The sequence below is a fragment of the Bos indicus genome, chromosome 11 (genome assembly GCF_029378745.1).
Source record: "Bos indicus isolate NIAB-ARS_2022 breed Sahiwal x Tharparkar chromosome 11, NIAB-ARS_B.indTharparkar_mat_pri_1.0, whole genome shotgun sequence".
In the NCBI taxonomy this organism is placed as follows: Eukaryota; Metazoa; Chordata; class Mammalia; order Artiodactyla; family Bovidae; genus Bos; species Bos indicus.
Window position 1 is genome coordinate 20374264 of NC_091770.1, and position 72089 is coordinate 20446352.

At 43.8% G+C, this 72089-nt stretch overlaps 1 protein-coding gene across 1 annotated transcript; it reads right to left on the bottom strand.

The window, feature by feature from the left end:
• Window positions 1–18467: 18467 nt before the first annotated feature.
• CYP1B1 (cytochrome P450 family 1 subfamily B member 1) lies at window positions 18468–27058 on the bottom strand. The gene is made up of 3 exons (XM_019970013.2): window positions 26611–27058; window positions 25153–26184; window positions 18468–22308 (listed from the first exon to the last, which is right to left on the bottom strand). Exons 2-3 carry the CDS (start codon window positions 26181–26183, stop codon window positions 21720–21722), a joined length of 1620 nt encoding a protein of 539 aa, XP_019825572.2. The 5' UTR covers window position 26184; window positions 26611–27058; the 3' UTR covers window positions 18468–21719.
• Window positions 27059–72089: the final 45031 nt, after the last annotated feature.

Genomic DNA, 72089 nt, shown 5'->3' on the forward strand with positions numbered 1-72089 from the left:
GAAGCAGAGGCACCTTGGTCTCGCCTGATCAGATTCTGGAGTCCATATCTGAGGACATTCCTTGGCATCTTGCATCCCCACCCTGCCCTTCTCAGCACTAGGATGGCCAGGCCCATGCGTCCCATTGAGGTAAGCCCCCTGGATGCCAAATAGAACATGGAGTTCCTCTGAGCTCAGCTTGACTTCAGTTTCATAAATTATAGGGTAAAGGGAGCTAGAGAAGGTGAGGTTCGGAAAAAGAACAAGACCAGCACTTTAGAGGAACAGATCACCTTTAATGAGGTGAGAAGGGGCAGCAGTTAGATTAGTGAGCTGCTGCACTAACAAGAAAAGAGTAAGTATATATAGGCATATATGTGGAAATCTACTGTCTTAAGGGGGCCTCTTCTTCTCCAAGGTTGTTCGGAGTAGTTATCTCTTAAACGGCTGGGGCAAGGAATTCGGAGATCGGCCAGAGGCTGGGACAGGCTGGGAGCTGGGTGTAATCAACCTTAATGTCCATTTTTTTCTTAGGGTGAGAGAGTCCTTTGTTTTGCATAGAATGGTGGGGAGGACCTGGAGGGGAGTTTTAACTCCAGGCTATTTTGAGCCGTGTAACTTTCCTTCCTAAATGATGATGAAATAATCATATTTTTTCAGCAATGGTTAAAAGCCAGATGTTATTCAATGTTTTATATATATATCACTTTAATCCTGCAAAGGACAGTCTTCATTTTAGAGTTGTCTTTTAAAATTTTAGTCATTTGAGACTGTCCTCATCATACAAATGAGAAAAGTATTGCCCAGAGTGGATAGTTAACTGACCTAATGTCACACAGCAAGAGAATCACAGAAATGTGATTCTTATTCAGACCTGTCTGGTTCCAAAGTCCATTGACTGGCCATATATGGAGGCTGGCATGAGGTCTTTTAAGATGTTCTTGAGTGCCCTGGGGGCACTGCGTGTTCTCACTTCTTCGATGGAAGCCCTGACATCTTCGTTTACTAAGAGACATCGTCCCTCCTATCTACATGCTCTGCTCCTCTGATATATCATGCTATTTCCGTTTCGATGGAAGCATCCACCCTCCCTTTTACTCTTGTTGTTAACTAGAAGGCCTGGCAGGGAGGAATTAAGTTTGAGGACAAATTAGGGAAGACTTCCTCTTCCTCCATTGCCAGAAAATCATCCTGTGTCTGAGGCAGACCTGTAGGTTCCCTGAGGGGTCAGGAAGGACAGCAAGAAAGAATGCTGGACTGGTCCTGTTCTCCCACAGCCCTAATATCTCCAGTGTCACCACGTGCCCCGGGATGTCAAAGGTCAGGCCTTGTTATGAGGATTCAATGGAACAGGAGAGTGCCCAGCACAGTGCCTGATCACACAGACTGCAATCCCCATGTGTCCCCTCTTTCAATTTCTTAGCATTTCTGTCTCTTTCTGCTGGACCTTTCTGCCATTCTCCCCATCAGGCTCCCTTCTCTTCACTGCAAAATTATGTTCCAGACAGCAGGAAGACTCCTGCCCTCTGGCACCCCGTGGCCAAAGAGCAAGAAGCAGTTTCAAGTTGGGGGAAAGGCAATGTGGGCTGGGAAGACAAAGAAGGCCAGCCCTAAAGCCCAGGGATGGGAAGGCAAGCTGGTAGGAAGAATGAGGATCTAGTTTTTTCACTGCATGTGAATAGTTCATGTGTGTGTGTGTGTATGATTCAGGTGGGTGAGTGGGAAGAGACAGAGAGAGAAATAATAGCTATAATTAACAGTCATCATGTTTTAAACATTTATAATCTAAGTCTGGGCTTGAGCTCTGGCCCGTTAATAACCATCTGTGTGACCTTGAACCATTCATTTAAATTCACTAGGTCTGTATGATCTTATGCTTTACAGTTGTGAGAGAGGTATTATTATTCTCATTTTGTTAATGAGCAGATTGGCTGAAGTCACACAGCTAGTGTAACCATTATGATTGCATACTATGTCAAAAGCTTCATAATGAGCATATTTTATGTACTGCACTACTTAATTTTCACAAAAATGTAAGAAAATGTTATATATTAACTTGTTAGCACCAAATCCATTGCAACTTAAAATTCAAGTGCAAGTACAAAGCTATGAGTTGGGAGCCTGAGATCAATTTGCAGTGCAATGGTAGATTTTAATATATGGCCTTAAACCCGGACACTGTATTAAAAAGCAGAGACATTACTTTGCCAACAAAGGTCCATCTAGTCAAAGCTATAGTTTTTCCAGTAGTCATGTATGGATGTGAGAGTTGGACCATAAAGAAGGCTGAATGCCAAAGAATTGATGCTTTTGAACTGTGGAGAAGACTCTTTAGAGTCCCTTGGACTGCAAGGAGATCCAACCAGTCAATCCTAAAGGAAATCAGTCCTGAATATTCATTGGAAGGACTGATGCTGAAGCTGAAGCTCCAATACTTTGGCCACCTGATGCAAAGAGCCGGATCATTAGAAAAGGCCCTGGTGCTGGGAAAGATTGAGGGCAGGAGGAGAAGGGGATGACAGAGGATGAGATGGCTGAATGGCATCACTGACTTGATCACCACATGATCATGGACATGAGTTTGAGCAAGCTCCGTGAGATAGTGAAGGACAGGGAAATCTGGCGTGCTGCAGTCTGTGGAGTCACAGAGTTGGACATAACTGAGTGACTGAACACAAAGAAATTAACTCATTCTGATTAAACAGGTAGTGAAGACCTGCTTCCTCTCAGGCATGATGTTAGAAGAAAGTGAAAGTCGCTCAGTTGTGTCCAACTCTATGCAACCCCATGGACTGTGCAGTCCATGGAATTCTTCAGGCCAGAATACTGGAGTGGGTAGCCATTCCCTTCTCCAGCAGATCTTCCCGACCCAGGAATCGAACTGGGGTCTCCTGCACTGCAGGCGGATTCTTTACCAACTGAGCTATCAGGGAAGTCTGATGTTAGGTGAGGAGGATAGAAAATAAATAAAATTTACCTGATGATCTTGAGTAGCTTGCTCGTTGACATGAAGTACCTTGCAGGTGTTTTGTTTTTTTCCCCTAGACTGTGGAATATAGAGAACACAGACTCATCTTCTTACCCAGAAACCTGCTTATCAAACGGAGCCAGTTCCTTCACAGCAGGAAGGGTTGTTGCTTATGACTTGGTGCCCTGGGCTTGAGCAAATCAGACCTGGAAAGTCAGCCTCTTAGGAGCAGCTCCTTCTCCCTCTGTGGGGAAGGAAGCAGAGAGTAGTGGAAAGAAGGATTGGGAGAGGGCGAGGTAGGGTCATAGGCTAGAGGCTGGCGAGAGCCAAGAAGCCCTAACAGTGGACCAACCCCTCCCGCTGCAAAGGAGAAAAGAGGAATAACAAGTGGGCACCTAAGGACTCAGTCCTGGGTCCTCAGGAATGAACCCCGCCCCGCCCAGTCCTTACTGGCCTCTACATCCCTGATGAGAGCAGAATGTGAAGGCTGTGGCGACAACAACTTAATTCTGCTCTGTGTTACTGTGGTTTGTTTATTTTTCTCACAACTCTCACAACGTTTTAACTCCTTGTGGGCAGACACCATGATTTAGACATCTTGTCGTCCTGCTTCCCCAGCCTCATATTAGCAATAATAATAGCTACTCTTCCGATTGGAGCTAACATCTACACATGGTACTTTATTCCAAAGACTGTGCTAAACTGGTTGCCTGCATTATTTACTTGAATATTCACAATCATTGAATGTGAAAGCTTATTCCTTCCGTCTTACACATGTGGGAACAGCCACTGACCAATGTTAACTTGCATTGATTCCACACATTTCTACAAACTGGTAGAGAAAAGATTTGAAGAAACCTCTTCACCTCATATTACGTGCACTTGGTGTACTTAGCACAGCATCCCAGGTCCTGTGCACCCTAACCCCCAGTGCCTGCTCAGGGAGTAACTCCTTCAACCAGCTCCTTTCTGTCCTGCTTCACGCTCTCCTCACTCTCTGTTGGACCCCTCTGTCCTGCAAACACACATCACCTGCTTTGAAAAAATGTCTCCCTCGACTGTACACCTCCTAAAATGTATCCGCTCACATAGCCCAAATCTCTGTGATTCCCCTCGAATGTTCCTGAAAAAACCAGCAATGTAACCCACCCAGCATGTTATTTTCAGATCTCAGATGTTTTTGTGGAACCTTAAAAAGTCCATAGTGTTTATGCCCTGCCTGCCTGGAATGCAAGCTAGTTTTTAGTTGGGCAAAAAGCTGGCCAGGATATCCTACCATGGATCAATTTCTAACAGACCTCCTGATCATCTCATTAAGAACTTGGGATCAAAAGAAAACATGATTCTGTATGAAATCCACATTTATTTCTTAATGTTAGAACAAAGAATCATTTCACTGTACAGCTCTGAATGATTGCTTCAACCTCCACATCTATTGAATTGGTGTAATAACGTGTTATTTTGTTGGATTATGATGATTAATGTTATTATCTGTCTGGAGGAAGGCATGGCTCCACTCCACTATTCTTGGCAGTATTCATGGCAATCCACCCCAAGAGTATGCATGGGGACTCCAATGGACAGAGGAGCATGGTGGGCTACAATCCATAGGGTCGCAAAGAGTTGGACACGACTGAAGCAACTTAGCATGCATGCATACATGTTATTATCTGTAGGATCAACATAAATAGAAAACCAGGCAATAAAAGTAAAAAGACCTTAAAAAGCTTGAAGCACTCTATGAAGGCAAGATACTACTTAAAAGACATGAGCTTAAGAAACTGAAATAAGTTCTTACTTCATGTGGGATGATTATTCCTATGATTTTTATTTATGAGTTGCTCCTCATGTGCTTTAAGAGAAGCATCACAATTTGAAATTCATTAGCAATTCTTTTTTTCCCATTTTTTAAAATTGGAGGATAACTGCTTTACAATGATATATTGGCTTCTGCTGTACAACAACATGAATTAGCCATGTGTCTACATATATCCCCTCCATCTTGAGTCTCCCACACCCCCACCCCAATTTGGAGAAATCCAAGTGCTCAAGATAGAGCCCACCCATCCTACCCCTCTAGGCTATCACAGAGCACTGAGCTGAGATTCTTGTGTTAAACAGCAGCTTCCCACTAACTGTCTCTTTTACACATGGTAGTGTATATACGTCAATAATATTCTCTCAATTTGTCCCACCCTCTCCTTCCCCCGTTGTGTCCGCAAGTCCATTCTCTGCATCTGCGGGAATAGAGAGTCCTTTCCTGCAAATAGCTTCATCAGTACTATTTTCCCAGATTCCATATATATGTTAATGTCTGGTATTTGTTTTTCTCTTTCTGACTTACTTCAGTCTGTGTGGTGACAGACTCTAGGTTCATCCACCTCACTACAATGGACTCAATGAAGTTGATTAGTAATTCTTAATATGCATCTAGTTTCCTGGCTATGAGAGAGATTCACTGAATTTGGAAACTCAAGTTGGGCTCCCCCTCCATCTCCTCCCCCCATGTGGTTGATGCCTGAGAACCAGAAGGAAATGAGAAAGGGAAGCAGCATACAGAGAAGGCTCATGAGTAATCCTTTGCTTTCAAGAACCTTCCACCTGAAAAAATTACCTGGAAAGTATCACGAAGGGCACATGATCTCTAAGTGCCAGAATCAGAGTTGTGGAGAGGGGAGAAGCTATTATAACGTGGCCTCGTGCGGCTGGCTTGGCCCCAGGAACAAGTCTCTTCAGGGAAGACATCACCAACACCGGTGACAAGGATTAAGACTTACTTGAGGGCATGAAACCTCGTTAGCTCAGGCTTCATTAACCTGGAATTTATGCCATGAGACTGAGTCTGGTTTGATGTTTACCTTGGATTTGCCAGTCCTTTTTTCTGGGTCATGCAAATTCACAGAAGAAATTCAAATTGTAGGAGAGTGCTCAAGATAGAGTCAACCCTTCATAGACAACAGGGATATGTCCGCGGGGGCTTGTGAATGCTGAGGAGACTTTGAATTCCCCCTTTTCAAGGCAGTCAAGTGGAAATGAAAGACTTCAGTGATCTTCATATTCCTAACGATCCTCCATAGGCATTTCCAAACCTGCCTAAGAATCCTTTCTGAAAAGATTCCTTTCTTTTTACTGTCATGGCCAGCAGTTGCTTTTTTTCCCCTGTGACCGTTTTCTACAAACTTAAAAACCAGTGCTTAAGAATTACCGGGTCTCCGAAGTCAAGTAGAAAACTTTAACTCTACTTTGGATGCCTTCCCATGTTCTGGCTTTATTATCCACAGGATTCGAATTTGTGCCTCAGTGATTTACTGTGTGGGTGGATCCCAAGTCACTAACCCCATGGTTGCCAAATCTGCAAGTGTCAAGGTGTTTTAGTTCAAAGCGGTGCTTCTTTTTTTGAACTTTTTATTTTATGTTGGAATATAGTTGATTAACAATATTATATTAGTTTCAAGTATACAGCACAGTAATTCCGTTATACACATACGTGTATCAGTTCTTTTTCAAATTCTTTTCCCTTTTAGGTTGTTACATAATACTGAGCAGACTTCCCTGTGCTATACAACAGGTGCTTATTAGTTATCCATCCGTCGACAGAGGAATGGATAAAGAAGATGCGGTACATATGTATATGGAATACTACTCAGCCATTAAAATGAATTAAATAATGCCACTTGCAGCAACATGAATGGACCTAGAAATTGCCATCTGAGTAAGGTCAATCTGACAGAGAAAGGGAAGTATTGTATGATATCACTTTTATGTGGAATCTTTAAAAAAAATGATACAGATGAACTTATTTATAAAACAGAATCAAAGCAGTGCTTTTAAACCCCAGTTCTTATCTTTTAATTCATTGTGAGACTGAAAGTCATTTGCTACCAAAAATAAAGAGCCAACAAGTGCAAATAATGTACCTTAAAAATAAACGAGAGTGACTGATATAAGGTAATCCCATGAATTGATGGAGAAGGCAATGGCGCCCCACTCCAGCACTCTTGCCTGGAAAATCCCGTGGACCGAGGAGCCTGGTGGGCCGCAGTCCCTGGGGTCGCTAAGAATCGGATAAGACTGAGCGACTTCACTTTCACTTTTCACTTTCATGCATTGGAGAAGGAAATGGCAACCCACTCCAGTGTTCTTGCCTGGAGAATCCTAGGGACGGGAGCCTGGTGGGCTGCCGTCTATGGGGGTCACACAGAGTCGGACACGACTGAAGCGACTTAGCAGCAGTAGCAGCAGCAGCATGAATTGATATATACTCTTTCTGAGTGTGAGAAAAAGTCATGCCTTCCAGTTGCCAAAGGCCCATAGCCTGTCTTACCTAAGACCAAACATTCAACAGCAAATGGCTACTACGACATATCATTAACAGCTGGGCACTTCAAGTGTGAGTTGAAATTTCCTGGTAAGTTTTCAGAGGTTTCACAAGAATGTCAAACACGTGCACATTGTCCACCAGAGCAGGAGAGAGCTTCAGAAATGCTGCTAAGAAAGACTACAAGCTATTTCCAAGGACTCCAAGAAATACCGTTTATATACCCACAGATACGTGAAGTATTAAAAGACAATCTTGTCTAGTCCCTGAAATGGTTCCCCAATGGCACGTTAGTGAGTATACAGAGTATACATACACATACTCCCCACTCTACCTCGATTATCACCAAACACATCACAGTCATTCATTCATCTGAAATCTATGGAACAGGCATAAGATGGCAGTGCTGGGCCACGCGTGGGCTTCCAGCAGGAACAAAGCAGATGGCCACACCTTTCTGTAGCTCAGGGCCTTGTCTGGGATCCTCTCATCCCCTCTCGCAGGTCTGTGTCTCTCTGGTCAACTCCTAATCACCTGCCCAGGCCCAGCTCACATGGCATCTCCTCTGCGGAGCCTTTCCTGATCCTCATCTCCTCACATTCCCTAGAAGAATCAGGAGTTTCCTAATCTTTATTCCCATAGCACTTGACGGGTATCTCTGTTACAGCGTCTGTCACGCTGTGTCAGGGGAGTTCAGTGTTTTTCCTCAAATGAACACCTCTGAATCAGGAAATGTGTCTGTTTTTATAACAGTTTTGTTTTATAACAACCTAACAGTGCTTAACGGTGTTTAAGAAACATAAATCAGATGCTGAATAAATGATGATCTGGCTGATCTGAACGATATAAAATTATACTTGATTTATGGTGTCCTGCATTTAACAACATATAAGAACTCTTCAAAAACACATTTCAGAGTGTTCCCTGTGACTATCTGAGAGGATGAATTTGTTTATTTGATTGTTGCATTATCTTAGGCTGTGCAGAAGAATTGTGACCCTATGGCACACTCTCAAACAATATAAAATTACAGAGACCCAATAGTTCAGGAAGAAGAAAAAAACTGAGTCAAGAATTCAACGCTTGAAGCCACAATCTGTTTTTCGATTTCGTTATAGTGTCTCTAGTCTATGAGAAAATGCCTCCATTTCCAAACAATCTGGAATATTGCCTTCGTGAAAGATGCCTCTGACCTGTTTCTACCCCCTAATGACTTCACTTGAGGTTTCAGTTTTGTGAGTTCTCTGTGAGGCAGGATCAGCCTGCCAGGAGTTTATTATCACTATTAGTTGGTGCTTGAGAAGCTGAGGGTATAGACCAAAGTTGGCCAACTTTTCTTGTAAAAGGCCAGAGAGTAAATATTTTTCGCTTTGCAAGCCCTGTAGTCTCTGTCACAACTGCTCAGCTTTGCCATTGCAGCAGGACACCCCATAGACAATCCGTAAATAAGCATGGTTGTGCTCCTACATAACTTTATTTCTGGATCCTGAACTTTGAATACCATAAAATGTTCATGTATCACAAAATATCCATCTTCTGATTTTTGCCAGCAATTTAAAAAATGTAGAAACCATTCATAGCTCACATAGCTGCACAAAACCAGGCAGGGGGCCAGATTTGTCTTATGAGCCATAGTTGGCAGCCTCTGCTGTGAACCGTGGAAGAGTCATTACCAAGATGGCCAGTGGCCAATGGAGCCTACTGGGGCTATCTGAGCAGTCAGAACAAACACTCAAGAGATACTGAACTTTTATTAGTGGCATTGGGGAGCCTCACAGCTCTCAGCAAAGCAGTGTCTTTCTACAGAAATAATTGTGCTTCTCACATGCCTTGTTTCCTTGATCCGAGTTTATTTTCCACTGGGAGTATTGGGTTCTCCAACTATGGGTGAAAGTCAGGTTAATACAAGTCAGCTCCAATGGGTTCAGAGAGAGGGATACATGAGCCCAAGTGGAGAATCTCAGGTATGTGAAAATCACATCAACCATTCATCACCCCTTAATATAGCTCTTTAGATCAAGACATCAAACTTTATCCTACAAGGAGAAGCAGCTTTAGGAGATTCTCTTTGGATTGCAATGACCAGACAGAAGGGAAAATTAGAGAAGCAGCCATCCAAATTGTTTAGTTCTCACCAGCTAGTCTCAGCCCTGCACAAGCAGAGGACATCAGGACCAGAAGTCGAGGTTTCTGTAAATGTGCGGGCTTGTTGTTCCAAGGTGGAGGTGAGGGAGAAGTAAAAATGGAGTTCCAAAGTCTTGGAGCCATAGTCATTAATCTCCTCGTTTGGGACTTCCCTGATGGTCCAGCAGTTAAGAATCTGCCTGCAACTGCAGGGGACACGGGTTCAACCCCTGGTTTGGGAAGATTCCACATGCTTTGGGGCAACTAAGTCCATGTGTCACAGCTGTGAGCCATGCTGTAGGGCCTGCGAGCTGCAACTACTGAGCCCTGTGCTGCAGCTATGGAAGCCCAGAGCCTCTGTGTCGCCACAAGAGAAGGCACCACAGTGAGAAGACCGTACACCAGTGTTAGCGAAAGCCTATGCCCAGCATCGAAAACCCAGTGCAGGCAATAAATAAAATAAATAAAACTTTAAAAAAATCTCCTTTTTGGTGTTAATTTTCCCACCAGAATGTTACTTGGTATCCTCTAGCTATCTTGAGGTGTTGAGTGTGCTGTGCTTCAGGACTGAGGTAATAGGCACTTTTCTGTTTTAGACCCACTTCCTCCAAGAAGCTTTCCTTGATTTTCTACCCTCAGCTGGAAAATACAGATCTCTCCCTCTTTTGAATTTCTGCAGCACTTCATCTGTGTCTTCTCAAGGCTCTTGATACATATCTGCATATTATATTTATCTTCAGACCCACTTGCTGAAAGAAGCAAGGTCTCTGAATCGTTCCTATGCAGTTATCATGGTGCCTTACTACAAGTCAGTATTAAATATTAAATATATAGTTACAAACTACATGAAAGTAAAAATCAAATAAGTTGGCAAATTGATTCCTCCACAGCACTGCGATAGAGGAGTAGAAAGTCCAATAGAACTTTCTGCTGATGGGCGTGTTTTTCATCTGTGCTGTCCACAACTAGCCACTTCCTACATGTGACTACTGAGCTCCAGAAATATGGCTGCTGTAAACAAGGAACTGAACTTTTAATTTTATTTAATCTTAATTTAAATTGCCAGATGTGACTAATGTTTACCTAATTGGGTAGCACAGGTCTACACAACAAAAAGTACTTTCTTTTTGTGAGTGGATTATTTAGGCAGTGATCACACCATCTGAATTTAAAATATAATGCAAATCATTCGTTGGGAATATTGTGTAAGGAATGCAGCAGAATGATTGAATATTCCACTTTTCAAGCAACATAAAGATGCCCAGCTCTGTGGCATTTACATCCTAGAGAGTGGGGTCTGGTGAAGAGAGGCAATAAAACATGAACCAGGAAAGAAATTAAAAGACTAATTTTATGTTCTGTTAACAGGAAATAAGTCCTATGAAAAAGAAAAGCAGAAAAAGGCAGAGCAAAGTCAGGGAATTGAGTGCCTGGGCCAGACTGAGTATTAAACAGAGAGGCCCAGACAGGCTTCATTAAGATGAAATCTGAGCTCTGACTACAGGGAGACGATGGGAGGTTCGAGCCAAAAAAAAAAAGTGAAAAAGGTACTAAACTCTGCAGAGCAAACAGCAGATCTATATTATGAACTGAACACGTTGTCACAAAGAAAATGAGCCTAGTGGGGCAAAGAGGAAGGAAAACAAGGTTTTTTTGTTGTTGATTTGTTTTAACCAAGCCTCCATAGAAGTTTCCAGAACCAAAGGAATTAAAACTAAGTGGTAGGCAGGCTTATTCTGCTCTTCATTGCAACAAGTTTCTGGAAACCATATTGGAAAGCGCAGCAGTAAAAATTCAGCCTTGTTCTTTCACCTCTTTGTCCAGCCTGTGTTTTCCCACTTTTACCCTCAATGTCAAGGTCAAGTGCTAGGAAACCAGAATGCCAGCTGGATCTGCTTGGGGGCTGTGGAAACAGCAGAGGCTTAAGATTGAAGTAGTGATTGCGGGGAAGGGCAGTGGGAGCCCCGAGGTACCTACAGAAGGGGAACATCAGTGAAATGTGAACAGCGAGGTGAGCACCAGTGGAGACATCAGCAGGGCCAGTACAGAGCCTGCCAGACCCAAGGAACACTGGCCACTTTCTCCAAGTGTGGGGAGGGAACCGCATGGAACTCTCAAAGCAGGGTGTGACCTGAGCCCTGGTGTTCCTAGGCCTTAGACATGAGCCAGAGTTGTTAAACAGTGAAGCCAGGCACAGCAGAGAAAGCACCACCGGGTGTGCCGAACAACATCAGATTATGAGATCCTGGAAAACGCAACCTGAGGCTTCTCACTTTTCTCAGCAAGTCCACTGAGATTAGGGTGGAAATCCTCCTCGATCAGATATAACAGAAATTTCACTCAAAGGTCAGAGGTCGAAGTATCTCAGAAGAAGATCCATTAAGTGCTCCAAAGAATCAATTGGAAGTCCTTTGGTGACCATAAAGTTGAAGAATCAGCAGGCCATCATAACTTGTATTGTTCAAAGCATCACTGTCAACTCTGTGAGTTCCAACATACTTACATACACAGAGAGCCTGCTCTCTGCTAAATTCCTCAGGAATTGTTTTAGTGCTCCCAGGGGAACATGATTGAGCGTGAGCCTGAGAGTCTGAGGCAGGAAATAGTCTATACTACACTCAGGCCTTTTTTTTTTTTAATTTTTATTGGCGTATAGGGTGCTTGACCAAAATGCCTACCCCTACGTGGTACCTCCTTCAAAAAGGCTTCCCTAACTACTCATTCTAAAGTGTTTCCCCAACACACACACACACATATTCTCTCTCTCTCTTCTGTTGTTTACAGCACTTACAATTAACTCAATCTTACATCTTTATTTCCCTTCTACTCACCCTTCTAGGGGCTTCCCTGGTGACTCAGTGGTAAAGAATCCACCTGCCAATGCAGAAGGCTCAGTTTCCATCCCTGGGTCAGGAAGATCCCCCAGAGAAGGAAATGGCAACCCACTCCAGTATTTTTACCTCGATAATCCCATGAACAGAAGAGGACATGACTTAGCAACTAAAATAAAACAACACCTTACTAGAATATCAGCTCTAAGAGCTCAGGGACTGGGTGTCTTTATTGTCATATCCCCAGTGCTAATTACAGTGCCTTCCATTTAGGAGGTGCTCAATTAACACTTGTGGCATTGAATTGAAATTCCCCTGCGGGGCAGCTTTCAGCCCATGGCTTTTGTTGCTGTTGTTATCCCACAGGCTGGTATTCTACTTTCCTGTCCTGCCCTGAGAACCTAGTACCATCCTTCTCTCCCAGCCTACAGGAACTCAACCTCAGCCATCATCCTGGTTCACACATCTGGTCTTGAGCTGATTGGTTCAGTACTTCTTTGTCTGCCAGCAGTTTCGGTGCTATTTGTCAACCTCAATTCAACTTCATTTAAGCTCACTTGCACCAACTATCCTTTAAAAGCATTTTTTCAATCTATTTTAACAAAAAGTTTTATAAATATTAACTCAGTATACATCCCTCTAACCACCATCACAATCAGAAAACCCCCCAAAATTCCATCATGCTTCCCTCCTCCCACCCTTAACCCTTGGCAACCAGTAATCTGCCTTTAATCTTGACTTTTTGCTCTAACTGCTTTAATCTTGACTTTTTGAGACTGTCATATAACTGAATTCATATAGCATATAACTGTTCAAGGTTGTTTTTTTTTTTTTTTTTTTTCACTCAGTATTACTTTCCTGAGATTCATCTCAGTTGCTACATGGATCAACATGTCATTCCTTTTACTGCTGAGTATCATTCCATTGCATGGATATGCATGTTTTTAGCCAATCATGCGAGATATTTGTGATGTGTTTAGCCAATCACTTGTTGAAGAACATTTAGGTTGTTTCCAGTTTTCAGTAATTATGAATAGAATTGCTACAAATATTTATGTAAAGCTTTTATGTGAACAAGTTTTCATTTCCCTGGGATGACTATCTAAGACTGGTATTGTTGGGTCATTCTGTACCATTTTGTATTCCCCACCCTTACCAATCCCCAGCAATGTTTGAAAGTTCCGGTAGCTACACATTTTCTCCAGCACTTATTTAACTTAGCCATTCTAAAAGGTTTATAGTGGTATCTCATTGTGGTGCATTTTTTAAGGAAAAATAAGAAAATAGATTTGAAAACAGACTGCATCACAGCAAGCAGTGTTAGAAACTGATCTTATATATAAGTATGCATGCTAAGTTGCTTCAGTCATGTCTGACTCTGTGCGACCCTATGGACTACAGCCTGCCAGGCTCCTCTGTCCATGGGATTCTCTAGGCAAGAATGCTGGAATGGGTTGTCGTCCCTGATCTCCAGGAGATCTTCCCAACCCAGGGCCTGAACTTGCATCTCTTACATCTACCTGCACTGGCAGGTTGGTTCTCTACCACTAGTACCACCTGGGAAGCCCTATATGCTGTGCTTAGTCACTCAGTTGTGTCCAACTCTTTGCAGTCCCATGGACTGTAGCCCACCAGGCTCCTCTATCCATGGGGATTCTTCAGGCAAGAATACTGGAACGAGTTGCCATGCCTTCTTCCAGGAGATCTTCCCAACACAGGGATCAAACTCAGGTCTCCCACAATGCAGGTGGATTCTTTACCATTTGAGCCACCAGGGAAGCCCCTATATAAGTATATATGTATGTAAATATACACGCTCTCAAACGTGTATGTTTGAGAGCTAAATGCACATTTTATACTGTGGGTTATGGTAAAAAAAAAAAAAAGTTTGAAAGCCACTATTCATACCAAAGGGTAGAAACCCCAGGGATGACAATTTTACTTGTTTCACAGTAAGTTATAGGAAACTTCCCACCAAGGAATCATAGGAAACTTAGAAACCTTAAATTAGCTCAACACTACAGCAAGGAGAAGAAACTGAGATGGACTTCAAGGTCACCAAATGAAAACTGAGTCAGGGAAAGAGTACCTCATTCCCGAAGAGAAACAGGGGTAACAGAACTCACCCTCTGCTCACGCCTACTTCCATATGCATAAGATCTTTCAGTAACAAGGACCAGGGACCCTGTCCTGCCTTCAACAAATGTGGCATCTCCGAGAAGAGATGCGATATGAGCACAAATATATCCGTAGGGAAAATGATTGTTGATGTTTCTTTTAAAAAAATCTATTTACTGCATTACCCCTTCCTAAAAGGTATATATTTCATTCAAAAATAATGAGATGCTTAGACTTCTTTTTTTCTGGTCATATGACCAAATGGTGAACCCGGGCCCCTGCATTGGGAGCATGAAATCTTAATCACTGGTCAGCAAGGGGTGGGGCGGGGGGCGGGGGGGAAGTCAATAGCTTGTATTTTAACTCACCTTAAAATGTTTTTTGATGAAAAGATATTTTTAGTCCAGTTGAATTATTAATTCTTTATTTGTTTATGTTTTTCATGTCTTACTTAGGAAATCTTCTCCTACCTAAAGAAGTAAACATACTCTTCTATTAAAAGAAAATAGAAATAATGAGATCATGCCATGTGTCAATGTGGATACAGGTATAAGGAACCCTTGTACGCAGCTAATGGGAGTGTGGGCTGGCATTCTACAGAACATGCTTACAGCACTTACATTATGTAGACATAGATCTGCTTGTCCAGCACCTCTAATCATGGGTATGGTGTGCACTGCAAATTTTTTATAAGTTGGCAAGGGAACACATACAAGGATGTTCCTTGAAGCTTTAGTTGGGGATGCATGGGTTTGGGGGCCACCTAGGTGCCCATTCTCAAGAAAGTGGCTAGAGAAAACGTGATGGATGAATACCACGGAATTTTAGGTAGCAGTTAAACCATAAGATCAGACAGAGATGGGTCTTTAAAATGATGTGATAAGAGAAGATTGAGCAACAGGATAAGATAGGAACAGCATTCACACAAACACATGTATACCTTAAAACACATGTATACTTCCCAGATGGCATTGGTGGTAAAGAACCTGCCTGCCAATGCAGGAGACTTAAAAGACTCAAGTTCGATCCCTGGATCAGGAAGATTCCCTGAGAATCACTCCAGTACTCTTGCCTGGGAAATTCCATGGGCAGAGGAGCCTGGCGGGCTACAGTCCATAGGATCGCACAGAGTTGGACACTACTGAAGCGATTTAACATGCACACACGTGTACAAAATAATCATACACATTTTGTTGGAACACATACAAACAAAAAAAATGCATATTAAACAGTACTGAGATGGAAAGGGAAAGAAACAAAAGTAGGCACCTAGGAATAAAAGCAGAATTAAACATTTTTTAAAGAGGCTGGAAGATTTTTCAATCTGGTGTAGAGACTCTGAGCCCTGACCAGCCCGCCTCTCAGGGGCTGTTAGGTGTGTGGGGGAATATTGCATAATTTGTATAATATCGTGTTGTTTATTTAGCATAATATATTTAGTTTATTTAGCCTTTTTATCACTTAAAGGGATCTCAAGCAGTCCAAAACCAATTCCATTCACTCCAGCCACACTCTTCAAAAGCAGGCTTCCTGTTAACATGCCTGTCTCATTCATGCCTCAGTTTTGCACACTTTCTCTGGCTGGAGAGTCTCGCTATCCTATTGAATCCTATTCAATGTCTCTGAGAGCAGGAAAGGTTCTGATTGGTCATAAGAGCCAATGTGGAGTGTGCTGCACTCTTCCACTCCTATCAGGGAGAGTTCTCAAATCAGGCCACTTCACAGGCCAACCTATGGATGAACTTCAGGCAAAAATTCCTGACCACAGATTATGGGAAAGAAGTTTTAATATTACAAAACAAAATATGACCTCCCCCTTTCTCTTTTTAAAGTTTTCTTGCTTGCGGAAGCTTCTCTTCGAAAGGAGGATTGTTGTGAGTCTTCTTGGCACAGGATACTGTCAGTGTGGCATGTGGCTGAGACAAAGGAGGAGCAGGGCTGGTGAAAACCCAGGATCACAGGGACAGAAAAATGAACAGACTGGCTTGTGTGCCCAAACATGGGGGCGCTGGAAAGTGACAAGCCCGCCTGTTGAAAGACAGTGAGCTCTTGGGTCAGTTCATCTCCAGGGAACATCTGCAATCTGACACTTTTCAACATAGAATTTTGGCCCATGATATTACTGTCTCCCTCACACCATATTTTAGCTTCATTTTTTCTCCTTATTCTTGGCTCTGGTTGAAAAGTGTTACTGAAGACCACATAGCCTGTGTGTGAGTGAATCAAGGCTCAACAAACAAAGCTGCTATTTACCTACAGCTTGTGTCTACCTGTTTAAACTAGATTATTTTCCTCTGATCATTCCCATTAAAAATAACTGCTTCCAGGGGCTTCCATAGTTGACCAGTGGTTACGAACCCACCTTCCAATGCAAGGGACGCTGGTTCGATCCCTGGTTGGGGAACTCAGACTCTACATGCTGCCGGGCAACTAAGCCGGTGTACCATGACAAGAGAAGCCAGCGCACCTCAACTAGAGAGAGCCCGTGCGCCACGATGGAGACCCAGTGCAGCCAAAAAAAAAAAACCGTTAAAAAGAATTGCTTCCAAATATTTTTGAATATATTAATTTCTTTTCTTTCTCTTTCCTTCTCTGAGAATTATAATAGATCAAAACTTGAGAGCAGAGAGTATGTGAGTCACTAAACCAAAATAAGGGCGAGGTAACAGCCAGAACTGCTGTAGCACTTGTGCAGAAAAACTGACTTTGAAGTCATAGAAACAATCTTTATGAGTTTGCAAGAACCATGCCTGCTTTATGTCCAAAACTGTATTCATTTTCCACCCTGCATTCTAGTCGTATATGCTACCAGGTTGATTAGGTGGAATACAACTCTGCTCGACATTGCTGCAAACACCTGACCCCAATTACAACTTCGTTAAAGACATTTTTTTTCTACGAAAATATTTATTTCACTTGTCCTGAACCTTTAGGACAATTTTCATGATCCTAGATTAATACATCTGGAAAACAAGCAAGTATTCTCTTAAACCAATTTCTAACCGTATCTTTGGGCTGCTAAAGTGATGTTCTCAAGTCAAAGGCTCAATGACATTGTGTGCAATTATACCTCATAATTACTTTTCCTGATTTCACAATAATGGGAGTTAAAGTCTGAAAGAAATACGGGGCCTTGGCATTGCATGACCCTGCCATCTGTGAGGGTGGGGTAGGGAAAGCCTGGAGAACCCCAGCAGGACCCTGGGAAGTCAAATCTTTACCAGGTAAAAGAGTCGGCAGAAAAATATTTCCACATAGTATATTACAGAAAACTCTCATCTGTTCCATTTTATTGGACATTAATTACACATATTAAATAAGGCACATGTCCCTTACAAAATGAATGAATGTTTATCATCTAAATTAAAAACAAAAGTTTTCATGACAAAAGAAAACAAAATGAATGAATGAAATACTCAAGGAAAAGGACCGGTATGCTGTTAAAGGGGAAAAACATCCTATATTTTTTAGATGAAGCAGAACTACAAGGTCAGAGTCTTAAAATCTCAATCTATTCAACCTCTCAAAATCAGAAACTAATTCCTACTTTACCAGGTGTTTGCCATTAAAATTTAATTGCCGAGTTGGTTCTTATAAATTCAAAATTTTTATCATCTATGTAGGATTTGAAAAAATAAAACAAGTGAATATTGTAACAAAATAGAAACAGACTGATAGATACAGAGAACAAACTAGTGGTTACCAGTGGGAAGTGGGAACGGGGTCCAAAATAGGGGTTGGGGATTGAGGTACAAATTACTGTGTATAAAATAAATAAGCTACAAGGATATATTGTACAACACAGGGAATATAGCTATTATTTTGTAATAACTTAAAATGGAGCAGAATCTATAAAAACATTGAGTCTATGAACTATGCTATATTCCTGAAACTTATTGTAAATCGACTGTATTTCAACTAAAAAATAGAGACAGAACAAGAATTTGGTAGAGAACTGGATGTTGAAAACCTATTAAAAAGAAAAAGGCAAGCTGCCTAAAATGTAAAAAGGCCAAAGAAAATATTCACAATGCAATATTTTAAGTCAAGCACTTATAAATAGTAGTTAAAATGAATAAACACATTAGATTGTATTTGCTACAACATAAAGAAAAACTTCCTGACAAGATTATGAAAGTGATTTTTATTATTTTGGCAGTGGTGTCCTATTATAGGTAATTACAGATATAGAATTTTTAAAATTTGGTATATCAAACCAATGCTATGTCCCCACAAATCTATTTCGTTACAACCAAGTATTATAGTTGCTGTGTACAGATGGAAAGCATACATGATAAAATACAAAAGCAAGAAAAGGTTAAATAAGAGGTTATCCTTGAATTATAAACGTCTACTAAAGTATACCTTTGTATTATACAGTTGTGTCAAGGCTAAAAAGCATACAAATCCATACATAATGCTAGGCAACTATTTGATCTAATATAGATCTAACATGGAAGTGTTAAGGCAGTAATAGCATTTCACAGGTAAAGGCTAAGTTCTGAGACATGAAAGCTTTCAGATAATCCATAAAACAAACCTGAGACATCTTCCTCTTGTTTTGGAAAAAAAAAAAAGAAAAGCAATTTTCTTACTGAGTCAAAGCTTTAATATATCAATGAAGCATTTCATAAACAATATATTTAACTACTGCAATAACCTGGAGTAGACATTCTGACTAAAATGGTGACCACCAAATACATTCTTTCTCTGGCAGAAATAAAATTAGATTTTCTGATTGAGCCTGTAACCTGATTGCAGCAGCCCTCAAATTTGGTTTTGTTTTTTTTTTTTTTTTTGTCTGTTTTTGGTTTTTCTTTCCTTCCTTGAACTGGGTTACAAACATATTAAATAAACCAGGAAATCTCCCAGTACTCACCTCATTGTCTTCTTCGTAAACCCGGCTCTCTCATCACTGAAAGTGCCAGAAGAATTGAGCCTACGTACATAGAAACAGATTACAGAGCATCTGGATCTGGTTGACTTAATGAGGCATCCAGATTGGTACACGATTACTTTTGCTGCCACAAGTCTCTCAGAGTAAGTAGGCTAGGGCAGCCCCAAATTACAGTCTCAGCCCTGTTCAGGGCACAGGGAAGGGTAGATAACAATGTTTTGGAATAGCCAGTGCCAAAAAAATTGAAACATATTGGGTAAGCCTGATTTCTACTGTTGACTTTGGGGCCTTTAAAAATACTGGCACAGATTTTTTCATATTCAAGAGGTACATCTGTGAGATTTTCTTAATTAAAATTGTATAAAGTGTTTATTAATAAGAATTCCACATTATAATAGTGCTGCTATGCTGTGGATTTTTAAAAATCTGCCTGGGATTCAACACTAGCCCATGAAACACTTTTTTTTCTAAATATTCATACTACAAATTAATTAATTCTGAATGAGTGGGAGAATGTTTAGCCATCTTTCTTTCTTTTCATATTTTTCACTCCTTTCTCTTACCCCTGCACTGCCCGTCCCAACACACACCACAATCATACACTCTTTCTTTTATAATTTTGATACAGAGATTCCAAAAAGCTTAATGAAATGTAACAAGCAGTAAGCTTTTAGGACACTTCACAACTTCCTTTGTACATTTATGAGCAATGAAAGTTAAAACTCCAAACTTCACTTTGTACTTTTGCAACCTTCCATCACTTTTTGAAAAAAGGTTTTCAAGTTATTTACATAAACTGAACATATATATTTTGTTCAAGCTTTAGGTCTTCACAGTTACCAAAGTGACCGCCTGCTTAAGATCAATAGGCCGTCTTAAACAGCACAGCCGATCTGATTGGTACCACTGAAATCCAATGCCATCCTCAAAACAATCTCCCAAGACTAATTCTGACTTTCCAAAACACAAACACCGCTGCTATCTAAAAAATTATTTAAAAGGAAAACTAGGTCCATTATAATGGGACTTCCCCAACATGTTATTTAATAAAGAACATCAAGATAGTTCGTGGCATTTTTCACTGTTCACCAGGCAGACACAGATTCAGTCTCCCTGCCTTCCACAGGCTAATAGCCAGATTTCCAGTAACTTCCTGGAACTCAATAATCAGAATGGCTTTAAAACTAAATTAAAATTTTAAGCACAACAAGAGTTTAGAAATATAACATATGAACTAAATCAGTTTGGAAGATATTCTGTACTGCGAATATAAGTTTAATAAACATGCTGTAAAGTGATAAGGAACACATCTTTCGGATCCAATTTTAAGATTTTTCAATTCAAATTTCCAATGAGAGAAGAGACTTTGCTTCAACTTGGTTTTCATGATGTCAAAAACAGGTATTTGATTTAATCAAGCTCATACTATGTATTTGAATTAAAATTGGATAAATTGGTTGTACTTTTCTATATGCTGTGATATTATAAAAGACATTGTTCAACCTTTCCTTGACCAAAATAACTAATACCATTTAGTGATAAAATAACTAATACATATTGGTACTGAATAATTATATAATATATACATACATCTTGAACACTATTTGGTGATTTTTTTTTTAACCTATGAGATTTATTGAAGTCAGTATGTTATAATCACAAAACTTAAAGTTTAGCTGAGCTGATAAATTTTTTTTCTTCATAATTGAAATTCTGTACTTTAGTAACCAAACGAGGTATGTCTTCAGCTTGGAATTTTTTACGATTTAACAATTTATAGTTTAAAATTCATGAAATCACTGAACCCCACTAAATCAACTACAGTTGATTTCCTTCTGAGCAAATAACTTTATGACTCATCCCATAAAGTAAGAGGAAGCACATCAGTGGGCAAAAAAGATAAATCCACCCATAGATATTAGAGCCTAACTAAGCTATTTTATTGAAAAAGTGAGAAGAGAATTTCTGGTCTTTATTTTTTCCCTTATTAGCCCAGATCACATCCAATCTTACACTGAAATTATTCATCTTTGCATATTCAACAATATTTCCTAAAACTGCTTAATACAATTTTCTATAGAGCATACAGAACATAACCTTGGACCCCACCAAGCAAGGCATGGTTACTGAAATGCCTCTTTATTAGGTAGTTCTGTGTATATGTATATGTGTGTTTTAACTCCAAAGAAAGCTCCCTCAAGAAATTACTATTGGCAACATTCAATATATGTAAAAAAATTCTTTGGGCCCTTTAGCTCTTTCACTCAAAACGTCTCCTGGAGCCCCTACACAGCCCAGGGCTCGTGAGGTACTATTTTGAAGACACATGTGCAAAGCACATCATCTGTGGGTCAGTTGGTTTACGCTCATTTTAGAGACTAATTGAGAAAGTGGCACAGAGGAGCTAGGGGGGAAAAAAAACTGTAATTTTACTCCCATCTCCCGACTTGCATACTTATAAAATTTCTGCTTGCCTCTGGCTTCTCACTGGCACTCTTTCTCCACTTGTAACTTTTGGACAGCACTATCAAGGAGCTCCATAGACTCTCTGAGAGTCACATTGATTTTAAATGACTTGGGTTTAATGGTCAGGCCGTAATTAAAATCCATTTTCGAAGGCTCGTCTGGATTGGCCTTGAAATTGCACTGGTGAGCAAGGATGGAGATGAAGAGAAACAGCTGCATCTTAGAAATCTCTTCCCCGATGCACCGCCGTTTGCCCACAGAAAAAACCATCACGCTGCCCGTCAAGTCCTTGTTGATGAGGCCATCCTTGTCCAAGAATCGGGTTGGGTCAAAGTCCTCTGGGTTCGACCACTTCACCGGATCATGATTCACGGACCACTGGTTAACAAACACCACCGTGTCCTTGGGGATGTGGTAGCCCAAGACGGAAGCGTTAGCCGTGGTGGCGTGCGGAATGGTGACAGGCACAAAGCTGGAGAAGCGCATGGCTTCATAAAGAAAGGCCATGACGTAGGGCAAGCGGGGCTGGTCCTCCAGGGTGGGCAGCCGGTGCCTACCCACCACTTGATCCAGTTCTGCCTGTACCCGCGCCTGCACTTCCGAATACCTGTTTGGTGTTAAGGGCAGAGAGAGAAAGTCAATGAGGAACACTGATCCTTCTTTCATCTAGAAAGCCCATTACAATATATTTTTATACCACCATTCTTTAAACTGGCTATCTGAATCAGTAATTGAATTAACATTTCCAGAAAAAAAAAAATCCAAAACAGTTTCCTAATTTATCACTTTATTACAAGATGGAGTATAACAGTTATATTTCCTATAATAAGTCTCACACAGCTCTAACTCTCTTCCCCATCATAAGTTAAAAAAGGGTCTAAGTTTTCTCAGCCTGAAAAAGCATGACAAGGGTAAGGATGACTTCTCTCCACTGGATACAGCAGAAAGTGCCGGGGACATACAATACTTTTTAGGAACTCATGAAAATTCATTTCTTTTAAAATCAGAAGAATAAAAGCTTTTAGGCCAATGAAAATGTTTTATAATTTTAACATGCTAATCTTTATACCAATATAGTCATAAAGTTTAATTTAAAAAAATTTTATGGAGTAAGGTGTCCTCAAAGGCAAAAGCACTTGGGGCCCACAAAAATTAAAATGTAACCCTGAAAGTGAATTCTTTTTTTCTTCATCTCCCTAGACAATTCCAGAGAACACAATGTTCTCATTTTATACAAAGATCATTGGTATCCTGATAGATAAAGGTACATATCTTCTAACTTTAAAAGCAAATCCCTAATGTTCATGAGATTATGGTAGACTGTAACATTTATTCACTGTTGCCGATAAAACTAGTACAATCCTATTGGAAAACAAAATCTTATTACAAAGCAAGATCTGTAAGGGTAATTTCTCCCCACTCTTTTAAAAGCCAGTGATCCATGTCTGGAAATTTATTTTCAGGAAATAACTTAGCAGGTATAAAAAAAGTAACCATGATAGCTAAAATTTTAAATACAGCTGAAACATTAAAATATAGCAGAAACATTAAAATAGCTCACTCTTTAAAAAAATATTTAGACAAACATGATAAATGATTGTATATAATGATCTGTTACTATGGCAAAATATTATACAGCCATAAAAATTACTAAAATTGTGTAGTAAAAAATTACTAAAGTTTAAAAGACAGGGAAAAAAATAAATAAATAAAAGACAGGGAAATGGCCACTATAGTAAGTGGAAATGTCAGAAGTAAAAAAATGTATAATTACTGCAACTTTGAAAAAAAAATTTAAGTGTGCCTGTGATGACATTATGGGTGATTTTTCAGAGATTTGCAAACTTTTTTCATAGAGGGCCAGAGAGTAAATATTTTAGGCTTTGTGGATCAAGCCCTCTTACCTCCCAGCTTGTGCTATGGGGTAGAAGCAGCTACAGACAATACATAAATTAATGGGCATAGCTGCATTTCCATAAGTTACATAAAAAATAGGAAATGCAATTTGCCAACCCCATCATATTGTCTTTTCACTAAAAAGAAGAACTTTTCATCAGCTATAGTGAATTGAAAGTGACCCCCAAATTGTTTTATTCCCTTTTGCTGCCCAATTGGAGTACACGGAAAACGATTTACAATTCGGTTTCTGGTGAAAAAAAGAAAGGCAGTTTCAAAAGATAACACGCTTATCTGGGGAAGCAAAGGATTTATTGATCCCATTTTGGAATTGTCCTCTTCCTGATCTATTATTGACTCTTATTATGCGATTTCTGCCCCTCCTCCATATGTGTTTCCATGATATTAATACTGAAAAGTGATTTTAAATATACACCCCCCCCCCCAAATTGTGAAAGCAGTATCTAAGGAAATACAGGATTCTGATGCAGTGGATTCTAACAAAAGAAGTTTTTACTTTCCAGCTTCCCCTACCTGTGCGCCAGATTGCATAACCAGGATTTCTGGTCTCTCAAAGCAATCAAGACTTGCCTTGAATGAGACATTTGCCCCTGGGGTAAGGATGCCAGATAAAATACCGGCCGCCCATGTAAATCAACGGCTCGTCTTTTAATATAACTATAACCTATGTAAAATTTATGTTATATTTGCTTGATCTGGGGATACCGGAGACATGTTTAATTCGTGCGTGTACAAATTTAGCAGAGGTCCGCGGTTGAGGATCAACTTAACCCAGCCGAGCCCAGGGATCCGAGAGGTTAGCAGGTGCCACCCAGATACTCAGCTTCCCTTTCTATAACAGATGCAGCTCAGCGTTAGCTAAAGTTATGGCTTCTCCTATTCTTTACACCGACACCTCTACGCCTAGAAAGGCGGTTTTATACGCCTAGAGCGGCGGTTTTATACGCCCAGCACAATCCGCTGGTTTCTGGTTGCTTTCCTAAAGCTTTGGATTATCGGTCCTTGAGGCTCCGCCGCCGAACACTAGCTATATCGCGATACAAAGCCTTGAAGGGCGGTTGGCTTTTGGCTCCGAGGCCAGACGGCCTCCAGTCAGCGCTGAAGACCAGCCGAGCCGATTAGGCGTGCTTACTTAACATATTTTTTACTACGCTGCCCTTTCCTTTCGAACATTTCCAATTTTGCTTCTCCGTGCCAATGTGGGAGATCGGGGGATGATCTTGGGCACTTAATCTTGCTATTCCAAGTGGTTTCACACAAATTTATCCCCTCTCGGAGCGGTGAGCTCCAAGATCAGCGATGCCGAGCCGTCCCGGCGCGGTTGGGTGGAGCGTGCAAAACGCACGGTGCAAAACGCACGGTGCCTTCCAGAGACGCGCTTTCTGGACTCGGTCTCAGCTTTGGCAGGTGGGGACCCGCAGCGAAACCCCAAACCCTCCTTGAGCGCTAGTCGCGACCTCAGCATATTCTAATTCCACTCCACCTTTTACGGAGGGAGGGGGGAAGGCCGACCCAAGCCTCCTGGAGGCTTTACCTGGTGAAGAGAACGAGCAGCCACTGCAGCGCGGTGGAGAGAGTATCCTGGCTGGCGCCGAAGATGTCTGTGACCGTGGCCGGCACGTAGTCTACGTCCAGGCGCGGGCCACCATCGCCAGAGTCAGCCCCCGCCGAGTGGATGAAAGCGTCCATCATGTCGCGGGGGGCGGCCCCGGGCCGGAGGCTTTCCCGGTGCCTCAGGAACTTGTCTAGAACGAAGTTGCTGAAGTTGCGATTGAGCTGCTCGAATTCACGGAAGGCAGTGCGCACGGGGTTAGGGAAGCGCTGCAGCCAGGGCAGCACGTCCACCAGGCTGCCCGCGCCCACAGTGCGCCCAAACTCCTCGTTGTGGCTGAGCAATTCGAGGAACTCGGCGTCGTCGTGGCTGTAGCGGCAGCCGAAGCACAGAGCGCTCATGACGTTGGCCACGGCCACCAGGGTCAGTGGCCGCGGGTCTAGGAAGGCGCCGCCCGCGCTGCGGCGCACCAGCAGCTCTACCAACTCCCGCACCTCGCCTACCACGTGGCCCTCGAGGACCCGGCGGCCGCGCGGCTGGCGCGTGGAGAAGGCTCGCATCGTGCTGTGCGCCGCGCGCCGCTGCGCCTTCCAGCTCTCCGAGTACTGGCCGAAAGCCAGGCTGCGGCCACCGGACACCAAGCGGAAAGAGGCGAAAGGCGGCCGGTCGGCGAAGGCCGCGCTCTGGTGCACCAGCGCCTGGCGGATGGCGCGCTCGCCGTTCAGCACCACCACCCGGCAGCTGCCGAGATGGATCTGGAAGACGTCGCCGTAGCGCCGCGCCAGACGTGCGAACAAGAGGTGCGGCGCCGAGCCCATTGACGCCGCATTTCCGATCAGCGGCCAAGCAAAGGGACCGGGGGGCGCGGAGCCCGGCTGCCGCCGCCGCTGCCTCAACAGCCACTGGCCCACGTGCACTGCGGCCAGCACCGAGAGCAGCAGAAGGAGCATGGTCTGCTGGACCGACAGAAGGGTCGGCGACAGGTGATCGTCCGGGCTGAGGCCAGTGGCCATGCTGGGGAGAGAAGGGCGAAGGCGTGACACTCAGGTAGGCAGAGAAAGAAGAGGGCGCCCCAAGCTCCTATCCACCTGCCTCGGGCTACCGTGCACTGTTGGGTAGGCAGGAGGTAGCGCGTAGGTCAGATCAGGGCTAGCTCACTGAAGAAGCAGTTGAACACGCCTCTTGCCATCCCAAACCCATTGCCCAAAAGCGAGGGGAAGGGTCGTGTTTCCGCCTCTCTATGACCCGATTCCCCCGACCCCGCCTCAGCCGCGTAATGGTTCCTGCAATTCAAGGACAACACAGCGGGCATCAAGGTGTGGCGCTCAGTTCCCTCTAAATGCCTACCACCCCGGCCCCTGCGACCCCCGCCACTTCTGATGTGTGAGAACCCACGCATCACAAGAGGCCGCAGGAAGGCGGCTCAGCTGACACACTGACCTGCGAGGAGGCGCGGTTTCCAGCAGCGCCAGACGGCCGGCTGGGAGAACGGACTGGGGCCCTTGTGGGGTTCAAGACCGCAATCTCAATGTCTCCAGAAAATCAGAAGCCGACCCTGGACACCTGTTGCCAGCTCTGGGAACTTCAGCGCCCACTCTGGAGTCTCTAGGGGTCGTCAGAGCCGGGGGCGCTCGGTCTGGGATAGGGACGCAGAAAGGAGTTTGCTTTGCCGAGCCTCGCTGCACCTGAGCCTCGGCAAAGTCAGGGTTTTCTCACCGCGTGAGAGTTGCGATTGAGGGTCGATGAATGGAGTCAACTGCCAGCCCTCACAACCCCCTGCAAGGCTCTGACAGCTGGCGTCGCAGAGGCGTGGTCGGTTTGCACAGTCACTCTGGAGAGTAAAGCGCGCCATCCCGCCTCTCTTTTTCAAGGTCTGTGAGTGGGGAGGAGGCAACCGGACCTGGCAGGGGCGGGGCTTGCAGAGGGAAGGCGGGGCGCTCTGGAACAGGCCTCTCGGACTACGACTGGGGTCACCGCGCGCTGGTGGTCACGCGAGGCAGTCCCTGCGCGCCCCGACGGCCTTGGAGCAGTAGCTGGTGGCTTTCCTGGAAGCGGCGGCGAGAACTTTGCGTTTCCCCCAAATCACCCTTCCTCACAGCCACTTCCGATCGAGGCCGCAGTTTCTCTGGACGCTCGCTCGGGACACCACCTGAGCACCACTCCTGCGCTTTCGGTGGGAGCGCGCTCCACGCCCCGAGCGCACAACCTCTCTACCCTTTCCGTGGCCTGGGCTTCCTTCCCCGAGAGAAAATCGCTCGAGATCCTCGGGCGCCCTAACCGGGAAAGCAAACCTGTCAGCTTGGAAAAGAAAACTCGGTTGTGGTGAAGGTTTGCCTTACTGCATCCCGAGTTGCTTTATTTGTAGTTTAACGTTCTCGCAAGCATATCGACCCATCAGGTCAGGCCCTTTGGCGCGCAAAGTTCTCCTTCCACCTTGGGCGGAGAGATCAAGAAGCCCTGAAGGACACAGCTCCCCCGCCCCGGGACCCCGACTTCCTTGGCATACAAAGGCCAGAGCTGGCGCGCCACAGCTGCCTGGAGGTTTCCCGCGTAGAAACTCCTCCAGGTGGCGCCGCCCACTGGAGAACGCGGAGCAAAGCTGGCCGCGTCGGAGACCGGGGGCGCCCGGCGGAGAGCCGAGCTGGGACGAACCCTGCGGAGAGCAGGGGAGGGAGGGCGCTCTGAAGATTCCTGGAGGAGTGGAGGGGGTGGGGCGGGAGCGGGGTGAGAAGGAGGAGGCCAATCTCCGAGAGCCTGCGAACTTTATTGGGTTGAAAAGTTTCTTCTGCTGTCGCCTCCCCCTTGCGTGCGGAGCTGTGCCTTGCGTGCGCTGCTTCTGGAAAGTCGGCTCTAGTCATATCCCTCGGCGCTTCTCACGGCACCTGACACGCCGAGGCGGCGGCGGGGGCGGCGGCCGAGGGCGGGATGCCGACCGCCACCACCCTGCGCGGCGCACGCACAGCCGCGCCCTCCCGGCCACCGCTCCAAGGCCGGGTCTGGGCGCGCGCGCGCGCGCTCTGAACGGGACTCTCCTGCCCAAGTGGAAGCCCCAAGGCGCAGCACCCTTTCCTGCCGGCTGGTACAAAGTATTTTAAAGACCCTGGAGAAAAAAAGATCTTTTCCGAAAGGTTGGGGAAAGGGCGAGCCCGGGGGATGAATGGTAGTTATTCAGGTAGGAAGTGTGCTTCCGAGCCTCGGGGGTTATCAAGAATAAGTAAAGAAGTTGGGCGCTTACCAAGTACCAGCCGTGTGCTTTGAGGTTTACCGGCGCGGCCAATCTCTACTGTTTGCCAGTTTACAGATGAGGAAACGGGTTCAGAAAGGTTATATGATTTACCCAAGTTCACACGCATACATTTACAATCATATGATATAACCTTAAATGATTTCTTTTTCCGAGTAAATGATTGAAATGCTTCCCTCGGCAAAGTGAGGTGGTTCTGTACTCCCCCACTCTACCTTTTATTAGCTAATAAGAGGTGGACCCAGGATTTGAACCCACGAAGTTGCACTCCAGCTCCATCATACTCGTTTATGCTGAAGAAAAGCCTCAGATAAATATAGGCACAAATGCATTCTTTCCTGCCTGCCTAAAAAAAAAAAAAAAAAAAAAAATCAGCTGGAAGAATTTTTTAAAATAATTTCTGGGGTTTTTGGCGGGGGTGGGGCAGGGAGATTTGTTTTAGAGAATTGAATCTTGAGAATTCTAAAGAAATAATATGCTCATCTTTTGCAGGTAAATTGGTTTTGAATGAAGGAGGCCTGTGGACTGTGCTTCATAGCTGACTTTGAAATAACTGGTTAAATTCTAAAGAAAAATAAACTTCTTAAGAGTTTGACTTTTTGAAAGGTTGAAACCAACATTAAAATATCTTACTTGATAAGAAAATGCCTTTTTGTAAAATTCTGCCTTCAGTAGCTTTTGAGAGGTTCTCTGGAAATGAATTCATACTTTATTATGGCGTACTCAGTTCTGTAATAAAGTTAGTTTTTGAGCAACTGAGTAAATAGGAATTGGTTTCCCAGGGCTCCGCTGGCATATATATCATTTGAAATGAATTTCATAGCAACCTTATAATATCTAAGTTTAGCAAGACCCTTGTCTAATAATTGAAGATTGCTGCAGGTATCAGTCTCTCATCAGACTTGAATTTAGTAGACAAGAATTGTGTATGGGCTACTACCAATTTTGAGCTGGCAACGTTCCTGAAAGCTTTTATCACAGTATTTCTACCAGAATCAGAGGAATGGAGGTGCTTTTAAACCAAGTAAATACCTATCTTAAAAACTACAAAACAGAGCTGTTTCTAAGACCTCCTATATAGCTTTTAGATAAACTAGATACATACCTGCCTGCCACAGCAAATAGTTCAACGTACCTTTCAAGCCATGATGCCCTGGATTCAGCTCTTGTTGCAGGACAAGGCTTTAAAAGGCAGAGGAACCAGTTAGGTAAATGCTGTCAGAAAGATAGGCTTTATCAGTTAGGACAAGCCAAAAAGACTGGCTGTGGTAACACTGGGCTTTGGCTTCTCCCGGGCTTTTTGGTGTAGACCTCTGTTGGAAGGCCCATCCAATACCTGATGAAGACTCAGGATAAATCCAGAGAGGCCTGCGGGTACCCTTGACGTAGCTCATGGTGGAGCCCTCACTCTAGTGAATATCCATACCAGACTCTAAGTTATCAGTTGCTCAAAGCCAGTGTCTAAGGCCCAGGGATCTCTTTTCAGTCAATAACACACAATATGGGGATTTTGCCCACCCCTAAACTCAACATTTGAATTGTTTGGTACAGATAACTTTCAAAAGAACAGCGAAGCTAGAGAGATAGTTCAAGGAAGAGATTTAAAATACCTTGTGTTGTATTGATTCCATAGAAGAGAAATCCAGCTTAAGCGTGTTTAAGCAGGACAGAAATGCACTGGCTCACATGAAGGAAAGGATAAAGGTGGTACCTCACAGGATGGAAGGACCTGGGGCTGCTCTCCCACTGTCTAGCATGCTAGTCTCTGCTTGGGTTTCATCCCATATACTCTCTTCATGTAGCAGGAAAGCTGGCCATGGGCAGCCTCAAATTAACCACCACCCCCCAAAAAAGAGAACATGTCCTTTTCAGGGTCATTTTTCAAGCCCCTGGAAGGATTCCATTGTGCCAGCTTGGCATCAGGCCACCCCTGTGGCCAAAGGGCTAAGTCTGTTTTCAGAAAAAGAGAGATGGAGGTAGGGAGAACATGCTGCTGCTAAGTCACTTCAGTTGTGTCCAACTCTGTGCAACCCCATAGATGGCAGCCCACCAGGCTCCCCCATCCCTGGGATTCTCCAGGCAAGAACACTGCAGTGGGTTGCCATTTCCTTCTCCAATGCATGAAAGTGAAAAGTGAAAGTGAAGTCGCTCAGTCGTGTCCAGACTCTGCTGGGAAACAAAAGGTAAGAGGCCCCTCTGTCCTCAGGTATCCTGCTTCTGTCCTTCATTTTGGGTTGAAGGATAACCCAAAATAATAATAATAATAAATCAGCAACTGAGATAGATGCTTTTTTAAAAAATTATTTATTTTTTGCAGTGCTGGGTCTTCACTGCTACATGCGCTTTCTCTAGTTGCAACAAGTAGGGGCTACTCTCTACTTGCAATGCGCAGGCTTCTCATTGCTGTGGCTTCTCTTATTGCAGAGAACTGGTTCTAGACTTGTTGCAGAGCACTGGCTCTAGGCTTCAGAAGTTACAGCACGTGGATCAGAAGTTGTGGCTCCCAGGCTCCAGAGCACAGGCTCAGTAGTTGTGGCTGGCGCACAGGCTTGGTTGCTCCAAGGCATGTGGGATCTTCCTGGGTCAGGGATCAAACCTGTGTCTCCCACACTAGCAGGCAGATTCTTTACCACTGAGCCACCAGGGAAGCCCCAAGATAGATGCTTTTTGCCTGGAACCCATAGCCAAGAAAGCTCAGCCCTTAAGTCATCAGTATAGAAGTTGGTTTTCTTCATGGGATTTTGCTTTAGCAGCTCTTCAATATGGCTACGTATGTACCTAAAACTAAACACAATACCCCAAAGATGAGATCTTGTCCAACCCCGAGAGCTGTGGTTACTTCCCACCAATCATGCAGTGTTTCTTTTTAATGCAAACTAAGTTTTAGGGCTATTTTAAAGTATCTAAGCTTGTGATAAATTAAGGTCTTTATCTTTTATCTTGAGACTTAATACCATTCTGAGTCTTTCATTGCACTTGTACAATTGATTTAAAAAAAAATATGAGATTTTCCATTTATTTCCATTAAATACATTTTGAAGCTTCCAGCCCATGGAGGCCATGTTGATACTCTTATGGCCTCTGAGGCCAAGATCACAACAGAAGCTGGAAAGTAATATGGGGAAAACAAGTCTAGTGGCCAGGTGACCACTGGCCCACTCTGGACTACTTCTATGACAAAAATCTTTGGACTTTGGTTTATATTATATATCTACATTATTATGCATACACAATATTTTATATATATATAAATATTTAATATATCATGTTACAATATTCAGTTCAGTTCAGTTGCTCAGTTGTGTCCGACTCTTTGTGACCCCATGAATCGCAGCACACTAGGCCTCCCTGTCCATCACCAACTCCCGGAGTTCACTCAGACTCACATCCATCGAGTCAGTGATGCCATCCAGCCATCTCATCCTCTGTCGTCCCCTTCTCCTCCTGCCCCCAGTCCCTCCCAGCATCAGGGTCTTTTCCAATGAGTCAACTCTTCGCGTGAGGTGGCCAAAGTACTGGAGTTTCAGCTTTAGCATCATTACTTCCAAAGAAATCCCAGGGCTGATCTCCTTCAGAATGGACTGGTTGGATCTCTTTGCAGAGTCCCTTGGACTCTCAAGAGTCTTCTCCAACACCACAGTTCAAAAGCATCAATTCTTTGGCGCTCAGCTTTCTTCACAGTCCAACTCTCACATCCATACATGACCACTGGAAAAACCATAGCCTTGACTAGACGGACCTTTGTTGGCAAAGTAATGTCTCTGCATTTGAATATGCTATCCAGGTTGGTCATAACTTTTCTTCCAAGGAGTAAGCGTCTTTTAATTTCATGGCTGCAGTCACCATCTGCAGTGATTTTGAAGCCCCCAAAAATAAAGTCTGACACTGTTTCCACTGTTTCCCCATCTATTTCTCATGAAGTGATGGAACCAAATGCCATGATCTTAGTTTTCTGAATGTTGAGTTTTAAGCCAACTTTTTCACTCTCCTCTTTCACCTTCATCAAGAGGCTTTTAAGTTCCTCTTCACTTTCTGCCATAAGGGTGGTGTCATTTGCATATCTGACGTTATTGATATTTCTCCCAGCAATCTTGATTCCAGCTTGTGCTTCTTCCAGCCCAGCATTTCTCATGATGTACTCTGCATATAAGTTAAATAAGCAGGGTGACAATATACAGCCTTGACGTACTCCTTTTCCTATCTGGAACCAGTCTGCTGTTCCATGTCCAGTTCTAACTGTTGCTTCCTGACCTGCATACAAATTTCTCAAGAGGCAGGTCAGATGGTCTGGTATTCCCATCTCTTTCAGAATTTTCCACAGTTTATTGTGATCCACACAGTCAAAGGCTTTGGCATAGTCAATAAAGCAGAAATAGATGTTTTTCTGGAACTCTCTTGCTTTTTTGATGATCCAGCGGATGTTGGCAATTTGGTCTCTGGTTCCTCTGCCTTTTCTAAAACCAGCTTGAACATTTGGAAGTTTACGGTTCACGTATTGCTGAAGTCTGGCTTGGAGAATTTTGAGCATACAATATTAGGGCTTCCCAAGTGGCGCTATTGGTAAAGAACCTACCTGCCAATGTAGGAGACTTAAGAGATGCAGGTTCAATCTCTGGGTTGGGAAGATCTCCTGGAGTAGGAAATGGCAACCCATTCCAGTATTCTTGCCTGGAATATTCCATGGACAGAGGAGCCTGGCCCAGTGCCGTCCATAGGGTCACACAGAGTCAGACACGCCTGAAGCGACTTAGCACTCAGGCATGTTATAATATTATACAATTTGTATATATTATTTTTCAGTTTTGACCAGATATAAATTCTTAAAACACACCCACGCATAGTATACAAACATGCTCTTGTTGCAAAAGATTCAATCAGTATATAAGAATATGCAGAGAATTAGGAAAGCCCATGCTCCTACCCCTTCTCATGTGCAGCCACAAGAATCATGTGTCTTCCACTTATGTATAGCATATGCTTGTGCATATGTATATATTTTTAATACAAATGAGATCATACTAAAATTACTGTTCAGTGATTTTTTTCAACTTAACAATTGTCTTGGCAACTTCAACAGAAGGTATAGATCTACCTACCACATGCTTTTAAACTACGGCGTAGTATGACTGTAACATAATTTATTTAGCCATTTCTCTTTGAAGACCGTTTGTGTTCTTTCCAACTTATTTGAGACTCCATTGTGGTGACTTCACTTTTCTGTGCAATTCTGTATACATTTGCAAATGTTTTCCCAGTGGAGAATCTTGAATCAAAGGGGTATGCATTTTAAAGGGTCTTGCTAACACCTCCTTGTCTTCCACAAAGACGGCCAGTTTGCATCTGGAACCTGGGATTTTGTACCCAGTAGCATGTACCAACAAACTTTTCCTTCTATAAAGAATGATTGCTTTAATTTAGCTTTGCAAATATAGAATGAAAAGAAAACAAAGGGATTACTTGTCTTTCAGATCTGTTCTTTCCTTTAAAGAATTGGTATGCTTGTGCTCAGATCATCTCCTCTTCTTGACAGGTGAGGGAAATCCCCAGATTAAAGCTGATAAGACATTAGTGGGGGGAGCATTCCGGATTTCCATATCTCTATGGAAGACATCACAGAATCCAGGGTAGGAGAGTGACCTCAGCGTGCCTCAATGTCCCCTCCGAGATGATGACAGGCCCCTGGGCACAGGCCCAAAAAGCCTTCTAGGTTTGTCCAGTCTTCCAGAGGAGATTAAAAGCAGTAAAGCCAGCATAACACATCATTAGGAATTTGGCTTCTGGAGCCAGGCACTCTTGGGTGTAAGGCCCAGCTCTCTGACTTATAAGCAGTGACCTTGGCCATGGTAGTTAACTCTTCTTAGCCCAAGTATCCTCATTTGTACAAAAGGGATCATAATATCCCAGCCACAGGGGGTCACTGTGAGGATTAAATGAGATATTATGAGGATACCAATTAGCACAGTTGATGGCAAAGAGTGAGTTCTCAATAAAAGCTAGCTGTTATTTATTATTGTTACCACTAGTACTACGCCCTTATTCCTGTCCAATAAAATCAGAGTCACGCAAGGACTTGGACCTCACAGAGATAAACATAGCCTGCTTGGTTCAGTGTGACGCTTTGGGGTGACACACCCTCACCCAACCGCCTGCAACCTCCTGGAAGCCTAAGGTGACAACAGCCACAGCCTCCTTTTCTTTCTGAGGCAGCACATGAGTGGTCAGTAGCGCCCAACTCCAGAGCCCGCAGGGTTCTGCCTCTACCACTCATAACCGAGTGACTCTAGCTGCTGCAAATAGCTTTCTGGGTCCAGTTCACATTTGGGTAAAACAGAGACCACGCCAGTACCTACTTCAGGACTAAACGAGCTAATACATGTACAGCTTTAGAAGAACAGTGCCTGGTACCAGGGAGGGGCTCAGACGCATCAGTTATGATCATTACTCTGAGGGAAGCCATTTGCCGCTGCCTGAAAAGGCCAACCTCAGAGCCATCTGCTCTTGGCAGAAGGGCTCAGCATCAACAGCCAATTTGCGTTTTCCTCCAGCTCCCAGATGGAGCCATGCAGTACTTCTTTCTCACCTTGTTTCAGCTCACCCAGATGGACACGCTCCACTTCAGGACCCTCAGAGCAGAGGCAGCTCTTTAGGCAGGAGGATGCCACGCTCCCAAAAGGTCCCGGAGGAGGCCGAGCCGGGTGCCTTCCTCCAAGCCAGGCTCTGGGCCAGTCCCTCCCACAGAGCAGAGGCTCTGGGACAGCACTCGGGCCATCGCTGCCAGGGAGAGTTAAGAAAACGACAGTCCACGCGGTGCAAACAGGAGAAGGCCCCAGGAAGTGCTGTCCTGGGACCTCCAGGGGTTGGCAGGAATGAAGCCATGCTCCCTGGCTCCCCAGAAGAGACCGCCTACTTTCCTCCCAGTACAGGTCTGGATGAAAGTGGGCTGTGGCTCAGACCTGCAGCACCCAGAACACTGAGCAGCTGCACTGAAGAAGCTCAGGCCGTCTGGCAGCCCGGACCAGAAGGCTGGGCGAGGAGTCTCTCTGCCCTTCCTTGTTAACTGCCAGGGAGGAAACGCTCCCCTGGCCACAGTGGAAAGTCGAATTCAGCCATCTGTACTGTGGTGGTGACTAACCTTCTTTCCTTGAACTATTGTGCCGAGTCAGCCTGTGGCTTATTTGTTTTACGGGTTGGATTGCAGAAGGAAGTCAGGACTTCTCAGGTTCTGAGCCTTGGTAGCAGCACCTACACCTGTGTTCAGGTGCAGCTGGTGCCTCTTACCAGGCCCCCAGGGCACTGTCCGCGGTTTCAGGGAGCATCTGATACACTCACCTGAGCTCCCAGATCGCGGGGTTACCTCATGGAATACCTGGGGCTCTGGGGTAAAATGGAAATCTCCATCCCATTTAAGAACACATGACGGGCTCTGAACCAGTGGCAATCCTTGTGCCTTTCTCCTGCTGGGCTCTGGGTATCATACCTGCAGCTCCCGGAGGCAGCTCAGAGAGGTGAAAATCAGATTACAAGTGTCATTTCATTTAACATGGAATAACTACAACAATTTTGAGTGCCACATGCAGAACTCTGTGCCCAGTGAAACGAGAGGATGATCCTCCTCTCCGATGTTGTAGTTGTGAGGTCAGGCCAGGGCTCACTCTCCTCTGGTCTGTTAGAGTGCTGAACACCACAAAGCAAGTCAGGACACAGAGAGGAAAGGAGTTAATTTTCCCTCCAAATGCCGGGCACTGTATTCAGTGCTTGACAACTTCATTTACTTCTCCCGATCATCCTAAATGTATAGCCATCATTAGCCTGCTTTACATATAGGAGGATTAAGGTTCAGACACGATGGACTATTTGCCAAAAGTCTTACAGGTTGCAAGTGATTTTTTAATTTTTAATTTTATATTGGAGTATAGCCAGTTAACAATGCTGTGATAGTTTCGGGTGAGCAGGAAACGGACTCAACCATACATGTACGTGTATCCATTCTCCCCCAGACTCCCCTCCTATCCAGGCTGCCACATAACATTGAGCAGAGTTCCCTGTGCCATACAGTAAGTCCTTGTTAGTTATCCATTTTGAATATAGCAGTGTGTACCTGTCCATCCGAAACTCCGTAAGTATCCCTTCCCCGATTCTTCCTCACTGGTAACCGTAAGTTCATTCTCTATGAGTCTATTTTGTAAATAAGTTCATTTGTATCATTTTTTTTTTAGATTCTACATATAAGGGATATCATATGATATTTCTCTTTCTCTGTCTCACTTACTCACTCAGTATGACAATCTCTGGGGGTCAAGATCTGTACTCGGGTCTACAGGCTCCAAAGCCCACCCAGACCATAGCGATCAACACACGTGAACTGACTGCCAGTGTCATAAACTGTCCAGCAGCCCCTCCCTTCTGACTCCACACTGTGTGTATACACTTCCCCGGCACCCACATGCCTGTGAACGACCTGGGTGATCCCAAGCCTCTCCCCACTCCCCCAGGAGAGCTGACATCCTCCTGGAGGCCAGGACCCCAACAGGAAAAGCCATCTTGGTTCCCGTGTGAGATGCAATTCAGACCTGCCCTCTCCTCTCCTAGTGGAGAAAATTGCTATCTGTCCTGCACAGTTCAGGCTCTGTAATTTACAATCCAGTCTTGGGAGGGTTTTGAAAAATTTTCCTTTAAAACAGTGGCTGGAATGCAGCCTCCACATGGCCTTCATGACTAGATCTGCTACATTCAAATGCATTATATTGAACTTACTATAAAATTCACACTATTCCAGACTCCCAGAAATGACAGTTTTATTTAGAAGTAAGTGAGCAAAGTGATGACTTCATTGGTCCCAATGCCAAAATCTTAGCTCAGTGTTTCTCAAATGTTTTGTGTTCAGGACCTCTTTCTACTCTTAAAAAATGTTACAGAAACCAAAGAGCTATTGCTTCCTCTAAGTTTTATCTAAATTCCATGGACAGTGGAGCCTGGCAGGCTATAGTCCGTGGGGTTGCAAAGAGTCGGACATGTCTGAGGATCTGAGCATGCATGCACGCATTTACAATTTTAGAAATGAAATTTATTCATTAAAACACAATAAACCTAAAACATGTTTACATAAATAGCATATTAGAAAATATCTCTGTTTTCCAAAACAAAAAATATTTAGTAGGAGTGGCATTGTTTTACATATTTTACAAATCCCTTTAATTTCTGATTTAATAGAAGACAGATGAATACTCATATCTGATGCTGTAACCAATCTGTAGTGATATTGAATGTCAGGTAGCCCCTGAAAGATCCCTGGTGATCTTGTGAGAGAAGAATGGGGAGAAGGGCAAAGACTACTTTATGACCATAGTTTTAACCTTATGGACTTCCTGAAAGCATCTCAGGGACCACCTACCCTCCCAAGAAGTCCCCGGGCCACACTTTGAGAATCACCTGCTGCTGCTGAGTTGCTTCAGTCACGTCCGACTCTGTGCAACCCCATAGATGGAAGCCCACCAGGCTCCTCCATCCCTGGGATTCTCCAGGCAAGAACACTGAAGTGGGTTGCCATTGAGAATCACCGTCTCAGTTCAAATGTATGATTTTTCTTGTGAGAAAAATCCACCCAGAAGTATTAATATCTAAAGAATATAAAGACCATAATATCTATGGTCTTGATATAGGAACTTGGTGGCAGTGAGGGTAGATTTCAGAGGCAAACATGTCCCAGTGACTGATTTTTGGAGGAAAGCCCCTGAGACACGTGTGGGCACTTCTAAACAGCTGGGCTTTCACAGAGGTACCACTCCCAGATGATGGGTCTAGTGGGGATGGTGCAGTTTAACCCCCAAGCAGGGCCAGAAGGAAGAGGCAGAGTGGTACCCACATCTCTGCTGCCTGGAGCCCAGGTGATGTCTGAGTCAGCGACCGGGAGAGCGTGGCTTAGATGAAGGGGGTGGGGAGCTCCTGCTCAGGTGTGGGGCCAGAAGGGCATCTGAGCCACATCCTGAGATCACAGCGGCTCTTTCATTAGCAGCTGTGCCAGTAATAACAATGGTAATAGTAATAATGTACTACTAATAATGGAAGAACTACCATTTATTGAGCACTCTGAGCCGGGCGGAGTGCCAAGCACTTGACATGAATCATTTTATTAATCCTTCACAACCAACTCTCTAAGGTAACTATTAACCATAATCCCTTTCCTACAGACAAATAAAGCAAGACAGGAAGAGTTGGCGTTATCAACCAAGGCCACGCAGCTCCTGTGGTAGCTGAGCTAAAATGTGAATTCCGGTCTACCAGATCCTGGAGGTACCCTGCAACCTCTGCTCCAGGCCGAGTAAGCAAAACCGTAAGAGCAGGAGACATGAACATCACTGCTTCCTATTAGATGAAGCACAGGGACAGAGTGGACACCTTCTCCCACTCCAACCAGCCTTTTGGAGGCTTCGGAGTTGAATTGTAGGGATTTCCTGGTGGTCCAGTGGTTAAGACTTTACCTTCCAATTCAGGGGTTCATTCCCTGGTCAAGGAGATGGGATCCCACATGCCTCTCAGTCAAAAACAACAACAACAGCAAAAAAACAAAACATAGAACAGAAGCAATGTTATAACAAATTCAATCAAGACTTGAAAAATGGCCCACATTTTTAAAATCTTTTTTTTTCTTTTTAAAAAAGCTGAATCATAATGGGGTCTTCAACAGTGAGGGAGGTGGGGTGCTGAGGTGACAGCTTTTGGTGCATGGGTCCTTCCCTTAGTTATAGGGCCCCACCTGTGCCCCTCCCCACACAACTCTGGCCTTCCAAGGGTCCTGCCACTGTTGACACCAGCCAGGAAGCACAGGCATTGGCCCACCCACCTCTACTCCCCCCACGGAAATCTACAAGATGTACCCCCTTTCAAAGCTCCGACATGAGGTCCTGCAGACTCCTGCTCCCAGCAGACCAGCTGGCACAAAGCCACCTCCACATCCCGCCCCTTCTGAGCTCAGCTGCCCAGAGGTGTGAATTTCCCATAAGCAAGCTCAACCCTCCACCCCCATTCCCTGAAAAAGCAAACAGAGATCGTGTGAGAATTCTCTTCCAAGGCATCATACCTTCTCCCTAACCAGAGGCTCCAAGGAGTTCAGCTTTGCACGAGCTTTTAATTTGCGTGCAGACAAGCACAAAAGACCCAACCGGATATACCTGTTATTTCCCAATGACCTGAGAGCCCGAAGTTTATGTTAAGCCCTGGGTTAGGGCTCGGCTTGCACGCAAGGCTAGGACTCCTGCAGGCAATTGAGAGGTGGTGGTGGAGAGGACAGAGGAACAACTCTGAAGTGACAGCACATAATTTAATTCCCCCTAAGCTTTCCAAGCATGCAGACTGTTCCTTTTTTGTCAGCGTATAACCTAAGTGATTTGTTCTACTCAGGCAAGAAATGTCTAATTTAAACCATATTGCAGCTAAGCCCTCAGTGGAGAAAGAGAGCTCCCTGCAGCTTGGCTTGTGCATGGTGGGGCCGGATGGCAGCTGAGGCAAAGCAGACTCCTGCAGCCCCTGTGTTTCTTACCCAGGTCACGATTGGAGAAACATGCATTCCTGGGCTTTAATCACCACACTCACTCTTCTGTCTCGTGCTTCACCCCTCGTGAATGGGTTTAATTTTAGTAAGAATGTTTACAGGAGAGTGTTGGCTTGATGTCTCTGATGTCTTCGGTCTGAGTTCCCTCTGAGCCACCACTGGCTATGGGACTTCAGGCAAACCTCTTAAACTCCAACTGCTGTTTCACTGTTTTCCCTTCTCTGAAAAAAAGCCAGGAGGGTGCAGGTTGACACGTTTTAGTGGAAAGTGACCAGGTCTAGAAAGAAAGAGATCTGTGTTCCAACCCTGCTTTGCCCCTAAGCAGCTGTGGATTTGAGACAAGGGACTTTTCTGTAGGCTTCTCGGGTGGTGTAGTGGTTAAAGAATCTGCCTGCCAATGCAGAAGACACAAGAGATGCAGGTTCGATCTCACGGAGTAGGAAATGTCAATCCACTCCAGGTTTCTTGCCTGGAAAATAACATGGACAGAGAAGCCTGGTAGACAGCAGTCCATGGTGCCGCAGAGTCAGACACAACTGAGCATGCACGCACTTTGCTCTGGTCATCAATCTCCTCATCTGTTTTTTAAAATAAGGGAATTGGCAGGGATGGTCTTTAAAGTTCCTTCAGCTCTAAAAGATTATGTATGTCCTAAACCACTTCCAGCTTGACAAAATAATCACCATTATTATTATAATTATTAGTAGTATCTGATTCCCTTCTATAATTCCAAAGATTTCACTAGCCAGGAAAATCTTGTTTTACTTTTTTTTTTTTAAATACTTTTATTTGCCTAACTTATATGGAGGATACTTTACTGCCCTCTCTCCTGACTATAGGATTTCATGTGGAGGCTCTGCGTCTGTCTCATTCTCCATTGAATTCTCGAATTTCCCCCACAGCCATGCCAGACTATTAAAAAGTGGTCTCTAAACACAGGCTCCATTTCAAGACTGTTCACTCAGCCAAAAGTGCCCCCTCCCATTCACTACTATGAAAATTCTCTTTCCTTTTCCTCCACTCCCCATCATGAAATGAATTGTTTTCCCCTCTGGATCCCTTGAGCAATTTGCACTGTGATTGCATTGATTTTATTCTATCTGGTGTTATTTTTGGTTTCCTATCCAGCATATCTTTGCTCAGCTAGACCCTCAGGACCTGGAAATCATCGGGGACTTGGTCACGTGTATAGCCCAGCCTCCCCGCTGTCCTCTCCCTTCCCCTGGCACCTGGTATACATTCAGTGTTCATAGAGGAATTAAGTTGTTGAACCCTGTGGATTTCATCCTAATGGGATAAGAATGCTCCTTGGGTTAGAAGTTCACAGCCAGTCAGGGTTGAGCAGTGCAGATCCCCACCCTCCCCCCATGAAAACTTACATAGGCTGGTGATAAGAAGGAGGCTGTGGACTGAAGGTGATGCTTGGAGGTCCCAGGAGAAAGCTGGCTTTTGGGTGGTAGGCAAAGTTGGTCTAGCCTCACTTGGTAAAAGGGGCCACATATGCCCTTATCCTTCGCCAGGCTTAGAACCAGCTGAATGACCCTCCTGTCTGCGTGTTTTGTAAATAGGACCCAACTCAGGTCACTTGGGAGCTTTTCTGAAACTTTAAAAAACAAAAATTGCTATTTAGCTATATTTGCTTATACTCCTCCTTCTTCCAGTATATGGTAGCTTCCTATTTTTTTTAATTTACTTTTCTCCCCAGTTTACTTACTTATTTAATTTTGTGGCCATGCTGCACAGCATGTGGGATCTTAGTTCTCTGACCAGGGCTCAATACCCATGCCCCTGAATTGGAAGCACAGAATCTTAACCACTGGACCACCAGGGAGGTCCCCGTAACTTCCTTTGAACATTTCCACTTGCCCTACCCAGGAATACATCTAGGTCTTTTCTGCCTTTGGTGTAAAGTCTTGTTTGAAGACATCAAGTTCTGTGTGATTTGTTTTTTCTCACTAAACATGAATTCTAATTTAAAACAAATTCCTTACTCTTTACTAGGTAGAGATTTTGCAGAAAACCAAATTCTCATTTTTAAATGAATGAGGATTCAAAAAGTTAGCCTAATGAAAAAAAGTTTAGGTTCAGAGCCTTTACACACAGTGGTGGTGGTTGTTAATTCGCTAAGTCATGTCCAACTGTTTGCGACTCCATGGACTGTAGCCCTCCAGGCTCTTCTGTTCTTGGGATTTCCCAGGCAAGAATACTGGAGTGGGTTGCCATTTCCTTCTCCAGGGGATTTTCCTGGATCAGGGATCAAATCTGCATCTCCTGCATTGGCAGGCAGATTCTTTATTGCTGAGCCACCAGAGAAGCCCTAAGCATTTGGTAGAGAAATGGAAAAGCCATGTTGTTGGAAAGGTGATTTTAAATTCAACAGAGGTTTTACAATCAAAATAGAGAAAATTTGTCATGAAGAGTGACATAACAAAGAAACAGATTCTGAGATTCACCTTTGATTTTAGTGCTTCCGGGGAAGGATTCTGCACATTTTGAGCAATTTCTTCAGAAAAGGATCAAGTTCATTGAAAAGGCTCACCATCTTGCTAAAAATATATAACTATTGAAAGAACCAAAGGTCAAGATAACTGTGTTCTCAGAGGTACCTTTTTCTTAAAATATGTGAATTATCTCACCAAAGATATTTGAAAAATCTGCGTGGTTGGTGCACACAGTCACTTTTAGTGGGCCCCAGCTCACTAAAAGCCCAGAAGAGGAGGAGAGGTCATTTCTGGTGACCAAGAGGGCAGTAGGTTGGGAATTCACTGGAGGGTAGTTAGTGTCCTTTATCTTTAACATTGGGATGAGCATGACACATGCAAATTCACAAAGCATTCTCACTGAGTAAGAAGAGAGAGAAGGCTGAGACAAGTTAAATAAACACTTGAGAAACGAAGCAGATAAAACCTGTTTGCTGCCACAAGTGCCGTGGGGGAGCAGCATTCCTGAACCAGAGGGGAAGTGAATGAAACCTCAGCTCTCAGAGGGGAGAGGCGGCTGAATGCTGGCCTTTCCCCTCCCAGCCCAGTTGGAATGCTGGCTTAGAGAAAAAGGAAGGGTTGAGGGGGTTTTACTTTTTAATAAAACATCTCAGAAATGACCACGAACAAGGCAAAGCTGATTCTCACAGATAAGCCAGGGACCGAGGAAGGTAGTTAGTGGTGGTTAGAAGCTGGTGGGTGGTAGAGGAAAGTGTCTCCAGCGTTAGGTCAATAGACCAGAGCAGAGAAATCAAAGTGCAATAAGAACATCTTTGGGGAAAAGCCAGCCAGTCGTTTTCCTTTCTGAATTGAGAAGGGACATTTCAAGTCTAGGAAGGGTAGGGATGAAGGAGAGGAAAGAGCCAGAAATGTGGGGAAGCTATATGATATCTGACCTCATAATCTCCCCCAAACAATTTCTTTTTAAAAAAAAGTTTTTATTTTATATTGGAGTATAACTGATTAACAATGTTGTGATAGTTTCAGGGGGACAGCAAGGGGACTCTGCCATATGTAAACATGTATCCATTCTCCCCAAACTCCCCCAACAATTTCTGTAATGATTGTGACACCAAGTACATAGGTACCCCTTCACCTCTGCTCTAAAGATGTCTGTTCATCAGCACGAGGAGAATTTGGTGGCAGAATTCCATGACTTGCAAGGTGTTTGTGACACAGGGAGAAGCAGTGTCTTCCCTGAGTTCCGAGGGCCCTGGTGACACTTCTTTGGACTTAAAACTTTTCCTTGAAACTCTTGAGCATTGTGAAATGAGAGAAAATGTTAATCTTGGAGTCATAATAGCACCAGCCACAACCTCAATGGCCAAAGGTTTAAATCCTCTGGAATAATTAGCCTAGAAAATGCAGGAGTCAAAACAGCTCTACAAAATCTGAAGGGAAGGGAAAGATGAACCACAAGGCCAGTAGAATGTGTGTGTATATGTGAAAAACGTTCCTCACCTGTGGTTGTTTGGGGGGCGGGGTGCAATCATCTATGTGTGTGTCTATGTGACATATTTTTACACATTTACAAATGTGTTTTAAGCTGTGGTGGTGGTGGTTTAGTTGCTAAGTCATGTCCGACTCTTGCGACCCCTTGGACTGTAGCCAGCCAGCCTCCTCTGTCCATGGGATTTTCCAGGCAAGAATACTGGAGTGGATTGCCATTTCCTTCTCCAGGGGATCTTCCCAACCCAGGAATCGAATCCAGGTCTCCTGCATTGCGGACACTTTACTGACTGAGCTATCTGCAAACAAATCCAGATCAGCTCCCACCCCCAGCCTTTTTTATCCTAAAGGCATATTACATGGATATCCAAAAGTTCTGAAAGGAGAATCTTAAATACACAAAGCATTTCCCAACTGATCACCATGTGAATGATGTAAACAGTCACCTGTAGTACTGAGTCATCATGTGCCCTTTTCATGTGTAAGGAATTGTAAGTTAATTTGTGGCAGTGGTCTTAGATTTCAGACATTAATAGCAGCAAATTATAGAAGAAAAGCAAGATGGTATGATTCATGACCTAGAAAGAGCAGCTTCTAGTTTCCACTTATCCTCTGTGTCACGTGATATATTTCAGAAACTCACTTAAAATTGAGAAAATAAGCCATTCCTAATTGTGCTTGAGGAAATAGCTCATTTACGAATCTAAGAAGATTAGAGAATCTTTCGTGTGTTTGTTTAGAACCCAGGCCAAATTTTTTTTCCAGAGGCACAAACCTGATTTTCCCTTTTCCTTAAAAAAAAAAAAAAAAAAAAAACTCTCATAAAGTTAAAGTGTTTTTAAAAAAATGTGGGCTTCGCATGCAATAACCCATTCAAGGACTTTGATGATGGACTCACCTCTGCTATGAGTATGGAATTTTTGCATTTTTGAGATGGATCTTTTTTTAATGAATACACCATTGTATTTTTGGAGTTTCAAATTGACTCAATTTAAAAAAAGATGATTTTCCAGCCAGTTGTTTGAATTCCCATAAAACTCGATTTCCACAGGTTAGCTCAATAAAATTAAAAAAAAAAAAAAACACTAAGTTCTAAGCATGTTGCTTGAAACTCTTTAGTGTTTTCCCAAAGAATCTATAATACATTCCCACCCCCAAACTGCCACCCTGCCCATCTGGACCCTTCTCACCTTTCTTCACTCTCTGCTCTTACTCTGTGGTCCCCTTGCTGTGCCTCAAATGTCAGAGTTCTTTCTTGCCTCACGGTTTCAGGGCTTACTATTCTTTTCTGCCTGGAAAGTTCCTCCTTGGTCTTTGCATGGTTGGCTGCATCAGATATGTTGTGTTAGAGCATCATTCTTTGACCCCCTCTCTAGAGCAGGGGCCCATCCGAGCTCCCTTGCTCTCAAGCCCATCACTGTCTCTCTGTTCTAACTGGCCTCCATTGCAGTCTGCCTGGTTATATCTGTTTCTGCCACTGGATTTCAAGTTTCTTGGGAATAGAGACTTTGTCTATCTCATGCACCTTTCTCTTCTGTCAGTGCCCGGCAAATAGTAGATGTTCAGTAAATACTTACTGAATGAGTAGATGAGTGATAAGACATTGATCTGTATCTATTTTTCTTTCTGGGTTGTTGTGAAGGGAACCCGAGAGAATGGAGTGAAGGCTGGGCTCAACAGAGAGTTTTTTCCTTCATTTTATTATTTTTTATTTGTTTGTATTTTAAGATAGGAGATGAGAAGATTTTTTTATGCTTTTGAGAATGATCCAGGAGAGAGAAAGAAAGAGATGATAACGAGGATGTAGCAGAGAAAGAAAATATTGCAGGAAAGAGGTCCTTGAGCAGTTATGCTGATGTGGTTCAAGGAAAGTGCTAACCATTGCTAGACACGTAGAGCCTTTGCCACAGTGAAGGAGGAAGACAGAGAAAGCAAGTTCCAGTTTACAGTGCATGGTGTGTGTGTGTGTGTGTGTGTGTGCACACGCACGCACGCTTGTATTGATTTGGGGTAGACAGATAAGCTTGCTGCCCTCAGGAATTCCCTGGCAGTCCAGTGGCTAGGACTCTGCACTTCTGCTGCTATGGGCCTGAGTTCAATATCTGGATCCCTGACTGGGGAACTAAGATCCGTCAAGCTGCACAGGGTGGCTCAAAAAAAAAAACGGGGGGATTGTTGCCCTAGTGTGTATAAATTGCTCAGTCATGTCTGACGTTTGTGATCTCATGTGTCATGACTGTAGCCTACCAAGCTCCTCTGTCCATGGAATTCTCCAGGCAAGAATATTGGAGTGGGTAGCCATTCCTTTCTCCAGGGCATCTTCCCAACCCAGGGATCGACCCCAGGTCTCCCGCATTGCAGGCAGATTCTTTACTATCTGAGCCACCAGGAAAGTCCATTGCCCTAGCTTCTAATTTTTTAGAATTGGACATACATAAAACAGGACAACAGCTGGTCATGTGAGAGAGGAAAGGGATGTGGAAAGGTTAAGGAGACATGAGATTTCAAAAAATTATCTTAAAAAAGCAGAAGAGCAAACTATGTAGGGATGTGTAGAAGGATTGTAGCGCTTCCTGTCCATTAGAGTTTGATCATCATGAGTTTGAACTGAGACAGCTGGCTGTGGGGATTTTCTCAATACTTGAAGTGGGAATGTAATTGTTACCAGTTTTCTGGAGGGCAGTGTCCTTTGATTGAGCCATTCTACGAATTCATCCTAAAGATAGCTGGACATCTTTTGAGAAGATGTATATACAAAGATGTTCAACAAAAACTTTATAATCGATAGCAAATAACTGGAAAATATCTAAATGTCAGCAATAGGAGGTTGGATAAATAGAGATATCTGTACAATGGGATATTTTGCAGCTGTTAAAGACTGTATGTCTATATTCAATGATATGGGGAGATAACCATGATGAGTTATTGAGTGAAGAAAATGCAGTTTTCAGTTTAGTTCAGTTCAGTTGCTCAGTCATGTCCGACTCTGTGACCCCATGTACCGCAGCACACCAGGCTTCCCTGTCCATCACCAACTCCTGGAGCCTACTCAAACTCCTGTCCATCACGTTGGTGATGCCCTCCAACCATCTCATCCTCTGTTGTCCCCTTCTCCTCCCACCTTCAATCTTTCCCAGCATCAGGATCTCTTACAATGAGTCCATTCTTTACATCAGGTGGCCAAAGTGTTGGAGTTTCAGCTTCAGCATCAGTCCTTCCAATGAATATTCAGGACTGATCTCCTTTAGGATGGACTTGTTGGATCTCCTGCAGTCCAAGGGACTCAAGAGTCTTCTCCAACACCACAGTTCAAAAGCATCAATTCTTCGGCACTCAGCCTTCTTTATATTCCAACATATATTCCATACATGACTATTACAAAAACCATAGCTTTGACTAGATGGACCTTTGTTGGTAAAATAATGTCTCTGCTTTTTAATATGCTGTCTAGGTTGGTCATAGCTTTTCTTCCAAGAAGCAAACGTCTTTTAATTTCATGGCTGCAGTCACCATCTGTAGTGATTTTGGAGCCCCAAAAAATAAAATCTGACACTGTTTCCATTGTTTCCCCATCTATTTGCCATGAAGTGATGGGACCAGATGGCATGATCTTAGTTTTCTGAATGTTGAGCTTTAAGCCAACTTTTTCACTCTCCTCTTTCACTTTCATCAAGAGGCTCTTTAGTTCCTCTTCACTTTCTGCTATAAGAGTGGTGTCATCTGCATATCTGAGGTTATTGATATTTCTCCCGGCAATCTTGATTTCAGTCTGTGCTTCCTCCAGCCCAGCATTTCTCATGATGTAGTCTGCATAGAAGTTAAATAAGCAGGGTGACAATATACAGCCTTGACGTACTCCTTTCCCAATTTGGAACCAATCTGTTGTTCCATGTCCAGTTCTGTTGGTTCTTGACCTGCATACAGATTTCAGAGGAGGCAGATCAGGTGGTCTGGTATTCCCATCTCTTGAAAAATTTTCCACAGTTTGTTGTGATCCACACAGTCAAAGGCTTTGGCATAGTCAATAAAGCAGTACAAAAATAAAATCCCATTTGTTGAACTCAAATGCAACTGATCCTATAGGGTATCCTGGAGCTGGAATGGCCCTTTGAAATTGTTCAGAATCAAAGCAAGGGCCCGGGAAGGGAATGAAATCTTGGGTGAGGCAGATCACGCCCACAGAGGACAATTCCCACTGAGGGATTCAGTTGTGGCCAGCAGTGGCCAGCACTCTCCACAGCCAGGGGAATGAGTTCCTCCATCCTGCAGGTACATCTGAGTAACAGACCGCAGCGTCCACCAGGGCCTGCAGTTCCTGGTCCGTGGTTACCGAAATCGCCAGAACACCTGTTCACTGTTGTCTTCAGGCTGTGAGAAGCTGAGGTAAAGGATATGAAATTGCTTTGTAAGCCATAGAGCACCATCAACTGTGATGTGTTGTTGGTCATTATTATGTTATGGGTTCCCATCCTGCTTTTCCTCACTTTCCCTAGGCTTAAACAATCTCATTTTCTCTTTCTTATGTTTATGGACCAGAGGAAAAAATAAGAAGAAAAAACAGGGAAATATTCTGAAAAAGAAAAGGTCCTCTGGTTTTCTGTCCTGTGTATGTACAATTCTCAGCAGGTCTTGTCAGGAGTTTGGGCCTCCCCTTCTCCACCGCCCCAGCGCCAGGGCTGAGTAGGCTGGACTGTCTGGGTCAGAAGAATGACCCCATGAAGGACTTGAGCCATCTCTTCCTCTCTTCCTCTCTTCCTCCCCCATGAGACAGAGGCCCACAGATTATCTCGGGAATTAGACCAGGGAAGAAAAGAAAAGCCACCTCGGGCAACTGCATTTCTTATTAGCAAGGGGAGATTGTGAGGAAAAAGTTGAAGCCCAAGGGAAATTCTGAGACACGGTTTACAGAGACCACAAACACCTTCTTGTGGAGAATCAGTGGAGGGAAAGCAAAGAAAACTAAGAATATCTTTTTAACTCTTCTAAGAAGATTTATCCCTCCTATGCAGCCAATTAACATCTCTAGAGAATGTGTGTGGTCACAGAGTTGAAGGGTTGAGCAAATTGCCTCCCTGCCTCCAGATGGTTTTAAATGGTAGCCGGTAAGAGGAGGGCTCACTGCCCCACAGCTTCCCCACCCCCACCCCCACAGTCAAGCTTTTTCTGGAACAGTGAGGGTAGCTTTCAGACCCAGGGAATGCCTGCAGGCTGACACCAAGAAGGAGACATTTGTAGTTTTCCTAAAGGGGAAAGCACCCCCATCGTTCCCCGCCCCACCATTATGGTTCTGAACCACTCAGAAATGCTAAAACAACACACATGGGGGTTCCTGGCAAATAATAGACTACAAATGAGCAGAGAGAGAGGGAAAACAAATCCAGTTACAAGAAAGGAGAAAATGGTCACTCCTCCCAGAAACACTCACAAGAAAGAGAGCACACAGGCAGCCTTGCACTGCCCCCCCCCAGTGCTCAGTAAAATACTCGTGTCTTGGGATTTGGGGGGTCGTAGGGCACAAGTCAAGATCTAAACAGTTCTCCTTATATCTTGAGCCAAGGTTATGAGTAAGTGCATTTATCCTGAATGTCTGACTGGGTCCACACAGACAGGGAACACTAGAGCAGCACTGAAAATCATGGGAACGTGGGGGCCCATTCACAACACATCCTTAACTTAAAATAGTCCACAGTACATTGTTAAGATAAAGAAAACAGCACATTAAGTAGGATCCCAATTTTGAAAAACAGCATAAGGAACTTTCAATCTGCCAAGACCGGAATGCCAGATGTAAAATACCAAATGTTTCTCTCTGTGATGGGATTGTTTTTTTCTTTGTGCGTTTCTATGTTTTCTGTCTGCTTTCCCTGCCCTGATCAAATGTTTCTACTGCAATTTGAGAAATAAAAAGCAAGAATAGTTTGGTGAGATGAGCTGGTTTCATGATTGTGAGCACCTGTTCACAAATGTACACGCACACACATACACAGTATGAATGAATTTGTGTGTGTTTCAAAGCTCTAGGCTCCTCCTTCTATTTCAACCAGGATTCCTTTTGTCACTGGTGAGTTCTCAAACCCAGTGTAACTTCAGTCCACATTTCTGGGGAGACAGTCTCCTAATACTGCTACCAAAGTAGCTAGTACCTTCCACCAAGGTTTCTGAAAAGCGGCCCCTCCCAGTTCCTCTCCCTCAAATAAGACCACCAGGGACCCTTCCCTTGCTCTCCACCATCACTCTCGGAATGCGGAGAAAGGAGTGAAGGGAAGGAGCAGGATGGTTTGCTGACCTACAGCTCTTCTCAAATGCCCTTTGGCAGAAGGCTCACAGGTGGTGTGACATTCTGTAGCAGTTAGAGAGAACACCTCCAGTGAGCTTGACCCAACCCCTGATGAGCTCCAGGGATAGGAGCGAGGAGAGGCCTGCCAGCCAAGTTCCCTCTGGCTGTTAGCTGAGGGTAGAAACAGGGACCAACTGCCTGATTCTGCAGACTTAGGTTTCATCCTTACTTTCAGAGATCTGGATTTCTTCTGACATTAACTGCTTCCTTTCCTCGAAGGTTCCTGCCAGCCCTTTTGTCTCAACATCTTAAAAGGCTTAAATGGAACTAGGCCAGGGCTTGTATGTTTACATTCTCCTGTGCCTGTTCCCTCTGTGTCCTGGTGGCACTGCTCCCATTCTATTGTTATTCTCTTTGTTACAGCCCATAAATTCTGTGCTGCCAGGGCGTTGTCTTTGGGGGTTTAACTCTAAGCTTCACCACATACCTGTAAATGATTAGTAAGCAGTGTTTGGTTAATAAATAACATTCAGGTCTGATATTAATAACAGACTTCTTCAAGCACGACACAGCTGGTGACGATTTAGTGACACAGGGTCACCTTAGTTTTTTGGAGCGTTAGCTTGGAGGAGAGACTGAATGCTGCCAGATGTCACCAAGCTGAAAAAAAAATAAACATATCTGGGTCCTGAGAGAGAACCCTGGAGGATATGTGCACGTGTGCACACCCCGCCCCCCCCGCTCCACACACACACGGAAGGAGATTCCTGCTCTTTTCAACGTCATATCTATTGTTGCCTCCCAAGATCCTGTGGGTCCATCTCATGCATTATGATTCTTCCCATCCCTAGAGTGAGCACATTTTCTGAGCTAAAAATCAGTGTTCATTGGTTGGCCATGAGTCAGAAATTCAGAATGGTCTGGAAAAGTTGGGGAAAATAGGTTTCTCAATAGTGAGGCATCCAGCAGCCTTCCTTATGGCCATAGTTGTTCAGTGCTATTGAAAAACTTACTCACTCTCTAAGTGCTTCCAGAGCCTGGAGTTACAGAGAAGAAAGCTGTCCTCCTGAAACTTTGCTCCTTTATGAAGACACTCTGGATGGGCGCTCTATTCTGGCTTATTCAAGTTCCAAGCAAATGTTTGACCTTGCTTGGCTATTGTCACAGCTGATGCCCACTCCTCCTCCATTCAATCCCTCCCCAACACAGACATCACTTCTTATTTCTTCCTTTTTAATGTTTTTTTTAAATATTTATTTATTTTTGGCTGTGCTGGGTCTCCGTTGCTGTGAGCAGACTTTCTCTAGTTGCAGCGAGTGCCGTCTACTCTCTAGCTGAGGTGCATGGGTTTTCATTGTGGTGGCTTCTTTTGTGGCAGAGCACAGACTCTAGATCGCAGGCTTCAGCAGTCGTGGCGCACAGGTTTAGTAGCCTCGAGGCATGTGGAAGTTTCCCAGACCAGGGATCAAACCCATGTCCTCTACATTGGCAGGCAGATTTTTAACCACTGGACCACCAGGGAAGTCCCTTCTTATTTCTTTCTCCTTATCTCAGTAGAGACTGGCGGTCTTGCTCTGAGTTCCTTCTGCCAGAGAAGGAGGCCATTTGCTTACTTTCTCCAGACCCTACTCTTGAGTTCAGCCCAATGGGAAACCTCTCCTGGCTTCAGTGTTCACAGAGGACCTTCCTCAAGTCAGGCCAAACCTCCCACTTCCATCCGTCAAACCAGCTCTTCCCTCATTCATGGATCAGCTGCTTATCAAGAACCTCTTCTTCATCTAATTGTTCCCAGCATAACAGTGACTTTGTAACCATCTTTCAGGTTTTTCTTGTCATGACCTCCCTGTCATAATTGAAGATCCAGAAAAGCTTTCTGTATTAATATGCAGAAAGAGGAATTCCTGTCTTCAGCAAAAGAGCAAGAGGTATAGAGACCTGTGTCTGGTCCACTTTGCCCACAAATGCTGACCTTACAAGCAACAGGGGGGAGAAGCAGTTAGGGTAAGGTTCTAGCCCAGAACCGCTACCTCGTAGGAGGTCCACAGTTTGTCTATTTGCAATTCAAAGCCCCTGCAGAATGACAGTCCGGTTAATTACTTTCCTCTTTTGAAGACAAGAGACTCTTCTTTAGCAAGAGCAGAGAATTCACAAATTACTGTCCTAATTCCCCTTCCTACCCCTGTGGAATCTCATCCAGCATCTCAAAGAGCTACTCTTTGCTGCTGGGGAGCAGCCACTGCCAGGAAAACATGCCTGGTGCCTTCCCCTTTCTCTGTTACCTCCTTCCTAGATCAACATCCCTTTTCTTCCCTTCCCACGTGCTACCTCTTCCTTCTCTTAGGAAAGACTGTGAGGTTTGATGGGCGTGTTGTCAGGCATCTGAGCTTCTAATTATAGCTCTTTCATTACCAACCTGTGAGTTGGGGAACAGAACTGTAGCCGATAAGAGATGGCAGATTTCATTGTGTAATTTAGTTCTTCATATCAGTGTGTCATTCTGACTCCTTTCAATTTAACCAGATGTTTTGCAAGAAATTATCATTTAACCATTTGAAGGACTATGACTAAAAGCATGTTAAAATTGTTTCCCCTTTAGCCTGAACATTCAATTTTTGGTAAACTTCCTAGCACTGTTTCCCTGGAGACCTGATAAAAGAAAGTAAAAAAATGGCCCTGATTGGTAAACTGTATCTGGACTGGGACAATGTAAGTACCAGGTTGGAAGCTCTTTTTCTGGTTTCCCCTAAGGGCAGTGACTTTTATCACTGGCATGACACTCTGGGGACCATAGAAGCTATGCCCATGGGGCTCTTCCAAAAGATATTGAGTGCTATGGAGCACAAGTCTTCCAATTCAGGGTGGCTTCCATATCCTCCTGATGTGAGTCTCACTGCTTTACATCTGAGTCTCACCTGGGGCCCAGGAGAATAACTGGCGGAAATAGACGGATGGTTTTGTGGTCAGCTGCTAGGTCCTGCAGGAGAGGAATGCCAGACGTGTCCAGCTAGCTCACTGTGCATCCTGGCCCATGCTACCTTCTGAGTCAGATGGTACCCCATGTGACATGGCAGTCTTGTGAGTCGGCATGTCTAGAAGAGGCTTAGAAGAAGAGCTCCTGGTGGGCTCTGCAGGTGGGGTTTTGACTTGCAGTGAACAAGAGCATTTGCCTGTGAAGCTGTCTGCATGAGTCAACAGTCCAAGTCATATGAACGAAGGGGGTCAAAAGGTACAAATTTCCAGCTGTAAAATAATAAGTCATGGGGATGTCATGTATAGTTTCAGTTTTGCAAGATGCAAAGATTTCTGGAGATTGGTTGCACAACGACGTGAATGGACTTAAAACTCCTGAACACTTGGAAATGGTTAAGATGATAGATGTTATGTGTATTTTACCACAGTTGAAGAGAAATTGACAGGTTCCTCTAAATGTCACACTTAAATCGTGTTTTCAATGGCTGGGCTAATGCTAATGTTTCTAGTTTTTACTATTAGTGGTATAGGAAGATTTCTGTGTCACTTTTCCACTTCTGTCTTCCAGTTGTGGTTAAATAATCATCTATATTTCACCCCTTATCATTTGACCAATTGACAATGTCAGCCACAGGTCACCACAACTTCCCATAAAAGTGGTGACTGTGCCCCTCACTAATGTGAAAATGCAGTCTAGAGGCCGACTGGGGAACGAGCAGCTATACCTAGAAGAAGAAGAAAGACCCTGTCCCTGAGGCCTTCTACTTCTTGGTAGAGCAGTTGGAAAGGGAGGCAATTCTAGGTACCATCCTTTTCCTACCATTCTTCCAGTCAGAATAGTTTCAGAGACCTTTTTTCTATGAAAAGAAAGATCTCCCAATATTTACAATACTTGAGGTTAGAATAAATAATCTTTTTATGAGATAGAGCACTAATATCTTGCTAATAAAAGCTTCAACTCCTAATCCTTTGTTATTCTCTTAAAAAATATAACATCAACAGTGCAATTAAGGCTAAAAATTCTTGCATAAACTCATGTACCCACTTAGGAATGTAATAGAGCAGTTTGTGAGAGTCACTGGATGATTTTGTTTTTGGTAAATCATGGGGTCAGAGAAAACTAAAACCTAAACAACTTTAGAGACCAGCTGGTTTAGAGACCAATGCTTTTCAACCATTATGGGGTCACAGACCTCTTTGACACTCTGACAAAAATTAGAGGATTTTGATCCTATGTGATTTTATACAAAATTTTGACTTACAATTTACAAGAGTTCTTGTAATTTTCAAGAGTGCAAGAAACTTACAATTTTCAAGAGTTCATGGATGCCCAATCTCCACCCTTAACTTTTCTTCATACATTGAGAATTCCTGCTCTAGTCCCACCCTGTAATTTGGAAACGAGGTTTCTGAGAAACACCACATGTGAAGAAGCAGCCTAGCCGAGCTGGATCCTGGAGAGAGATGAAATCCCATGCAGCTTGATACTGTGTCAGAACTAGCCCTGGTAAAACCCAGGCCCGGACTGCACATGTTCTCTATGGAGGATCAGGCTGAGTAAGACAGTAACAGCCGCCCCTTGGAGCTCCAGCTCTGATGGGGGAACACAGTCAGAATGAGCAGCCATGAGAAACAAGACTGAGGAGGAAGAACACAAGTAGTTGGCCATCCTGGGACAGTCAGAAGAGCATGGATGTGACCCATGGACTGAATAGAGATGATATTGGGGGCAGCTGGGAAGGAGCATGGACTGTGACCCAGGAGTACAGAGAAATAGTAGTCAAAGTTGCTGATGGGCAACGATAGGTGTAGACCAAGAACGAGGCATTGTAGAGCTGCAGAAAGAAGCCTGGATTATTTGTGAGATCCCTCCTTGGGAATTTCTAGAAAACATCACTAGTAAGGGACTAAAAGAAGACTGGACTTCCAGTGTAGTGGATAGGAGCAGTGCTCTTTGGGCTCTTACTACCAATGGGATGGTTTGATTTGGCAGGACACAAAGGGTGTGAAGAATTAATTATGGTCCGTTTTTGCTTAAATTCCCAACTGAAACGTGGCACGAGTCAAACGGACACTCCAGTTAAGACTCTCGCAGCTGCTGCCCGGGGAGCACTCGTGGACTTTATAACAGATTATTATAAATCTGCCTAAACCTTGGTTTTCTCATCTACAAAATGGGATCACAGGATCAGGACCTATTGAGCACTATGTTTCTTTCCAATGCAAAAAAAATCTGACTCTGTAACCAATCAGAAAGCCAGAGTTGGGCTGTTTCAGCTCAGCAGATTTAAATGAGTCATTTCTGAATTGCTGGCCTAGCCACTATCCTCTTCAGTCACATATTCCCTTGGGACTTGATTATTTTGGAAAGTTGGGAAAGGGAGGATACAAGAAGCTGAAAAGAAACCTATAAGAGATTATTAAAAAACATTTTCTATAAGAAAGAAAATAAAAAGACGATAATCAGGATTAGGGTTATAGTTCAAGTTGACTGATTACAAGAGCGTACACGACTGGAACTGGGTCTCAGTGGGCAGGGCAAGTGGTCTTCAAGACGGACCCTTCAGGGGCTGCAGCCCCACTTCCCCATTATGCACAGCATGGCCTCATCTGTGTTCAGTTTTAATTCTCAGGCTAGGGTATGGGTGTCTACTGCAGCAACATGGTCAAGCCTGACATTTGCCCATAACTATGTCCAGGGAGAGAGACTGTCCCTTCCTCCGGCTCTCCTAAGGATGGGGAATTTTCCAGAAGCCCCAGCAAACAATGGGGTATAGGATCATGTTCGCTATTTTATAGACACGGTAATTAAGCTCGACGTCACACAATTGGGTTAGAGCTGGCAACAAAGGCCTTACTCATTAGAATCCAAAATTTCTCTATGTATGTTCCAGCCTTCCTAGGTGGTGCTGGTGGTAAAGAACCTGCCTGCCAATGCAGGAGAAATGGGAGATGCTGGTTCAATCCCTCAGTCAGGAAGATGCCTGGAGGAGGGCATGGCAACCCACCTCAATGTTCTTGCCTGGAGAAACCCATGGACAGAGGAGCCTGGCCAGGCTACAGTCCATGGGGTCACAAAGAGTTAAACACTACTTAGCACGCAAGCAAGTATGTTCCAAAAGGTTTAAATTTGGGGCTTATTCTTTTATCCAGACAGTCTTTTCTAGGGATTAAATGGGAAACTTATGAATGGGGCAAGAAGGAATAAAGAGTTAGAGATAACAATATTTATCATGTGTGTTTGTGTGTGAAAAAGACAAACATTCCAAAAGCCCAATAATATACAGCTAGTTAGATCAATTTTGGTACATAGATACAATGGAATATCATGCAGCTATTACAGTTTTATTGTGTTAAAAAAAAAGCCGTGGCTCGCAGTAATGTTCACAATATACTGTTACATTAAAAAGCAGGCTATCCTGGCACTCTAGAACCCATGATAGCAACTACTGAAGCCCACGCGCCAAGATGCTCCTCACAACAAGAGAAGCATCATGACTAGAGAGCAGGCCCCGCTCACTGTAACTAGAGAAAGCCTGAGTGCAGCAACAAAGACCAATTGCAATCAAAAATTTTAAAAATAAAATAATTAAGTAATTTAAAAAGCAGGCTAGAAAACTGTTGTAAAGGAAAATCAGATCTAGATAAATGCAGAGGTGTACACACCCACCAGAGAAGGAAGTGGCACCCCACTCCAGTACTCTTCCCTGGAAAATCCCATGGATGGAGGAGCATGGTGGGCTGCAGTCCATGGGGTCGCTAAGAGTCAGACACGACTGAAGCAACTTCACTTTCACTTTTCACTTTCATGCATTGGAGAAGGAAATGGCAACCCACTCCAGTGTTCTTGCCTGGAGAATCCCAGGGATGGGGGAAGCCTGGTGGGCTGCCGTCTATGGCGTCACACAGAGTCAGACACGACTGAAGTGACTTAGCAGCAGCAGCAGCAGACACCCACATTTTTATCAGTGCTTATCTTTGCATAGTGGAGAAAGGATGATTTTCATTTCCTACTTTGTACTTATCTTTATTTGCTAAATTTATTTAGTGAGAATATATAATAAAGGATTTCTTTGGTGGGAACATTATAATCAGAAAAAAAAGTGTTTGTTAGTTTTAAAAATATTTTCATTTAATTGTCTTTCACCAGAGCACTGGTGGTCACTGTGGTCACTGTACCCATAGCCAATGAGTGAAGCACCATAGGTGCATTGGGGCTTATGGGGGAGAACAAAAAGCTGCAGATCCTTCTTAGCACTTAGGATATTAGTTATTTCTGAAAATTGAAGTTTCTGGCACAGAGTCAGTGCCTAATAAATACTGTGCAAGTACAGACCAGTTAGGCCATGAAAAATGATTGGAAAATATTAAACAGTGAAATTACCAATTTATGAATGCTCAGCACAACGCTTTCTACAAATTATTTTTGGTAGAGGACAGAATGAGTCTCACACACTCTGCTTTTTCTGGAATCATTCCTGGCTCTTCTGACCACCCAAGTCTTATGGAGCTCTCCCACATTTATCCCTGTTGTCACAGAGGAGAAGCGCTTTCTCTTCGGTTGACCTTCCACGCTCTGGTGAGTCTGTCTCCTGCATATACAGAAAGTACCCAGGAAACAGCATGAGCAAAAAAGTCACATTTTCAGTCTCAAAGTAAAGCCCCAAAAGGAAAAAAAAAAAAAAAAGCCCAAAGCCTGATGGATTTTAAGGACCAAAGTTATTCAGGTCAGAAGCTAAAATGAGGTGGCCCACCCCACATTCTTTAAATAGGTGAAGGTTGGAGGTTGCCAGGTCCTGAGCAAGCATCATTACAGAAGAGCCATCAAGGGTAGCCCACTGTCTACTCTGCTTTAAAGACAACAGCCCCTCATAATTAGAAACAGCTTTAGTCACATGCCAGATGGTCCGTGCTTCTCTTCCAATTATTTTCAGAAACATCATAAAGAATCATTAGTGACAGTGTGAAATGTCCTTTTTTAAAAAAAAAAAAAGCTATCCAACCTTATGAGTTTAGTCTGATATGAAGATTACAATCTGTTTATTCATAAGGGTTGGGTTGGTTTTTTTTTTTTGGCAGGATAAGAATCTTTTTGACTTGAACTTTTATTAATATCACCAGAAATACCAAAACCACATATCTGGTTTAATCACAAAGACCAGACAGTCTTAGAAAAATTTAGCCAAATATCTTCTTATATCACATACACGAGCATGTGCACGCATGTGCATACACAGACACATACTACATTATATATCCTGAGCACTTCCTAAGAAAAAGATGAACAATCAGAAGTTCTGGGAAGCACAGGGTCCATACGATGAAGTAATAGTTTTGAACTCTGTACTGGTCAGACCACTGGGGAATATAAAGTCAAGTTCTGGAAACCATATTTGGAAAGGAGGGCTTCCCCAGTAGCTCAGCAGTAAAGAATCTGCCTGCAATGCAGGAAATGCAGACAGGAGATATAAGTTCAGTCCCTGGGTTGGGAAGATCCCCTGGAGAAAGGAAGTGGCAACCCACTCCAGTATTCTTGCCTGGAAAACCCCAATCCATGGGATTGCAAAAGAATCCGGACGCAACTGGGTGACTAATGACAACTAACAGATTAGAGAAACTCTAAAGAGATTAGCCCAACTAGCATGGTCTTCAGGCTTCCTTAGAGCAGAGTCTGGTTCATACCCTCTCTTCTGCCCACTGTCCCTTGGCACAGTGTCTTATACAGAGAACATCCTCAAAAATGTGTGCTGAATGAATGAATGAAAGAGTAAATGCAGCCATATTTTATGCTTAATTTTTGAAGAAAGTGTATATGCTTAGCCTAGAAATTAAAAGCCATGAAGACTTAACGGCTCATTTCAAATACCTGAAGCGTTCTCATAGAGAATGGGGCAGAGATTTGTTCTCTCTTCTTCTTAAGACGCTTACTTCTTGGAAGGAAAGTTATGACCAACTTAGACAGCATATTAAAAAGCAGAGACATTACTTTGTCAACAAAGGTCCATCTAGTCAAGGCTATGGTTTTTCCAGTGGTCATGTATGGATGTGAGAGTTGGACTATAAAGAAAGCTGAGTGCCAAAGAGTTGATGCTTTTGAACTGTGGTGTTGGAGAAGACTCTTTAGAGTCCCTTGGACTGCAAGGAGATCCAATCAGTCCATCCTAAAGGAGATCAGTCTGGGTGTTCATTGGAGGGACTGATGTTGAAGCTTAAACTCCAATACTTTGGATACCTGATGCAAAGAGCTGACTCCTTGGAAAAGACCCTGATGCTGGGAAAGATTGAGAGAAGGAGAAGAAGGGGACGACAGAGGATGAGATGGCTGGATGGCATCACTGACTCGATGGACATGGGTTTGGGTAGACTCCAGGAGTTGGTGATGGACAGGGAGGCCTGGCATGCTGCGGTTCATGGGGTCGCAAAGAGTCGGAAATGACTGAGTGACTGAACCGAACTGAACTTCTTTGGACCAGAACTAGAGTGACTTTGTGAAAACTGCAGGAAGGCAGTTTTGACCCAGCATCATTATTGATTTGTCTATCTACTTTGAAGAAGTATAGGATGTTTGGGTACAGTCCTGATACTCAATTTTAAGTTGAGCATTTTAGGGATATAGAAAGAGAAATTTGGGCTTATGACCAACTTAATATCTTGATCATGAAATCTTTATTGTGTGTGGTGCCAGACGATGCCAAAGGCAGGGTGGGTAGGTTAAAAAGGCAGGACTTCTTCCCTTTAGAAGCTTATAGTTTATTCAGGACTGCAGACAATTAAGCAGGTCGTCACAGAACCACAAGGTGAGAAGTATGACGGTAGGTTCAGGCACCTAGAGCAGGAGGTGCCCAGGGACCCAGGAAGTTTAGATCCGAGTGGTAGTGAGGGGATCATGTGATTCAGCATGCATAAAGGTCCAAGGGACAGGAGAATGGCCTCAGGAGGGTCTGCTGCTCAGCTGAACCCTGCATCTTTTTTTTTTTTTTTTTTTTGAGCAGAGAAAGGTTTATTGCAGGACCAGCAGCTCCTGCTTAGAAACTTGTAACCCTCATATGGTTTCCAACCCTGCAATTTTAAACCAGTCATACTTCCCACTTGTAGCTCTATTCACTCGCGGCCTGGGGCATTTCCTCCTATTTTAGCCTTGGTGGTTGAGTTTTGCTTTTTAGTTTCTGATTTTCATCGTTAGGATTTATTATGAGGCTTGGTGCTTATCTCATTCCTCCTCCCAGCCCATCTTTGAGGAAGTTGAGCCTTTAGTAGACATGGAGCTCTCCAAATAGAGGGCAGACTTAGGATACCTGGTCATTTCTGCCAATGTGAACACTACACGTGGGCCAGATGTCCTGTGCCTGAATCAACAGCCATGCCTTCCTGACACGACATACAGCCTGACCAGAATGACACCTGAAAAGCAGCAGGATGATGAAAATGTTCTGGAAGTAGATAGTGGTGATAGTCACAGGCTTGTGAACACAGGCTTGTCACATGGTAACGTGTACACCTTAAAATGGTGAGTTTGGGACTTCTCTGACAGTCCAGTGGTTAAGACCTGTGCTTCCACTGCAGGGGGCAGAGGTGTGACCCCTGGTCAGAAAAGTAAGGTCCCCCATGCCTTGAGGTGCAGCCAAATACATAAATGAATAAAATGGTGAATTCTATGGTATGTGACTTGTACTCAATACTATTTTTTTTCTAGCAACAAGAGATGGCTGCTGGAGGCAGACTGAGCTAAATATCTCTGGTTAAACTTCCTGCTTTCCCTGTATTTACTGGAAGGGAAAGGATTTGTCTTTAGACAGAGTATCTTTGCCATCTTTAGACATTCCTAAGAATTGACAGCCCTGCAAAGGCATGAAAAAAACTTGATTAGTGCTGACTCTATAAACAGTCAGTTCAGTTCAGTTCAGTCGCTCAGTCGTGTCCGACTCTTTGCGACCCCATGAATTGCAGCACGCCAGGCCTCCCTGTCCATCACCGACTCCTGGAGTTCACTCAGACTCACGTCCATCGAGTCAGTGATGCCATCCAGCCATCTCATCCTCTGTCGTCCCCTTCTCCTCCTGCCCCCAATCCCTCCCAGCATCAGAGTCTTTTCCAACGAGTCAACTCTTTGCATGAGGTGGCCAAAGTACTGGAGTTTCAGCTTTAGCATCATTCCTTCCAAAGAAATCCCAGGGCTGATCTCCTTCAGAATGGACTGGTTGGATACAGTCAATTAATACTTAAATAATTCCCTGTTGCCAGTTTCATGATTTATAATGTTCAGCATGCTTTCACATTTATCATCATAGGCAGCACTGAGTGGGGAAAGAGCATTTGAGGAAGACCTGAAGCTTGGTCTCGATTTTGAAATTAACAAGAACCTCTGTAACTTCAAAGGCAAAGGTGGGGGCGGAGACACAGAACCTTTGGGTCTCTGTTTTCTCAAGTCTAACATGGGGGAGGGTGGACTCAGTAGACAGTTCATCTCCAAGATTCTGTGGATTTCTAACTTTGAAAATCTCCAAAACATCCCTGAAAAGTAAGTAGACAGGGATTACTGTGTCTATGTTACCCACGAAGAAACTAAGGACCAGAAAGAAGAAGAAATCAAGAACTAATTTAAAGAACTTCTTAGCATTTGAACCAGAACCAGAAGTCAGTTCGCCGGAGTTCTAAATCCAGTTTTCTTTCTAATGTTAAAAAAATGTGGACCCTCTGTGCCAGGAATTTACTGTTTAAGTTTATTCAGCTGATGAGGGTTGGAGGCAAGATTGTAGGTTCTTGCAAAAGGTAAGCACTGGAGAAGGGAACACCAGAAAGTGCCTGTCGGTCAGAGCTGGGTCATGGCCATTGTGGAGGAGGAGGTCGGGAGTACTTGTCTGCCAAGGAGTTTGAATTCCCTGGAGCACGAGGAAAGTAGGAGTTGCCAGGAAACCCCAAGTTTTCCAACTTGGCAATTCGTACACAAGTGAGTTTTTATAAGAAATCGCCCAGTTCTTTGGAAACTTCATGTGGTATGAAATATGCCCTTGAAATTCTATATATTAGCTTAGCAAAAGGCAGGAACATTTTGGAATCCCTGGATTTAGGAGATCTGTTTGCATTTTGTTATAATTACATTCAGCAGAACTGGACAACATGAAATTATATTGCTAAAAACAATTTAATTTTCTGATCTTTGAGACATCTTAATAACAAGTAAACCCCAAGCAGAGTGAAGGTGGAGTGGAAAATCAATTTATTCTGAATCAAGAAAAATTAGGTCTTGGCACTGCATCTACCTAATTGACTGTGTGTCCTTAGACAATTCACTTAACCTCTCAGATCTTCAACTTCCTCACTACAAATAAGGAATTAGAGGAGACCATCTTTAAAGTCCAGCTCAGCTCTAAGATACTGTGACCAGATATCACATACTTCATCCTGAATCTTCTCCCTGAATCTTGGTTATTTCTGTCTATTCCGGCCTATTCAAATGGAACCTTCCATGTCACCCCATTTCTCTTTGTCTAGAATAGAAAGCCTAACCATAGTCTAATGTTACCTCTACCATGAATGTCCACACTGCTAGGGAAAGTTACCTTGGATGGACCTATTACACTTGACCTTGGCAGGAAAGGCGGTACAGTATAGTGGTTAAAAGCATGGGCTCCAGAGATAGACAGACCTGGGTGGAACCCTGAGTCTGCCCCATACCAATGACTCTGGGCAAACAAGCTCTCCATGCTCAGTCCTCAGTGAGCACTCAATAAAGTTTAGCTGCGTTGGCCTCTATACTGGAGGTCCAGTATGGCCTTATAAAACCAACACAAGATGGTAAATGTCTGGGAAGAAATGCATCTTTTTTTTCTCCAACACCTCTGGCAAAATTGTTACCCAAAGGTTCCAGGCTCACCCAGCCAGCCATGGGAAACAAGGAAAGTGATTTATCCAAGAGGAAGAACATCTGACTCAACACGATTGAAATGAATGGCTTAAATTCTTATGAAGGGGTAGAATGAAAGAGGAGACAAAGAGAGGTAGGGGATGGGGGAGAATTTAAGGAACAAGAGAAATTGTAGGTAGTGAATGAGGTTAGCGCTGATAATTTCTATTTTATGATAAAACGCATTTCTACTAAAGCCTGTACCCTCTAGAGCCTGTGCTCTGCAACAAGAGAAGCCACCACCATGAGAAGTCCTTGCACTAGAGAGGCCCCTGCTCACTGCAAGTAGAGAAAGCCCACACATAGCAATGAGGATCCAGTGCAGCCAAAAGTAAACAAATAAATTTAAAAACGAAAAGGCATTTCTAAGCAAATTTGGACCATTTTTATCAAGCAGTAGGAATGTATTAACTAACATATTTCCACATCAAGAAATGCATGTGCATTTCCCTGCATGTCAAGTCTGTTTAAAAACTAGGTATTTCATGCTTTAAAATATATAGATATATTTTGACACACACATTCCATCTGGTATGTCTTCATCTCTTCCGTGTGTCATTGATTTTCTTACCAGCTTCCGACTCAGCGTAGATACTGCACCTGGCAGTTTGGCACCAGCTGCCAGTGGCCTCACACGAACCTGTTCGCCACTGTGGGAGGGCAGAGCAACTCCAAGTACCAGGCTAGTCCACACAGGCTTGCGGCCGCCACATTCTGAAACATTAAAGCCGCGACAAGTTGCTAAAACATGAGCTCTGGGTCCAGATGCCCTGGGTTCAGATTTGACTCTGTCATCCCCTAGGTGTGACCTATGGCAGTTACTTCTCAAGGGCTCAGTTTCTACTTCTGCCTTAAAGGGTGGAGGATTTAATGAGCTAGTTCATGAAAAGTATTTAGCCCATGGGCTTTCAAGATGGCACTAGTGGTAAAGAATCCACCTCCCCATGCAGGAGATGTAAGAGATGTTGGTTTGATCCCTTGGGTCAGGAAGATCCCCTGGAGGAGGGTAGAGCAACCCACTCCACTATTCTTGCCTGGAGAATCCCATAGACAGAGGAGCCTCGTGGGTTACAGTCTACAGGGTTGCAAAGAGTTGGATACAACTGAAGCGACTTAGCAGGGCACAGCATGCCCACGGGCAATGGTCAAAACATATTTATTAACAACGAATATATGAATATATATGAATGGAGCCACAGGATATAGGATCTTAGATTGGTCCCAAGTTCAAGGATATGGGTTAATGGAAACACAATATAAGAATATGAAGGAGATGAGTTTTAGAGGATCTATTCCATGCCCCTGTCTCATATCAACTTAGTACCTATTTTCTAGTGTAACACACTGAACTGCAGAAGACAAAGGAAAGAACTTTTTGTTATAGGAACATGCTAGAAACATCAAAATTATTTTCACTGAGCTACGCAAATAAAAACATGAGTAATAGTTCTATTTGTTTGACCTCAATTAAAAAAAAAGTCCTGAAAGAAAAAAAATTAATAAAAGCAAAGAAAAACACTGAATGCCATCTGTGGAAGAACCACAATTCAATATTTTTTCAAAATCTTCTTATTGTGGTAAAATACACATAAACCTAAAATTTACCATGTTAACCCTTTTTTGTGTGTACAGTTCAGTGGTATTAAATGCATTCATATTGTTATGCAACCGTCACCACCATCCAACTTTAGAACTCTTTTCATCTCTCAAAACTGACAAAGAAATTTTGTACCCTTTAAACAGTAACTACTTATCTGCTCCTCGCCACCCACTCTGTCCCTGGGCAATCAGCATTCGCTTTCTCTCTCTGATTTTGACCACTCTAAGGATCCCACATAAGTGAAATCAAACAGTGTTTCTGTTTTTGTGGCTGGTTTATTTCACTTAACATAATATCCTAAGGTTCATTCATGTTATGTGTCAGAATTTCCTTCCTTCTTAATGCTGGATAATATCCATAGTATTCACATACCACATTTTGTTCATCTGTGCTGCTTCTAAGCTATCATGAATCACGCTGCCCTGAACACATACGGACAAATATCTAATCGAGACCCTGCTTTCAATTCTTCTGAGTATATACACAGAAGAGGAATTGCTGGATCATTTTACAACTCTACTTTTAAATTTTTGAGGAACCACCACACTGTTTTCTAAAGTGGCCAATCCAATTGTTTTTAATCCTGCTCATTGCCATTGTTTTTCACAAAAGTGGGCTTCCCTTGTGGCTCAGCTGGTAAAGAACCCACCTGCAACGCGGGAGATCCAGGTTCTTTCCCTGGGTTGGGAAGATCCCCTGGAGAAGGGAAAGGCTACCCACTGCAGTATTCCAGCCTGGAGAATTCCATGGACTGTATAGTCCATGGGGTCATAAAGAATCAGACACAACTGCCCGACTTTCACTCACTCACTAGAAAAAGTAGAGTCTCCATTTATACATCAAGCAGTGTGCTAAGTGCTTTTTGAGCCCAGTCTCATATAAGTATATTATATGTTTGTATATGTATATATGTATAATATAAGTATAAATATAAGTATACCTACCTGCAAGTAGGTATATTAGTGTTGTGCCCATTTAACAGATGAAGAGATTGTCCAGGTCAGAGAAAGTCAATAGGATTCCTGCCATATCAGTCTTGTCCCAGGACCAGTTTCTCATCACTGCAGGTGCTGCCTCTGATCTGGGTTGTCAAATCTCAGGGACCTAGTGCCCTGGTTTGGGTAGAAGGGAAAGGTGATGTACTGAAAAAAATCTAATGCACACCTTTGGCTGAATTGATGCTTTCAAATTGTGGTGTTGCAGAAGATTCTTGAGAGTCCCTTGGACAGCAAGGAGATTAAGCCAGTCAATCCTAAAAGAAATCAACTCTGAATATTCATTTGAAGGACTGATGCTGAAGCTGAAGCTCCAATACTTTGGCCACCTAATGTGAAGAGCTGACTCACTGGAAAAGACCTTGATGCTGAGAAAGACTAAAGGCAGGAGGGAAAGAGGACAACAGAGGATGAGATGGTTGGATGGCATCACTGGCTCAGTGGACATGAGTTTGAACAAACTCTGGGAGATGATGAAGGACAGGGAAGCTGGGTGTGCCGCAGTCCATGGGGTTGCAAAGAGTCGGACATGATTTAGCAACTGAACAACAATGACTGAAGTTGAAACAGAGTCTTTGTTCAGAGTCAGGGTTGAGGCCAAAGCTGAATAGAGACCATGACAAAAGCCAAAGTTGGGTAATTTTGACTTTAAAATTGATAAGAGGAGTAAGGTGTCAATGCAAACCTTGTTTCTCTTACCATGCCACCTCTTAGGCACTTTCAGTAGCTTCCATAGCTCTAGAACTACCAGAGACATATCTGGAATAATGGTGCTCTGTTTAGATTTGAGTCCTCTTAAACAGCTTAATATTGCGTGGGGTCAAGTGTTCTTGGCCCAAATCATTTCCCCCCCTCCAAACACTGCAATATGCCTAACCTTCTCATTATGTGCTGTTCCCATATGGTCTTTCCACCTTCTAAGATTCAAAGTGCTTTTACACAGAGACTCTCATGATCCAACCAACTCACCCAAAAAGTCAGCGGTGGACAGCTAGTATTATCTTCAAATTATGGACTGAGAAACTGAGATACACAGAAACAAAGCCACTCCACAATTTGGAAAACCATCTGTGATGCTATAAAAATGTCTCACTGGGCTCTTGACCACATAGATCATTATTTTTATTGCCCTCTCCCTAGACGAGATGTGGCTTAGTTTGAGAGAGTTGTTTATATTTTGGCAAGCTATTAAGTAAAAGAACCTAATTTCAATTCTCCATTCTGGTGGGTGGTAAGAATAAAGGGAATTTAGTTTAGGAGAAGAGGAAATGATAAGAACGAGGAGAAAATGGTCAACCTAAAACTTTTATTCAGAAGCCTTTTGGCTAATCCATGGACTTAATTTGTCTGACCACAGGTTGGTGGTTAGATGGAGTGGGTTGAATTCCTAAACCATGACTGTGGCCACACGGTCAAGTTTGGGTCCCACACCTCCCTTTCTGCAGGAATCCGTGACTGAGTAACAACAGTTCAAGCTGATGTATCACTGGGATATCAACAAGGAGAAGGCCTAGAAACAGAGTCAAGATAAACAGCTTATTTCTTTTATCCTTCTTACTGTTTCTTGCTCCCTCTCTGTTGTGGTCATCCATTTTTCATTCCATCCCATTTCCTCTTTTTTCCCTTTCATTTCCTCATTTTGGAACAGTGAGAGGTCACAGTCTTGCTGCCAATGGTTGCAACACCCTCCATAGTCATGGCTGCCAGGAAGCCAGGGTTGGGCCCTGTCTAGCAGCCTTGAGGGAGCATCTGGTCTTCAGTGGGAGGGAGTCTGGAATGACAATGGGGTCCTCAGATCTCATGTAGACCCTTCACTTTGAATTTTGTCACCGACGTCTCTTGTCAAAGTCCATTTAGAATTTGAAGAATGGGTAGTCTCATCTGTCAATCTTTTCTTTAATGGTTTTCAGGTTTGTGTCTTATGTAGAAAGACCTGCCTAATGCTAAGATTATATATTTAAACAGATACATCATATTTCTCTCAACAGAAATTTGGGGAAGCTGACATGCTGGAAATAGGGCTGTCTCATAAAACTTGGAATATATGGATATTGTGCATGCACTTGGACTCTGAGATTTATTCTCTCCAGAAAAATGCCAGATTTACCTTTCCTCCTCGATCCTTCTTTCACTTCATCCCCCGCCTCCCACTTACACTACAGCCATCTCATCTTTGGGTGAGGGAGCATTCAGTTGCTTAGAATCAGAAACCCACTCAGACTAACTTAAGGAAATGGGGATTTCTTGTACATGTATAAGGCACTATTATGAAACCCAGTTTTGAGAATTACTCTTGGAGCACTGAAGAGTCCCAGGCAGCTACTGTTCCTCCTCCCTTTCTCTCAGTTTTCTTTGTCTCTGAGCATCGTCTCCATCTCCTCCCTCTAATCCAGCTTCCTTATTTGCACATGACCTAAGAGAGCTACATGCTTCACAGGATCCTGCGACAGGATTGTATGGATCCAGCACCCACAGAAAACTAGCAACCCCAGACTCTCAGTGTCCCAACTCCAAAAACTATAGAAGACAGTCTGATTGGTTCCAAGTGGGCCCGATGTCTGCTCCTAGTTCAGTTACTGATGGCAGGGGCATCTGTCATGTGGTTGTCCCTCAGCGACAGCAGGCAAGGTAAGGTTCTTGAAGAAGGGAATGTGGCAGGGAGAAAGTGACTGGTGTTAACTAGTCCAGTTCCCATCCCCATGTTGTTCTGAGACTTCTGTCCCTCTTCACTAAGTAGTCACGGCTGATCATCTGATTGTCTCTGATCATCCATGCCCCTGATCATCTCTAAGTGGATTCTAGTCTTGCCTATGGCAGGATTGACACCGGATCCAGGACATTTTGGGAATGGACTGTGTTTCTGTTCATAGAGGAAGTTCTCATCTACAGTTGCATTCTCATGGATGCTGGGAAAGGGAAAAGGCCTGGGCTGCAGATGGAGCGGGATCAGTAATGCCAGCCACCTTGGCCACAGGAGGATTGTTCTGTGTGGCCACACACCACCCCCCAGGCTAACACAGTGTGCGAGGGGAGGAAGGTATGGAAAGGCTGTTGCTGTCCACGTCCTGGTTTTCTGCCTACCGCTCGTTACTCTTGTCATGTGGCAAGTGGATGTGATGATGGCAATACACAGAAAAAGTTGAATCTAGGAGCTGCTTCTGGAATTCTCTTCGGAGAGTCAGTATAGTCCAAAGAAGTTGACTCCTGAGAAAAGAAGTCTTTTCATTTTCTACAACCAGACTAAAGATTGGGGGCTACCTAGAAGAAGAGGATATGGAGGGGCCTTGATTGACTTCACAGCTCTATTTCCTTATCTGTGAGAAAATAATCTGCCTGGTGATGGAGGATCTTTTGAGATCTCACAAAACTCCAAAATCATGTTGTTATATTAGTGTGATTTATAATGTATGCATAATTTAATTAGCATACCACTTTTTAGCACACCAAAAGATACTCATTGCTAAAATGCTCTGTGGACAAAAAAAAATACTAAGGCTACATGTTGAGACCAAAACAATATAAAAATGTTGTTAAAATGTCTCTCCTTTCTACTTTGTCTGTCTTTAACCAACCACCTTCCTCCAGAATAGTCCCCTGGAGTATAAAATGCTGCCTCAGCATGAGAGAAATGCATACATTTGTAATGATTCTTCACACGGGAGCTGGTATAGAACCACCACAAAGCACAGAGCTGGATTTGAAAGCATCTTTCCCATGCCAGTTTTAAGTATTGACCCAGACTGCTGTTGCTAACAAAGGAATCAGCACTGATGGATTTTGAGAAATTAATCATCCTCCTTTGGAAAAGTACGACACAGCAATGCCAATCACCTGAAACGGTTTGGATTTAGATTTTGGCCTCAAAGTGTAGGCATGGTAGATAAACAGAAGCTTAACAGAATTCAAGGTTGTTTGCTATGGCCCAGGTGGCACTAGTCATAAAGATCCTGCCTGCCAACACAGAAGACACAGGAGATACGGATTCAATCCCTGGGTTGGGAAGATCCCCTGAAGGAGGGCATGGCAACCCACTTCAGTATTATTGCCTGGAGAATCCCATGGACAGAGGAACCTGGTGGGCTACAGTCCATGGGGTCACAAAGAGTCAGACATGACTGCAGCAACTTAACATCACACACGTCATGTCCTGAGCCACTGTAGATGGAAAGAGTTTGCAGTGTTGTCGTTTGGGCCACCTCTGATTGAAGGCACAGGTCTGTTTCACAGAAGTTCTTTTACATTTATTATTTTTGGCTATGTCGGGTCTTTGTTACAGTGCATGGGCTCCTCATTGTGGCCATCGGGCTTCTCTCTAGTTGAGGCTCTTGGGCTTAGTTGCCACGTGACTTGTGGGATCTTAGTTCCCTGAGCAGGGACAGAACCCAAGTCCCCTGCCCTGGAAGGCAGATTCTTAACCACTGGACCACCAGGGAAGTCCCCATCAGGGAAGTTCTAAATCACGTTTGCCCAAATGTAATCATAGCTGCATCCACCTCAAAGTGACTGGTTATCACTGAGCAGTGATTCATTTCACGTGAAACAGACATGAATCCCTTGTTCTTTTTATTTTTGTTTTAGTGTGATCCCCAAGTAAAGACTCCTTACTGTGAGGACTGTCTATTCCAGCTCCACGGATAATTAGGTGGGGGAAGATGGAGACGCTTGCCCCGAAGAGTAGAGGCTACGGCATCCTGGTTGGACCACTCTGGTTTTCTCATCAGAATCAACTGGAGACTTGTGTGTCACTGCTAGTCCCCAGGAAGGTCTCAGACATAAGCTACATAATCTGTCCAAGAATCAAAGGGCTTTGGAATGACAGTCAGAGGCTGGGTACCTAGCGCTCCAGAGCCCTCACCCTTCAGGCACAAGGGATCACAGTCCCCTAACTTCTCTGACTTAAGCATGGCAACTGCTGATATTCTGCCAGGCTGGGGCCCCGGCTGTGGCGTGGGGCTGTGGTAGCAGTGAGTGGTGTGTATGCCCTGTGGTTGCAAATTGGGTCTAGGACAGGGAAAGAAGTGCAAAGTAGCACTCAATCAGCAACTTTCAAATATCGTGTCTCTTCAGTGTGTCACCAGATACGTATTATTGTCCTCTCTTAAAAAGAAGCAGACTGAGCCTATTCCTGACCGAGAAGACAGAAGCTTTCAGGCGCACGCCCTTGGCACTGTGGCATCCTAGCAGCCATCTTTTTTGGTATCTCTCTTTCAACCTTCTTAACCCTGGCCCTGCCCAGCTGCTCCCCTGATCACTTACCTTCAGGAGACCCATGACCTGTCCTCTTGTCTCTGCCCAGGACCTGCACTCAGGCTGCCCCTTCCTTCTTCCTCCATGGGCTGGGGGAGCACCCCCTCTTTGGGACCTCTCTTCAGGGACTCACATTCCCACTCAGTTCAGAAAAGCAACAAAAACCAGTATATAGACCAGTTTGGCAGATACCCTTTTAAAGAATGTCCTTGAAGCTTCCATGTTTCAAAACATTTTCAGCAAGTTTTCATTAAATCGTTTTAAATGTTGCAGCAGAGAGGGCCTGGAAAGTAAATCTGGGGGTACAAAGGAACTCAGAAAGAGGCTTCCTTTCACGGGTCTCCTTTTCCAACAAGTTGAAAACACAAGAGTCCAGGCAGATAGTATATGAACATGTCCAGGGATGCAAAACACACAGCGAACCTCTGCAGCATCAGAGCAGAGATGAGAGAGGGTGGAAATTACCCTCTGAGTTCATTTGTTAAAGCTCATTATTTACTTTTAAAGTACTGTTTGTGTGGAACCCAAGGACAGGAACATACTGACCCATCCTTCCTCTGGCCGGCTGCCCTCCTGCTGACGGTAAATGTAAACGCCCGGGGTACTGGTAAACCGCCTAGTGGAAGCACAAATTGGAAAAGACAAAAAAATAAGCTTCCTCGAGACCGTGAGTGTGCCAGGATCATGAATATGCAAGATACATTAGGTCGTTAGTGAGTTCCCAGACGCTGCAGATGCTGAGCGTGGGGGGCGTGGGCGGGCGCCACTGACGCACTAGATCGTGTGTACCGACACTCCACCAAACTGAGGGCCTGTCTGGTCTGTGGCACACATGTTGGGGCCTCCATAAGGCTGGGTGGAGGCCGGGGCAGGACCACTGGCCTGGGACTTGGGGGGACAAGACAGAATTCCACAGGGATTCGGAGTTCTTTCAGCAGAACATTGCCTACAGAGCAGTGCTGTGTCAGAGTTGAGAGTCCTCCAGCTGAGGGCTGGAGGGCTAGAGTTCCCCAAAATCGTGGTGATGTAAGCAAAGAGGGCTCAAGAAGGCCATTCTTCTTGCAAGTTTCTACAGGTTTTCCTAGGCTGAGGCTCTCAAGATTTTAGGCAAGGGGCTCCAAGAATAATGCAGTTCATTATAGTACGTATTCAGATACCTTGTTTGAGAATCAACATGACATAAGACTTCCCTGAAGTCCAATTTT

Bases quoted from the DNA above. Each gene is read 5' to 3' on its own strand.
- CYP1B1 (XM_019970013.2), bottom strand. From the start codon at position 26,183: ATGGCCACTGGCCTCAGCCCGGACGATCACCTGTCGCCGACCCTTCTG. The intron at 22,309-25,152 runs GTAAAGCCTCCA...AACACCAAACAG, and splicing joins CTGCTCGTTCTCTTCACCAG to GTATTCGGAAGTGCAGGCGC.